Source organism: Peromyscus californicus, unplaced genomic scaffold (assembly GCF_007827085.1).
Source record: "Peromyscus californicus insignis strain IS unplaced genomic scaffold, ASM782708v3 Scaffold_7__1_contigs__length_154581171, whole genome shotgun sequence".
Lineage (NCBI taxonomy): Eukaryota > Metazoa > Chordata > Mammalia > Rodentia > Cricetidae > Peromyscus > Peromyscus californicus.
The window spans coordinates 55,307,048-55,379,136 of record NW_026294595.1 but is presented as its reverse complement, the minus strand read 5'-3'; the positions used below and the strand labels follow the sequence as shown (position 1 = coordinate 55,379,136).

The window sequence follows — 72,089 nt, the reverse complement described above, 5'->3', positions numbered from 1 at the left end:
CTGTTACACCTTTCCCAGATCCTGTTACCTATCCCTTCACTTGTAAGTTACCCCACAAAATAAACCTCCCTTTTAACTACGTGGAGTGGCCTTAATAATTTCACCAATATCATCTAGTCTTAAATTTCTCAAAGATTTCCTCCCCCAGTGATCTGTGTTCTTAGGTCGACCCCATATCAGGAAAAACCACAGCGGATCCAGACTTCACATTCATTCATACCACTGTCACTACAACAAAACAGCACTACAATCTAAAGACCTAAGATTCCCAGCAGTGATTGAATCAAGTATCCAAGGAGATAACAATACTTTCACAGGCCTAGACAAGGTGAAGTATGGTATTGATTCCCCCAGACTAAGGTGCATTTTCCAAATGAAAATTAAAAGCTATTGTGAAGAGGACAGGTTGACACATGCAATGAAATTGTATCTAATAAAGTACACTATGAATGTTCAGAAGGTTCGTCCATGGATTGTTTGATAGAACCCAGAAAGATAAAAATAAGAAAAGACTTGCAGTAGAATATAAATCGACTCTATCACTGAGTAGACTGCTTAGCTGAGACAAAATTGTCTCAATGAAATCAACAGCCTACACCCTCTCATTTGATACACTAAGGAGAAGCACATCCTTTTTGTGGTATTCCTCACAAAATGTGCATAACCTAAATCATGTAATCATGACAAATCCAAACTACAGGGCATTCTACAAAGCCACTGATGATCCTCTTCGGTATTGTCACATTATGAAAGTCAAAAGACCATGCCAACTTGAGACACTGTTTGGGATTAAAGGAGTCTGTCAGGATGGGGCACGTGAGAGCAACCTGAGGTCTAAATTTTCCTTTTCTGACAAACAGCATTATTGAGGAAAGTAGTGAAATTGTCAAAAGGTCTGTTGAGTGACAGTTTTGTTTTGTTTTTTGTCAGTGTCAATTTCATGGCTTTGTTCGTTTTAGTATGATTTTGTTAAGAGTCAATCTTTGTCTTAGAAAATCCATTTGCAAGTGCTTAAGTGCAATCTGGCTTCCTTTTTAGCTCCTCCTCTCAAATGGTTGGAGTGGGAGTAGAGACAAGAGGAAAATAGGAAAAAGGGAGACTGGTGGAGAATGATAAAGCCAGCGTGAAATCTGAGAATTCTTGCTTAGGGCTATGCAAGGGTTTGTCGTATCTTTCTTTTACCTTTTCCATAAACCTGAAAGTGCAATTATTTAAAATTAATGAATAATTTCAGAGTCTTTAGCCATGCAGTGGTGGCACACGCCTTTAATCCTAGCACTCAGGAGGCAGAGACAGGTGGATCTCTGTGAGTTCAAGGCCAGCCTGGACTACAGAGTGAGTTCCAAGATAGGTTCCAAAGCTATAGAGAGAAACCCTATTTCAGAGTCTTTAAAAAGCAGCCATAATAAAGATATCTTTTGTTTGTTTGTTTGTTTCATTTTTTTTAGAGACAGGATTTTTTTTTTTTTTCTGTGTAGCCCTGACTGGTTTGGAACTCTGTAGACCAGGCTGACCTTGAACTCAGAGATCTGCCTGCCTCCGCCTCCTGGGTGCTAAGATTAAAGATTTGTGCTACGACCCCTGGCTATTTCTAGTCAAATATTCATTCAATGTTCTTAAAATGTACATGTCATTTTTCAGTTACTGCCTGGGAGTCTGTTTGCCACTCGCCTGCCACACACACCTAAAGATATCACCAATAAATGTGGCTTCTATCCCACCAATTCACCTCAGTGCCTCTATCCATCCCCCTCTCTCTCTCTCTCTTCTTCATGTATGCCCTCGTTCCCCTTCTATTAGTCAGATTTCCATCATAACAAAATATTTGACACACACCCTTGAGGGAGGAAAGATGTATTTACTTCATTTCAGAGGTTTCAGTTGATCATAATGGGGATGCCTTGTCAGAGCAAAGAAGGTACCTCGTGACTGAAGGCAAGGAACGGGTGACTGGGAGGGAGAGGGAAAGGAAAGAGAAAGGCAGGGAGAAGGGAGCATGGATGAGAAAGAGCTTATCCCCTAATGCACAGGTTAGCATGTTTCTCCAAGCCCAACAGTTTTCTCTCCTGCCCAATCGGAAGTGGTTTCTACACTTGGATCTGGAACCTCTATCGATCTCTCAGACTATTGCCCTATTACAGATCTGCCACACAAATATGGAAACCATGAAGAATATAGTCATTACAGAAACCAGGTCACCTTGACCCACAACCAAAAAGATACAATCTGTCTTTCCACACCCTCCCCTCCTGATCATTTGTAGAGAGCACTGTTGTATAAAAGGTGCCAGTGTATGACCACTATCACTGTGCTTTTGGTAAGCAAGGAGTGAGACGCCAAAATTACTCTCATAACATTTGGCTTCTAATCGTAGGGAAGGCATCCGCTCTAAATATTTTTAAGTTAGTATGGTTAAATCTAATTTGAGGGTAAATCTCCTAGTTCCCACTGAAGTAGAGGTGCCAGATTCATTATAGGATACAAGTTAAATGAAAATGCCTAATTTTTAGTGCAAGCATGTTTCAAGTACTGCATGAGACACACTTATATAAAATGTTCTCCCTAATTATCTGAAATCAAAACATAACTAGATGTCATATAGTTTTGCTTGTCAAATCTGGCAACACTAATATGTGGAAGTCATTCTCTTTCAGGTACTTAAACTGCCTCTTGCTTCTTGTTCTTTGGCAATAAAAAGACTAGAGATAGTCATCTCTTCTTGCTCTAGAGGTCCAGATTGCACAGGGGCCAATGCTGATCCCTCTGGGTACAAGTTATAGAAGGAAGGCTGTCTCTTAGGCTCATATAGTAGCCTTCAAACCAGGAGCAAGGGAGTATAGTCCATCAAACTGAAGAAGTTAGTTCAAATGCCTTTCCACCTCATCGGGGCTACTTGTTTACAAAATCCATTGCACAGGTAGCTTAGCCACAGTGGTGTGTGGTCCGTGTTTTATTTCAATGATATTGTATGATTCTAGCACAGCTAGAGTCCTCGTCATTATTTAATCATCCTGAATGAAAGCTCCCCATTGTATACACACAGAATAGTTCTCTTTTTAGAATAAATGTGCCATTTCTCTCTCTCTCTCTCTCTCTCTCTCTCTCTCTCTCTCTCTCTCTCTCTCTCTCTCTCTCACACACACACACACACACACACACACACACACACACACACACACACACACACACAAATGGAGCATCTAAGAAAATGTCCAACTGGTCCTTTATTTCAGATCAAATAGTAAATTCTAACTCACCCAGGCCTCACTAGTTAGTAGACCTAAAGAGTGGCTTCCTTAGTCTCAATACATTACAGGAAGTTGAGTTTAATCAGGAATGGGGCCTCCTACAGGAAGATGTGATAACTAGTAAGCTTTGAATCAAAAGAGCCATGACTTATGAAAGAAATCTTGGACTTGATACAGGACGTAAGTTATTGGGGTGATTTTGATTCACTGTCTTCCCTACCTGTCTCTGCTCCGGGAACAATAATTGTGAATTATGATAGGGCTATAAATAGGACTTTTATTTATTTTTTGTGTATTTTATGTATATGGATGTTTTGTTTGTATGTATGTCTATGCACTATGTGTATGCCTAGTGCCCATGGAGGCCAGAAGGAGGTATTTTATCCCCTAGAACTGGAGTTATAGATGGATGGTTGAGAGCCACCCTGTGGGTACTGGGAATCAAAGCCTATTCCTCTGGAAGAGCATCCAGTGCTCTTAACTGCTAAGCCATCTCTCTCCAGCTTCTTTTTAAATGAAGTTTGGTATAGTCAAAATCAGATTGAAATCTGTGACAGTTTTAGAAGGTGGAGAAAATTAACATTTAGTGAAAGACAACGCATTTAGTGAAAGTGGGTTTTTATGAGCCACTGGGATATCTAAAATAAAGAAGAGATTGAGACTAGAGATGTCTGAGATGAGGAAAAAGAAATGTTCCCATGTTCCCAGGAAACAAAACGTTGGTTCTGAAGAGACTGAGCTACTGCCTGGAGTTTAGATGTTGGACCCCAAGAGGACAGAGCCAAGGAAGGAAATGAACCAGCTCCACATGTGGACAGCAAGGCAGAGCAAGAGGCACAGATGATCTGCTGGGGAGCCTCTCAGAAGGGCATGAACAGTTTGTGGCAGCTGATGCTTTGTTTCAGGTTGGTATCAGTCTCACATGTTCCTCTCCCATCTTCTATAAGAAGTTCTACAGTCGGGTTTCAGGAGTTGAGGTTCAGTTTCCTGTTGCTCTTTGGGGCATACATGAAGCAGGAAGAAGAAAAAAAAATCCAATGAAGGGTCTGCAAGATGGCAAAAGAAACTGGGCAGGAAAAATTGACCAGAGAGCAAAAGCCAGGTACGAACAATCTGCTTCTGTGTATCAGGCCAGTCATGTATACTAATTAGTTTTCAGAACTTTCACAAATTATCTCATTTGCTTCTCACAATAACTATATAACTGAAGTAATGTTATTATCCTTGCTCTACAGGTTAGGATGCTTGTTATTGTTTGAATGTAAGAAGTAACTAATTCATAGTGATACCAAGCAGGTTTGACTAATTAAAATCCAATTGTAGCCGGGCGGTGGTGGCGCACGCCTTTAATCCCAGCACTCGGGAGGCAGAGCCAGGCGGATCTCTGTAAGTTCGAGGCCAGCCTGGACTACAGAGTGAGTTCCAGGAAAGGCACAAAGCTACACAGAGAAACCCTGTCTCGAAAAACCAAAAAAAAAAATCCAATTGTAAGTGGCAGAGGCAAAGGGTGAGTTCTGACAGCTTTGCCTCGGGCCAGTAGCCTTAGCCACTCTCTAACCCTGCAGGGTTTTATGCCATTAAGGATTTTCAGAACCACGAGGAAAACTGATCAAAGATTAATTATGTCAGTCTTGGGTTGTTCCTACCACCAAAGCTCTCAACTATACAGAAAATGTGAAAGGAAAAAGTAATTCAATTCCCTAAGTTTCGTGTTCCATATAGTGCCTCTCTGCCCTGTGCCTGATAATTTCTATTTATACATCAAAGCCATAACATTTTTTTTTTAATTCTGAAATTTTCTGATATACAGAACAATAATTCTTAGAGGAAAGTTTTCCTAAAGCAGTCTGACAAAATTTTGTCATCTTCTAATACAGAATTAATGAGCTTGCTGACTATAGATGCAGGACTTAAAACACACTACCAAATGATATTAAATTTTGACTCAATCTAAGCCTAAACCAGGTAACAAAATCCCCATTATTGCTTTTGCTGGGCAAATTCATGAGACTTAATCCAAGGCTTACAGAGCACATACTGCAGGATCAAGGGAGATTGTAGATACCTTCTCTCTGTGATATAGTCTGATCATTTTCTTACATGGCCCTAATTCTAATTTCTACCAAATAGCTTATTAAAACACACACACACACACACACACACACACACACACACACACACACACACACACACGTCTCTTTTGTATGCTGTGGTAGTTTGAATGTAATTGACCCCCATAAGCACATAGGGAGTGGCACTTTTAGGAGGTATGACCTTGTTGAGGAAGTATGTCACTGCAGAGGCGGGCTTTGAGGTCTCATATATGCTCAAGCCATGCCCAGTGCCCTAAACCATTTCCTGTTGCCTGCAAGTCAAGATGTAGAACTCTCAGCTACCTCTCCAGCACCCTGTCTCACCATGATAGTAACAGACTAAACCTCTGAACTATAAGCCACCCAATTAAACATTTTCCTTTATAAGAGTTGCCATGGTCATGGTTCCTCTTCACAGCAATAGAAACTAAGACATATGCTGTACCTGTTATGATTCGAGCCGGGAGAAGTTCATGTTCACCCAGTTCTTTCTAGGGACTAATCCTATACAGTTTCCCCCAAATATTTGACTTCTCCCCCACCTTCCATTTCCATGTGGATCTGGGGAATGGGAGTCAAGTGGGAACAGGCACCTTCAGCTCTTCGTTCTTCTCTATTTCTCCCCCAAAGCAATGATCAAAAGAAACCAGTTGCATGAAGGAATGGGAAAGAAAATCTCTAGGAGGAAAAAATGGTAAGTATTTTAAAATAGCGTGTGCAAGGTCCATACTCATTATTTTGCATGCATTATCTTGGCTCTAATATTGCTTATTGTCCCATTTAATGTTGTAGAAGATATTATTTACTTTTTCTTGGAATAAAGGAAATGAAAGCTTGGTAAGTTTGTAGCCAGCTTTCTTGGACCACTAGCCCCAAAATCATAACCCAGAGACTTATTAATTATGAATGCTCGATCTTATCTTATGCTTGTCCAACTCACTCTTATAGTTTAATTTAACCTGTTTCTCTTTATCTACATTTTGCCTTGGGCCTTTTTACCTTTCATTCTGTATGTCCTACTTTCCTGCTTCTTCCATGTCTGACTGGCTGGCAACTGCCTGGCTGGCTGGCCCCTGGCGTCTCCCTCTTTTTCTCCCTTGTTCTTTCTTGAGCCTAGATTTCTCCTCCTACTTATTCTCTCTACCTGCCAGCCCTACCTATCCCTCTACTGCCTAGCTATTGGCCATTCAGCTTTTTATTAGACCAACCAGGTGCCTTAGGCAGGCAAGGTAAAATAAATGCAACATACCTTTACATAGTTAAACAAATGCAGCATAAATAAATGTAATACATCTTTACACAGTAATTATTCTGCAACACAAACAAATGTAACACGTCTTTACTTAGTTAAACAAATATTCTATTCCACAACATGTTTCATTGTATTTGTGGTAAAGGAGACTCCTGAGAGGCCCTTGAGTTTATCCTTCCCTCTCCTGTGCACAGGATGGCCCTAGCGACTTAAAGAGAAGGAGGAGGAGGAGGAGGAGGAGGAGGAGGAGGAGGAGGAGGAGGAGGAGGAAGACAAGGAGGACGAGGAGGACGAGGAGGAGGAGGAGGAGGAAGAAGAAGATGATGATGATGACGATGACATTAATTGGCTTTACATAAAATTCTAGAATCAGGGAACACATTATCTCATAAATTAGAATGAGTATAATGTTGAGCTGAGCCGTAGAGGGCCTCACCAGAGTCAGAAAGAGCTGAAGAAAACAGAATCAAGGGGAGAAATGGATCAGTTCTTTCAAAGTCACATTCCTGTAAGGCTCAAACAGGAAAACAGGACAGAAAAGTAACTGACTGGTAACATCAGGTTGTTTCAGGTTCCATGAAACTAGCCCATTTGGGAAATCTGAATGTTTCTTCTCTTTAAAGGTTGGTCAGTTGACAAACTGACTTTGGTTTGGTTTGGTGGCTCCTCAGCATGAGTGACTTCATTTATACAGTTTCATCAAGTCTGTCAATGCTTTCTGGGGGAGGCCAGACCAAAACAAGAGCAACTATCGCTGTCATTCATTTAATATCAGGACTCAGCACTGGCACATGGGCATGCCAAGACTCCTGGAGCTGCTGCCTCCAGCGAAGCTCCTTTTGGTCTTGTGTCTCTTTCACTCAAGTACTAGGTGAGATGCTCTTATATCTGACAGAGAAGGGGTAATTCTGAAGAAAAAGACAGCGGCAGCAGCAATAATAATAAACTTTAAAAATAAAAGGAAGGCAGTTTCCTTCCTCCCAAAACTCTCATCAAAACCCAGAAAAGAGTGAAACATTAGAGAAGAATTATACTAAAGAGCATAGCCTTTATTCCACCATGAATTCCTGCCCATATCTCTCTCATAGCTGGCAAGCAGCACTGTGTGAAGTACTGTAACCCACCTCTCCCAAGTGTCTGTAAATTTCTGTAGCTGGAAAAGATGTCTCCACCTCCACCTACCCTCGGATCTTATTTGAAGATCTTTCCCATGCTGTGGATTTTCCCTATTTGTATTTCCCTTCCTGCTGTTGACTCATTTCAATGACAGTGAGGGGATTCCTTTCAACCTCCACACCCCCTCACCACCACCACCACAATCCTAACGAAGAGCACTGTGAAAATGGATGGCAGGATATCTCTGCTGAGAATAAGTAATGTCCTCTTGTCCTTTTCTACCGGCTCATTCCAATGAAGCATCTCTGGAGCTATCTAGTAAGAGTTCCAAATTAGCAGCAAGGAGAGTCCTTGAATAACAGCCAGGGAGGACCTGAAAGCTGCCAGCCACCACAGGAGTAAACCCAGGGATGTGCCTTATTAGTCTGTTTGGTCTGCCAAAACAAAAATGCCATAAGCTGGGTGATTTATAAATAACAAACAAATGAAAAGCAAAACCAAAGGACAACAAACGCTTGTTTCTCCCAATTCTGGAGGCCTGTCAGTTTAACATCAAAGAACTAGCCAATTTTGTAGCCAGTGAGGGCTGTTCTCATAGATGGCACATTCTAGCTGTGTCCTCAGATGATGGAAGGGCAGACCAGACACCTTGGGCCTCTTATATAAGGTACTAACCCCATTCCTGCGGGCTCTACTCCATGACATAGTCATTTCCTAACATCTCCCATCCATCTTCTAATGTTGTCGCCTTCTGGAGTGCAGGGTTTCAGCAGATGAATTTTGTAGAGGCAAAGATTCAGACAACAGCCAGAAGCAACCTTGTGGTCTAGGAGATGAAGACTCAGAGGATCCAGCTAAGTATCCACAGAAACTACAATAAGTGATCTTTCCATGTATTATGTGATAATGAACAAGTAATAACTTTGAATTTAGACATTCTGGCTGTAGCCATCATGTATTTACCACCATGTTCCACCACCCCTTATAGCTGGAATTGTTCTCCTGCTCTTCCTGTACAGAGGCCAGCATTTGCAGACAGGCTTGGTTAGTATGTTTTCTCCTGTTTCCCAGTCACTGCTGAGAGATGGTGTACAACGTTTATCTGATCAACCCCTTTGTGCCCCAAGAAGATTCCTTTTGTCTTTGTACCATAAGGCTATGATAGTCAGTCACTCCAGCCTCTAACTCAGAGCTCCACAGCCACTGTTTCACTCATTTCTCTCCTCACACTTCTCAGTTCCTTTGAATTCACCTTTGCTCTCTGCTCTTGGATTCCATTTTCCTCTTCACCTCCATTTTGCCTCCTTCAAACTTTTCTCCTGCTTCTGCTTTCATTTAAAAAAACAAAAAACAAAAACACAGCACTATTTACTTTCTGGAAACATTCACATTTGTCTGCAAAGAACAGCTTTCTGGAAATAACATCAGAAAGAAAAACATTAAGTGGGGGTAGGTTTGAGGGAGAGATCAGAACCCTCTTCAGTGAAGCTTTTGTTTTGTTTCCACCCACTTCCCATATCAAAACATCCCCTGTGGCAGTTAAAAGCTGCTGGCTACCCCAATTAAAGTGTTTTTATGGAAGCTGTCAAAAATAGTTCCAGGAGCACGCTTAAGTTATTACATGTGGGTTACATAAGCACTGAGCACTTGTTAAAACATCCAACATGTGAGATGAATTGACTCACTCAACAGTGAGTCGAAGCTTTAGCTCTGCAGTGTGACTAATGTGATCATTTGAGATTTAGGCAGCCTGGAAAAGAAGTATTATTAAAATCAATAGAAGACTATTCACTTTCGGGAATCTGTACTCTTAGCTTTTAAAAACAGGGTTATATCTATTTTGTACTTAGATTAAATGTGTTCTTAGGTGTAATTGTAATGGCACCAGACATATTACAAAGTAGATTTGGGAAGCAAGCGTAATCCTTTATTTCCTTAAACTTATCTTTTTTAAGAGCGCCCCCACCCCCCCACCCACCCCCACCCACCCCGCCTGGCTTGGGTAAAGTGTTAGTGGGGCGGGGGGAGTAGAAATCCATCCCTCTAAACCAAAATGATAGTATAGTTTAAATTTCTCAGGGTACTCCAGGGGCATTTAGGTGGGAAAGCTCTTCCTTGAACCCTGCACACAGTTAGCACCCTCTGCCCACTCCCTATTGCCTATCTCCTCCAAAATGCCAAAAACAGTCTCTCGGCATAGCGAAGACCTTAACTACCCTTCCACATTTCCAGACCCCCATCTGTGTGTCAACTCTGCCCTCCCTCTGTAACAACCGCAAAATCGATGTCTAACTTCTATCGTCTGCCTTTTATATTCTCTACAAGCTGGAATCCAGCCTTCATTGGGAAAGAGAAGACCAAAGATCTTCATATCAGTTTAGCATTCCAAGGTCATGATCATTCCTCATCTGTCTGGCCTTCACAGTTAATGTCAGTCACTAAAGTCACCCACCACTGCGCTCCACATATAAGTCAACCCTTGTTGGTATATGTTTACATAATACCTATTTGCAAAGGCAACCCTTCACATATAATTTCATTGCATTATTGACTTGTCAAATTATATCCTGTCTAAAAAGGAGAAATTATTCATATGAATTTATGAGAAGATTATATCCCTGTGAAAGTAAGGAAACGATAAAAATAGCATTTTCTTGATTCTTATGTGTTAGAGAGAACTCAATTCCTAAGATATGCTGTACTAAATTAAGGATTTGAAATAACTTCAGAAGAGAGGAGAAATGAGCTATCATGTATCTTCATAGAAAAACAGAACACTAAAACTGAAAGTTCTCTGGGTAAAGAATCACATTGAAAACATCCTTGTTTGTTTAAGTCTAATACAATTATTTTTTTTTTCTTTCACGGGACCTTGGTTCATACAGTTGGATTTGATTAAATCTTTCATCCACTTCAGGGCAGAAAAGAGCCCCGGGAGTCCTGAATTGTTTCTTTGGTACAAACTGAAGTTTTTAAAGCAAGCCTATCACAGGAGACTGTGCCCACAGTACATTCTTAGTCCAGAGCACCAAGCAGAGTTCTTGCTGGGTTCTGAGACCAAGCCTTGGGAAGGGACACCAACACTACCCTGCTGCCTAAACAAGAGTTCTCCTTTAAACCTGAGAATAAAACTGAAATTTATTCAGAAATAAAACCAAATGGCTGTGATCAAGTTAATAAACTACTACTACTACTATCAGAATGAAGGAAAGTAAAATTCTCTTAGCTATTTCATAAGGGTTTTATCAATGCTGCCCATGAAGTAAGACCTTATTATGTATGGTTAGTTATCCTTCCCTATAAGACTCCCTCCACCCTACCCTCCCATCCCTGACCCCATTTAACCCTTCCTGCTCCATTATTCCCCTTTCTCCCTTCATACCATATGTTCTGTCCCCCTTCCTTAGAAGCACATCCTATGGTCCATTAATAGTTTCCTGACTCTATAGGTACCCCCAATTTAACACACATATCTAAAGTTTCAAATCTAGCATTGATATGTGAGAGGGAATATGCAATATTTGTCTTTCTGGGTCTGTGTTACCTTACTCTGAATGATGGTGTCCAGCTCTATCCATTTACCTGTAAATTTCATTTTTCTTTACAGATGAATAATAGTCCACTGTGTATTCTGCATTTTTATTACCCATCCGTCAGCTGATCGACATCAAGGTTGTTTCCATTTCTAGGTTTCTGTGCATACAGCAGCAATTACATATAGGAGCAAATATCTCTGTGGTAGGATGTAAAGCCTCTGGATATATGCCCAGAAGTGGTATAACTAGGTCCTATAGTAGATCTATTCCCAGCTTCCTGAGGAACCCCCACACTGATTTCCATACTGGCTGTACCAGTTTGCACTCCCACCAGCAATGAATAAGAGGTCTATTTCCCCACATCCACACCAGCATTTGTTGGCATTTGTTTTTTTGGATCTTAGCTGCTCTAACTGGGATAATGTCAAATTTTTGGAAACGCCATATGGAAACTTACTACGGCAGAACCATCTTAAAATATATGCATATACGTGTTGTGTTGCTTAGTTTATTGTTACTTGACACAAGCTAGAGTCATCTGAAAAGAGGGGGGAAGCTCAATTAAGAAAATGTCCCACCAGAGTAGCTTATAGACAAGCCTGTGGGGACGTTTCTGAAGTGATCATTGATGTGAGACCGGGGGCGGTGACACCCCAGCAGGTGATCCTGGAGTGTGTAAGAAAGCAAGGCATATATAGGTAGTGCAAAGTGTGGGTTTCAAAAAAAAGAGAGAGAGAGACAACACAGAAAGCTGGGAGGGAAAAGTGGTGTTGTTAGGTTTCAAAACCTGGGACAGACAGCTGAGATGACTATTTAACATATCAAAGCAAACACCATCCGGCAACCAGGGGCCTCCTGGCTTGATTTTTTTTTTTAAAGATTTATTTATTTATTATGTATACAGTGTTCTGTTTGTATGTATGTCTGCACACCAGAAGAGGGCACCAGATCTCATTATAGATGGTTGTGAGCCACCATGTGGTTGCTGGGAATTGAACTTGGGACCTCTGGAAGAGCAGTCAGTACTCTTAACCTCTGAGCCATCTCTCCAGCCCCCATGCCTCCTACCCTAAAGTCTCCAGCCCAGGGGCTGGGCTGCCTTCTCCCAGCTGCCTTTCTCTATATAACACAACCATTTTGGTTACCTGGGGTTTTTTTTTTTTTTTTTTTTTTTTGTTTGTTTGTTTTTCGAGACAGGGTTTCTCTGTGTAGCTTTGCGCCTTTCCTGGGACTCACTTGGTAGCCCAGGCTGGCCTCGAACTCACAGAGATCCGCCTGGCTCTGCCTCCCGAGTGCTGGGATTAAAGGCGTGCGCCACCACCGCCCGGTCTTGTTTTTGTTTTTGTTTTTTGTTTTTTTTGTGGGTGTTTTTTGTTGGTTTTGTTGTTGTTGTTGTTGTTGTTCTTGGGTTTTTTGGTTTGTTTGGGGTTTTTTTTTTGGTTGTTTTTTTTGGTTTTGGTTTTGGTTTTGGGTTTTTTGGTCTTGTCAACTCTCTTTTGGGCCTCCTGGCTGCTGCACCTCATTCCCCTCCTGAGCCTCTCCTCACATGGCTAAGGCTGTGTCCACCCTGAATCCTCTGAACCCTATGTCCCTGCCTCTGGCCATGCTCTCCCATGAATATATAATAAACTCCCCTCCCCCACCATACCTAGGAGTAGTCATGTCCTTTCCTTTTAATTTCTTTTTATTATTCGGGGTGAGTGGAAAAAAAATTGGAGGTGAAGAGATGGGAGTAGAATTGATATTCATGTGTGGAATTTACAATAAAATACTAAGGCATAGTGGAGGAGGGAGTATATGGAAGGATAACTAGCTATAATAAGGTCTTACTTCATGGGGAACATTGATAAAACCCTTATGAAATTGCTAAGATAATTCATATTCACATTATATTAAAATTTTTTAAGAACTAATATGGACATTGAGGACAGTGACAAATCTCCATGGCCATCCCATAGAATCTTTAGTTTCTGAATGTTTTATTTGACTTTGCCTAGGGAAGGTTGTAGCAGGATTTCTTGGACCACCAGCCCCAAAATCACGATGCAGAGACTTATTATTAATTATTAAAGCTTGGCTTTGGCTTAGGCTTGTTTCTAACTAGCTCCTATAACTTAAATTAACCCATTTCTATTCATCTAAGTGCTGCCGTGTGGCTTGTGGCTTTTACCTCTCCACCTACATGTCCTGCTTCATCTCTGTCTCTGGTGTTTCTCTCCCCCCTCACACCCCAGATTCATCTCTTTCCTCTCTGCCCGGAAGTCCTGCCTAACCTCTCCTGGCCTAGCTATTGGCCATTCAGCTCTTTACTAAACCAATCAGAAGGTGCCTTGGCAAAGACACATCTTCACAGTGTACAAAAAGATTATTCCACAACAGAAGGTTAAATATCTCTTCTGACATGACAGGTTTTTCCCTTGCTAGCCTTGAGACTGTGTTGCACTAAGAAATTTGGCTCATGCAAAACAAATCTGATTGCCTCCATCATCTCTCTACCACTTTGTAGAAGACATAGAAACAGTTTCTTCCAATGTTCAGTGTAGCAAGAATTGTTAGAAGGTCTTATTAATAGAAACAAACCTGGAGCTGGGTATTGGGGTGAATGCTGGAAGATCAGAGAAGCAGAACAAGCCACCGCTTCCTCACCTCAGACTGGATGCCTCTCAGCTGAAGCCTAAAAGCTTAACCAGCCAAATGCTTCTAGTTTCTGGTCTTTACGCCTTATATATCTTTCTGCTTTCTGCATTCACTCCCTGGGATTAAAGGCTCACTTCATGGGATTAAAGGCGTGTGTCACCATGCCTGGCTGTTTCCAATGTGGCCTTGAACTCACAGAGATCCAGAGGGATTTCTGCCTCTGGAATGCTAGGATTAAAGGCGTAAGTGTCACCATTTTCTAGCCTCTGTATCTAGTAGCTCTTCTGTTCTCTGATCCCAGATAAGTTTATTAGGGTGCACAATATTTTGGGGAACACAATACCACCACAGTTCAGACCCTTTAGTGTCTATATTTAACAGCTTCAAGCATGCCTCAGAATACAGACCCTGTTTCCCTGTGATAACCCAGCTATTGGCCAACCAAGATGTAGTACAAGAGCCACTCTTTCATTCAATCAAGGCTCTTCCAATGGATATTCCTTGCTCTGACTTCTCTGTTGCAGGTTCAGAGAATCTGTCAGTTCTGCATTGTATGTTGATGTTTCCTGATCAGTTCTGTGTAGCTAGAGTTTTCCTGCCTGGCCCACAGTCAGGACAAATCTCTCTCACCTGCCAGTCCCACAGCTGCTCAGACCCGACCAAGTAAACACAGAGACTTATATTGGTTACAAACTGGGTGGCTGTGGCAGGCTTCTTGCTAACTGTTCTTACAGCTTAAATTAATCCATTTCTATAAGTCTGTACCTTGCCACGTGGCCCATGGCTTACCAGCATCTTCACATGCTGTTTGTCATCGTGGCAGCTGGCAGTGTCTCTCTGACTCAGCCTTCCACTTCCCAGCTTTATTCTCCTCCTTGTCCCACCTATACTTCCTCCTGCCTGACTACTGGCCAATCAGTGATTTATTTACTAACCAATCAGAGCAACACATTTGCCATACAGAGCATCCCACAGCACTTCCCCTTTTCTTTTCTTTTCTTTTCTTTTTTTTTTTTTTTTCAGAAAGGAAGGTTTTAAACTTAACAAAGTAAAATTACATATAATTTGGGAATTTGGGCATAGCTTCTCTTACTACTTCCTGCTGGAGGGGGGTGCTGTATCTTATGGGGACACAAAGAAAATTTTAGAATTATGGAATAGTCCATGAGGCTGTATTGTCTGAGCCAGTTGCCTTCAAACCATTCTGGATGTTGGATCATCTGGGCCATGGTGTCATTGGAGACCTTCAGGGGGTCTTGGCTGGTCAAACCTGATGTATCTTAATCTGGAACAAATCCATAGCTTTTGGCTTTCTGTGGGAACAAAAGCAGGGTCTCCTATTCAAAGCAACACATCCTTACATCCAAATTTTGAGGTCAAGGTATCTTTAAAATATACATATTGGTTTAACTCAACATCTTTTACACTCAAATGTTTTTCTGCAGTTAAAAATCCCAAAGACAACACAATCCAGATTCTCTGTGTAATATTCATCTTCACGTGGCTTATTTTTTATATTAATTTTACTGTCTCTTTAAAGACTTTATTTTTTAAAACTATGTATTTGTTTATATAACTGTATATATCACCTTTTTTCTCTTTCAAGACTACGTATTTTTTACACACATTGTAAACTATTACATCTGAATCTGTCTTATTGTGAATCTATTGCTTTAAACTGCAGCAGCTGTAGCTGCTGGCTCCGCCCACCTCAGCTTCCCAACTTGGCAGTGTTACATTTACCGCCAGCTCTGGGAGCTATAGTGGGTCTATGCTTTTATCCAAGCAGCGTGTAGACCAGAAACCTCTTTTTTTGTTTTGTACTAGCAAAGTCTAAATCCACCATGCAGCTTAATGTGCCACTTGCAGAGGCCTCATTCTGCCATACTGCAGGTCGAGCGCACATGCCAGGAACCCACAAGTAGCTCAAACCGGCAGCTGCCGCTCATTTGAGAGAGAATTAGGAAGCTGTTTTTAGCTCCATTTTAGAATCTTTTTTTCTCAGTTTTTAGGTGGAAACTCTTGCCCCACATTGGGCGCCATTTGTAGCTAGAGTTTTCCTGCCTGGCTCACAGTCAGGACAAATCTCTCTCACCTGCCAGTCCCATAGCCACTCAGACCCAACCAAGTAAACACAGAGACTTATATTGGTTACAAACTGTATGGCCATGGCAGGCTTCTTGATAACGGTTCTTATAGCTTAAATTAATCCATTTCCATTAATCTATACCTTGCCACGTGGCTCGTGGCTTACCAGTATCTTCACATGCTGTTTGTCATCGTGGCGACTGGCAGTGTCTCTCTGACTCAGCCTTCCACTTCCCAGCTTTATTCTCCTCCTTGTCCTGCCTATACTTCCTGCCTAGCCAATGGCCAATCAGTGTTTTATTTATTGACCAATCAGCAACACACTTAACATACAGACCATCCCACAGCAGTTCTGCTTCCTGCTTTTTCCTACCACTGATGTCTTTGCCTCAAAAGTCTATTTAATTCCTGAGAGGCCCACATGATATTGTGATACTGAAAATTATCCCAAAGAGTAAGTGGTATATATATATATATATATATTCTCTCTCTCTCTGAGAAAGAGAGGGGATTTATTGGAATGATTTAGAGGCTGTAGTCCAGCTAATCCAACAATGGTTAGCTGTGAACAGAAAACCCAAGATCCAATAGTTCCTCAGTCCACAAGGCTGAATGTCTCAGCTGATCTTCAGTATATGCTAGAAACCCAAAGAAGTAGGCGTTAATGCCAGTGAAGGAATGGATGTGTTAGCAAGGTGAGGGCAAGCAGTCAAAGAGCAAAAGTTTCCTTCTTTTATGTCTTCATATAGGCTTCCAGCAGAAGGTACGGCCTAAATTAAAGGTGTGTCTTCCTGCCTCAAAATCCGGATCAAAGATGTGTGTCTTCCTACCTCTGATGTCTAGACTGGAAGAGGATTCACCCTCTCCAAACCAAGCAAAAGAATCTCTCACAGGTGTGCCCTCCATTTCTGGATTTCAGTTCATTCCAGATGTAGTCAAGTTGACATCCAATAATAGCTGTCCCAGGTGGTAACTTGGATTGATACTGGTTCCCTAGTACCTGAAGTGCATAGCAGAGCCCACTTTAGGTTGTACAAAGGCACAATTACTCCCTGATACAATATAGTAACTCAATGCTAAAACTTTTCACCAGAACATAGTACTTATTAAGGGAGTTTGCTGACACTGTCCATGCTCCTTAGGCACAGGACTAAGCATTTTGGAAAGGATTCTAAGGGATGGAAGGATTTGTTACTAAGGTGACAAGGCTCTGGGAGAAAGTGATGGTCTAGGGGGAAACTGAAATGCCCAAATTGTCCTAGCTGACCATGAAAGAAAGACTAGAAAAGCCTGGGAAAGTGGGCACGCTAGAGTAGGTATAAGGACAAAAAACATTATAATGTTTTTTTTTTTTAAGAAGGGCCAAAATACACTGTTTGCCAAGACCATCAGGAAGATACTGGCACACCAACATCTTTAAGGATCCAATGCTGGCTTTTCCCTGCAGGTTAGGGGAGGTTTATGGAACTTGATCTTTGGTAACAGTGATGATCATGGGGCCCTGAGGCAAGAGAGACCAAGTCAACATTTAATCGCCAAAGTCAGAGAATTACAATGACAATATGGCCAGCAATTCCAGAGTGCTAACCTAAAGAAAGTTATGAATATGGTTAATAAATATATTTATATATGAATAAATATGTTTACTATATATTATACATATAGTAAAATAAATATCCATCATTGTTTCTCTTTTGGTTCCTGCCTCCAGATTTGTGGCCCAACTTTGTTGATAATGCACTGTACATGGATGCACAAGCTAAACAAACCTGTTCCTCTCCAAGTTGCTTTTGGCCATGATGGTTATCAATACAATAGAAAGCAAACTAAGACAGATGGTTATGTCATTAAAAGTCATAATGTTATTCAGCTTAATCTACCAGTCCGTCTGTCTCTCCCTCTTTCCTCTCCCCTTCCTTCCCCTCTCTTCCTCTTCCCCTTTCTTCTTTCCCTTCAGTACAATGGCACCTGCATCATCTGGCTATCCTGCAGAATGTTGTATTGATCCATTTTATCAGGCTGACCAAACAGACTGAGCAAAAGCTGGGCAATGAACTGAAACCATTGTGCTCCGGAGTAAGAAATGAACCATGTGGAAAATCAGGAACTTGTCCCTTCATTAAATGGTTTATGGACCCAGTATTCACAGAAGGGCTAAGAGGTCCCCTTCAAAGTAAAAAGAAAATTGCTGCTTTTCTCATCCCAGCAAGAAAGGAGAGAGCACAGCACAGTGTTTGGAGTTCTATAAACACTGAATTCTACTAGGGATATATCTGGGACATAAGTTTCCAGCTCTGCCATGCAGTACAGGAAAGGGCCCTAAAGTAAGTCTGAGCTGTGTTACAAGATCCTAGACATCCAGACTATGTGATCTGGCAGAGCCTACGGTGTCAACAATGTCAGCAATAGAAAAAAAAATGCATTTATAGACTCTCGGAGGGAGAATCTCAGGTGCCTGAGACTCTGGATCAAGAGCTAAGGTCATTTGAACGGCTTCATCATGTTATTCTAAAGAAGGAATCTTAGCTGGGCATGGTGGCACACTTCTTTAACCCCAGATCTTGGGAGGCAGACAGGTGGATCTCTGTGAGTTCAAGGCCAAGCTGGTCTATAGACTGAGTTCCAGGATAGTTAGGGCTGTTATACAGAAAAAAAATTTGTCTCCAAAAAAGGGGGGGAATCCTCACCATGGGACACGAGGTGATATGAAATGTGCTTTGGAAAGTAGAACAAAATGGCATATAAGCATAACATAATGGAAGATAATGATCCTCTCTTGGACATCTCCCCATAGATACATCAGGTTGGACAGCTAGTCATGTATATTACTTAATGCTACTTAGTCATTAATGCTAAAATGACTTAGTCATTGAATCAAAAATCCCAAATTTGGTGGTTTGAATGCCCCCCATAGGCTCATATATTTGAATACTTGGTCCCCAGTTGGTGGAACTGTTTGGGAAGGATTAGGAGGTATGGCTATGGAGGTGTGTCACTGAACTTTGGGGTTACAAAAATCAACCCCATTCCTAGTTAGCTCGCTTAGCTTCCTACTTGCAGACAAGGATGTAAGCTCTCAGCTACTGCTACAGCACTATGCATGCCTGCCTGCTGCCATGATCCCTGCCATAAGGGTCATGGATTCTAACCCTCTGGAACTGAGCCCCAAATAAACTTTCTTCTATAAGTTGCCTTGGTCATGGTGTCTCTTCACAGCAATAGAAAGGTAACCAAGAGACAAGGTGAGATACCACAGTGACTGCTTTTAGTGTAACAGAAGGAAAGAAGAGCAAAGGAAGAAATCCACAGAAGGAAGCAGGAGGAAGGGCACTGCCAGTGTCACCTAGCCCTCAAAAGCACCTTACAGAGTTTTTTCACTTGCCAAGGGAAAGTTAGTTAAGTCCAGACCTTCGGCATGATACCCAAGACCCATCATATTAAAACCAAGAGTAGGACATACCTCACAACCCCTATCCCCAAGCCAAGTCTAGCACAGTATACCCTAGTATGGCACAGACCCCATGACCCAATCCAAGAACTACAGGTTCAGTTACTGGAACTGCATAAGCCACCTAATGAGACTGCTTCCAACATGGGGCAGTAGAGAGACTAGCAAGACCCCCACCAACTGAGGAGCAGTTTATGAGTAGTAGCACTACTTGGAGCCCAGTGCCAGGCTCCACCACAGAAAAACCAAAGATCTAGTACCATGCAAGGACTTTCAGACAGAGGCTCTAGAACTGCCCTAGCACAGACATAGACTTGTACCTAGTGGGACAGAATCAAGTTTTGGCCTACATCACTCTGCCTTTGGAGTGGGCCTAAGACACTCAGGTGGCCTAACTTGGTGCCAGCCTCAGTGACAAAAGGGTAATCTCCATCATTCATTCCCCAAGCTTATGCAGGAAAGCTGTCCCCAGGTTAGTTCTCACATTTGTGGTTTCTTACACCTGTTCCAGGACCTGCGTTCGGGTGGGACAGACTCAACTCACGATTTGGCACACATCACTGCCAGCAATGGCAGGGGTGTGGGTGCACTTTGAGACTGTGAAGGGTGAAGGTTGTTCAAATGATGAGATCCATGTGTGACCCAAGTTAGAGTCCCTCATAATGGCCACAGGACTTCTTCTAGCAGGATAGCAAAACAACAGGCAACAAGACACTATGCACTAGATGTAGAGGAAGGGAGTGATCACAGTATCTGCCCTGGAACTTAGTGCTGGGATGGTGAAACAGAACAAAAAGTTACAGTTCCCCCTCCCATTGCCTACCTATAGACAGAGCCTTTCGACAGCCCCAATCCTGGGCAAAGACAGGTAGCCTCAATCTATTGGATCTCTATTCCAGTCAGCCTCACCTATGGTTGATTGTAGGAGTCTTTGTCCCCGTGTCCAGTAGTAGGCAGCAGGTAGCAGTGCAGGCCTTGGACCTGCCTCAGCACAGCACTGGTCTGGGTGGTGTGTGGACTCAGATGTGTGATGCATTTGATTGCATTGGTTGGTAGAGACCTGGTTCAGAAGCCTGGGCTTAGTCCATACACAGAATGATTATAGCCTATATCAGTTATTTTCTCATTGATCTAACCAAATCCCTGACCAAGACCTTTAAGGGAAAAAGCATTCATTTCGGCTCACATTTCATCATGATAGAAAAAGTATGGCAATGGGAGAGGCTTGGTCTGTGGTACCAAACAGTAATCAAGGAAAGGGAAATCCCAGTGCTCATCTTGCTTTTTTTCTTTTTGTCTTTTTTTAATTCAGTCTGGGACCCCAGCCTGTGAGAGAATGACACATTCAGGGTAGGTCTCCCACCTCAGACCCACCTTGGAAACTCCCTCAAGACACACACAGAGGTGTGCCTCCTAGGTGAGTCTAATTCCAATCAAGTTGATAATAAAAATTAAACATTACACATGCAGAACTGGCAGAATCTCCCTATGCCTTACAAAGTTCAATGACTATGGATGATGCACTGAGCCTATTCTGACCCCTAGGGATAGGCTGGTGGAGATGGACTACCCTTTCTGGGAACCTGTCTGAAACACCATTGTTGTGGGATATTTGTACACTGTATGAAGGTGTATTGCTGTAAAAAGCTGAACAGCCAATAGCTAGGGGTATAGGCTGGACTTCCCGGGAGAGAAAAGAAGAGGAGATGAATCGAGGCATGCAGGAGATGCCATGGAGAAGCGGGAAGTCAGACATATAGAATAAAAGAAAGGTAAAAAGCCACATGGTAAAATGTAGATTAATAAAGGCAGGTTAATTTAAGTTATAAGAGCTAGTGGGGCAAGCCTAAGCTAAGGCTGAGATTTCAAAATTAACAGTAAGTCTCCATGTCATTATTTGTGAGCTGGCAGCCCAAAGAAAAATCTGACTACGCAACATCTACAAATATGAGACAAACCAGGCCTTGGATGGATCTCATGCTGAAACAGTGACAACACACAAGCAGTAGGCTTAGGATAAATCCCGTCTAGTGCTGAAAGAATGGAAGTCAGCAGAAGCTCACACATACACAAGATAAGCAAGCTGCTAAGATCTCTGGAAAGGTGGGCACCAAGAAAAGCCATATTACAAGAACTGGAACAAATACCTAATTTTCAAATCCCATATGAAGTCTCATGGTAACAAGCATCAATAGGTTTTGGGAAGTTTAACCTTGCCTCATGGTCACAGCATGTGCCAAAAACCAACCAAATTGCAACCAGTAGGAAATTTGAACTTCAAGAAGACTAAGAGAAATGATTCAACACGCTAACAGAGAAATTTAATCGACAGATGGAAGTAATTAAAAAGTCACACACTAATTGAAATTGAAAGTGCAATAGAAAGCATCAATAACAGGATCAATCAAGCATTGGAATTAGAGGTGGTTTGAGTTATGCAGTTAGAACTAGTCCACCTATTTTACATGCCTATATACCTGGGCTATGTACCATTTTCTTGGGCAAAGAGAGGTTGTGAATAGAAAAAAGTTTAAGAAGACACAGGGTACCGGGTGGTGGTGGCACATGCCTTTAATCCCAGCACTTGGGAGGCAGAGCCAGGCGGATCTTTGTGAGTTCGAGGTCAGCCTGGGCTACAGAGCGAGAACCAGGAAAGGTGCAAAGCTACACAGAGAAACCCTGTCTCGAAAAACAAAAAACAAACAACAACAACAAAAGACACAGGGCTATCTGTGCTCGTTGACTAATAGTCCTCTTGCTTAAGACGGCCAGGAAAACAAGGGAGAGTTTAACAGCTGCCAATCAAGGAGTCAAATCACTTCATCACCCAACACTTGCTTGCTTAAAGAGATACGAACATGAAAAGGACTGATTACGATAAGGCTGAAAGAATTATTAACAGTGACAGTGGTTTTTAACAGAATTGAGTGGTGCTTAAACAAAGTTTAATATCTGCCCAGTGCCCCATGGTGGTGGGTCCCCCTCATCTGTCTCACCTCCATTACAACTAAAATGTATTAGCTCAAATATTTTAACAATTTAATAAACCATTAACAATGGACAAACACCTTGAACATGAAATTAAGAGGTGACACACTTACTGGTCATCCAGAATGTGTCATGTCTGTCACCAACTAATTCAAGACTTAAAACTACAGTGAAAGTGATTGTTAGTATTGCTCTTTTAAATATTAGGAAGTATAGAGTGTGAAGCAACTTGGATGAGTGGATAGTTTGTGAATAAATAATAGGATCCATGATTCATATAGTAGTGCTTTTAGTTACTTTTGTATTGCTGTGATAAGTATAATGACCAAGGTAATCTTATAGAAGAAAGAGTTTGTTTGGGCTTATGGTTGCAGAAGGAAAAGAGTCCATGATGGAAGGTTGGAGGGATGACCACTGGAGTACAAAACTGAGGACTCACATCTCCAAACTGCAATCAGGAAGCATTGAGAATTAACTGGGAATGGCATGTGGGTTTTGAAATCTCAAAACCCTCCTCCCAGTGATTTTTTTCAGCAAAGCCATACCTCATAAACCTATCCAAACAGTGCCACCAACCGGAAACTGAGTATTCAAATCCAAGTCTTTGGGGGCATCTCATTCAAGACACTACATACACTTCTTGGCCCCCATAGGCTCATGATCATATCATAATGCAAAATGCATTTAGTTCCACTCCAAAAATCACCATAGTCTTTCAAGCTCAATACTGTTTAAAAGTCCTAAGTATAGCTAGAGTTTTCCTGCCTGACCCACAGTCAGGACAAATCTCTGTCACCCTCCAGTCCCACAGCCGTCAGACCTAACCAAGTAAACACAGAGACTTATATTGGTTACAAACTGTATGGCCATGGCAGGCTTCTTGCTAACTGTTATTACAGCTTAAATTAATTCATTTCCATTAATCTATACCTTGCCACATGGCTTGTGGCTTACCGGCATCTTCACATGCTGTTTGTCATCGTGGCGGCTGGCAGTGTCTCTGACTCAGCCTTCCACTTCCCAGCTTTATTCTCCTCCTTGTCCCGCCTATACTTCCTGCCTAGCCACTGGACAATCAGTGATTTATTTATTGACCAATCAGCAACACAGTTGACATATAGACCATCCCACAGCACCAAAGTCTCTTCTGAGACTCTAGGAAATCTATTAATTATAACTCCCTGTAAAATCAAAAAGCAAATTACGAATTTCCAACATATAACGGCCTAGAATTTAGGAAGAAGGGAGAAATGGGAACATAGTAAGAAAATCTGAACCAAAGCAAGAATGAACAAAGCAATGTTAAATTCTGCTTCATGTCCAGTGTCAAAGGGCTCAGATGTCTCCGTCCCTCCAGCTTTTCAACTTGCAGTTATACACCTCTCACTTGAGATGGTTCACCTCAACTGATGCTGTTCTTTTCTTTCCTTTTCCTTTTTTTCTGGGCTTTTCTGAGATAGGGTTTCTCTGGGTAGCCCTGCCTGTCCTCGATCTCACTCTGTAGACCAGGCTGGTCTTGAACTCACAGAGATCAGCCTGCCTCTGCCTCCAAAGTGCTGGGACTAAAGTAGCACACCATCACAAACTGGCTGATGCTGTTTTCTTCTTTATCATTAAATAAATCTTCTTAATTTCTCATCTCCAGCTAACCAGCATCAATTATCCCAGCAAGACAAAGGCTTCCCTGTAGTGGGGCCAGTCTCCTGTTAATCACAGTTGTTTCTTCAGCCCTGGATGACCAAAATTACAGGGAACACATGGATTTAAGATGGCTAATCTCAGTTGTCAATTTGTCATTTGGGATCAACTAAAACCAAAGCTCCTGGACACTGCGGTAGGATTATCTTAATCAGATTTGAAAAAGGAAAACTCACCCTTAATCCCCTCCACACCTCCTGGTGGCAGCTCATAGAAAAGGGCGGGGCAGCTGGGTGGTGGTGGCACACGCCTTTAATCCCAGCACTTGGGAGGCAGAGGCAGGCGGATCTCTGTGAGTTCGAGGCTAGGCTGGGCTACGAGTGAGTTCCAGGAAAGGTGCAAAGCTACACAGATAAACTCTGTCTCGAAAAACAAAAAAAAAAAAAACAAAAAAAAGAAAAAGAAAAAAAAGTACTACCCAACGCAGGATTTTTATTCTTATTCAGACTGAAAGCACATTCACCTTAAAACAACAATAGAGAAGCCAGGTGTAGTGGTACAGGCCTTTGATGCCAGCACTTGGAAGGCAGAGCCCAGGAGGATCTCAGAGTTCAAGGCCACCCTGGACAACACAGTGAGTTCCAGGCCAGCCAGGGATGTATAGTAAAACCCTGTCTCTGTTTTTTAAAAAGCAGAATTCTTAGAGAAGCTCTAACAAATAAAGCTTGTCTGAAGATCAGAGGGCAAAGCCAGCCAAAGTTAGTCATAGAGGCCAGGCAGTGGTGGCTTACACCTTTGATCCCATGCCTTTGATCCCAGTACTTGGGAGGGAGGCACACAGGCCTTTAATCCCAGCACTAAGGAGGTTGAGATAGGAAGTGATGTGGCTGGGTGGAGACAGGAATATAAGGCGGGAAGAGACAGGATCTCGGAGCCATTCAGTCTGAAGATTTGTAGAGACAGGATCACTCCTTTCCTGCTTGAGAATATGGCAGTGGTAAATTTCTCTGGTGGCTTGTTCCTTTGTTTCTCTGATCTCTCTGCATGTACTCTGACATTAGGTTCCAGGTTTTTATTGTAAGACCAATTAGGTCATGCTACAAAACCAAGCCTAGTTTATAAAACGTTTGGAGATATAAAGATGTTGTTGTCTTAGGAAGAGATTTCCAATCACATTAGCAAGTACTATAAAGCTTAGATTTTGGTAACACTGAAAATCAAAGATTAAGGAAGCAGTATAATTGATGCCAGTGATGTGAACCCTTACAGATTTCACTTTCCAATCCTGTAAATTAGTCTTCTCCTTACCCGAATCTTGGCAGTTGGTACCTTCACCTAAGACAATCTATGTTACAATTTGCTTTTTTTTTTTTTTTTTTTTTGAGACAGGGGTTCACTATGTAGCTCTGGCTGTTTTGGAACTCACAGAGGTCTGCCAGCCTTGGCCTCTCAAGGGCTAGGAGAAAGCCCCACCATGTTGGGCCTTTAATATTCTTGTCATTACATCATGCCATTTATGATCAGATTATCTTCCATTCACTTGATTTTAAAATCTTGGAACTTAATGGATGCTAACATTTTGTCACTTTCTTTTTTCGCCAAACATACTTTTGGTAAAGTTTTTGTCGAAAGTCTGAAAGGGATCTCTACTCTTTTAAAGATCTTTATAATAAGGTTCTGTGGTAGAGTTCTTGCCTAGTAAGTATCTTTTTTTTTTTTTTTTTTTTTCCCTTTGAGACAGAGTCTCTCTGCATAGTTTTGGAGCCTGTCCTGGAACTCGCTCTACAGAGCAGGCTGGTCTCGAACTCACAGAGATCCACCTGCCTCCTGAGTGCACCACAGCTGCCTGGTCCTACTATGTATCTTTTTTTTTTTTTTTTTTTTTTTTTTTTTGACTTTTCGAGACAGGGTTTCTCTGTGTCACTTTGAGCCTTTCCTGGAACTCACTCGGTGGCCCAGGCTGGCCTCAAACTCACAGAGATCCACCTGCCTCTCCCCCACAAGTGCTAGGATTATAGGCGTGCGTATGTATCTTAACGTTAAACTGAAGAAAAAAAAAGCTAAGGGAAAGTAACTACCTAGAGCTACTTTTTACGGTAATAGATTATTAGTGTTGGACAAGATGCATGCCTTGAAACCTAGTTCACAAAATCAAGTTTCTCTATTGTGAACGCCTACCCCCGTCCGAACTATAATTCCCATGATGCACCGCGGTTATCTTTGCCAGAGTGTTACGTCTCATTTCCGTCCGAGCTACCAGAGGATTCTGGACTTTGTAGTTCACAGGGACTTCTATTTTCGCACGGTCTTGGTAAGGAGGGAGAGTGTGGCTAGCTGGATTGCTTCGACTCTGGTGTTGCTATACGGTATTATCATTAATGTATAGCATACTAGAGTCAACTCACTGTCCGGTTTTCACGAATTTCTCGCTCTGCCTTCACCCGGGAAGGGGAAGTGACGCTCTTCCGGTGTGATGGCGGCACGGTGGAGCTTTAGGTAATTACCGAACTCTGGAGACTCCGGATAGACAAGGAGCCAGAGTGGGGGCGGCGGGCTGCCAGATCGCGTGTAGAGGGCAGGGGCGTGCGAGTGGGTGCTGGCCGGGTGGCCCTCGCTTTCCTCCCGTGGCTGCGGTGTCTCCACCGGCGGCCCGCGCGGTGCGGTGTGAGCAGGCTGGGCCTGGCGCTGGTGGCGGGGAGTGCGCGATTGTTGGGCTTTGGTCTAGGTTCTCCCGGATATTCGGGAGCTCCCTGGACCGTGTCTCCCCAATCCCGGTTGCTGGAGTCCCCTGCTCCTCCCGGTGCGGTGCTTCAGGCACGCATCTCTATGGGCTCTCAAAACCGTGACACTTTCTCAGTCCGGCTACCCAGGACCCAGGGCTGGCATGAATAAACTGTAGTAAGGCTCTTGCCTCGTTCCCGCTGGCCAGCTCTTGTTACGTTTTCATTTATGGTTCTTAATTGACTTGACTGAACGAACCTTTGTCTTGTGCCTTAGCCCGAGTGCTCCCATAGTGTGTGTTTATCTCTCATCGTTAATCCTAACTCTAAACACCTGTACTATTTATTCCTAAGTCCCAAACATGGGTCTGCAGCCACTGCCCCTGGCAAGCCGCAGGTCCTGTGGTACACTTTAACAGCCATGTGCCAGCTATTTTCGCTTGCTGTAAGACAATTTTATCCATTATACCTGCTAACGTTTATCTGAGGTAAGCGGAGAATGATTTGGGGAAGCATGAATTGAGTTACTTAAAACATGGTAAGCCGCTGGAGAGATGGACAGGAGGTTAAGAGCGCTTGCTGCTCTTGCAGAGTACTTGGGTTCGGTTCCAAGCATCCACATGGTGGCTCACAACCATTTGTAATGCCAGTTTCAGAGGACTAGATAGCCTCTTGCTGACCTCTCCTGGCACCAACCACTCAGATTGTGCACTTAAAGTACATGAAGGCAAAACATCCTTACGTGTAAAAATGAGCTACATTTTTTGTGAATTGTGCACTGTATTTAATAGATTGCTTGCTTGTTTGTTTGTTTGTTTTTCGAGACAGGGTTCCTCTGTGTAGCTTTGCGCCTTTCCTGGATCTCGCTCTATAGACCAGGCGGCCTCTGCCTCCCCAGTGCTGCGATTAAAGGCGTGCGCCACCACCGCCCGACTTTTTTTTTTTTTTAAACCATCCCTAACATCTCTAACTTGTTCATGGCTGGCCTAGTCAGACTCAGTCGGCATAGACTACTTCCAAGAAGAAGTGGTTATTAGCAATACAGCTGATCAGAACTAGTGTCTTTGAGGGCTGTTCTGTCAAATTTCCCTTGTTTTTTAAGTCTGCGATTACTAACATGGGAGGTTGATGGAACACAAAGGCCTCTGATGGATTTCAACAACCCCCCAGGCTCATTACACTTTTTCTTACATCTCCCAGATGAACATGAGAAAAGACATTTGAAGGCTTACCACAGCACAAACTTTGAAAGGATTTTCTTAAAACTTAGCACATGGGTAGAGGAGTGGATTCAAAAGGACTTTGCCTCTTGTGACATATCAGTAAATCCTAGTGAACAGAAAGCAAGTATGGGCCTTCCTTTTTTAGGAAAAGCTTCAGTGATTAAAGAATTAATTAGGTAGTGTGAGAGACGCAGAATTAACTGATGTTTAATCTGTCTTTGAACCTAACTCATAAATGGCTTAAGCTAGAAAAAAATTCAGAAATCCCGTGAATTCTCTAAATCAGTTTATTAGAGTAGTTTCCTTCTAGATCAGAGCTGCTGTGGTGGGTGGTAGTGCTGTGTGTCTAGAGGCTACATTGTAAATTTCTCTATGGAGGGATTTCCTTTAAGCAGACTATGCTCAGGGGAAAAAAAAGCAAACCTCTAATGATCAGAAAGGTCATTTCAGTTCATTCTATGAGAGGTAGTAGAATATATTCAGCCCTACACTTAATTAGCAAAGTTGAGGACCAGATTGGATTTGGGGGAAGGGGAGGACACAAAGTAGTATGAAAGTAAGTGAAGACCTGTGCTACACTCCTGTGTTGGTACCATTAGGGTCTGGTTTCCTCTTGTAAGGACTGAATGGGCACAGCACCCAGTAGTGCTGCCATGATGCAGATTATGATGGACACCTCGGTTCCAAGAAAAATAAGGGTTATATGTTGTCAAAATTACTTGAGTCCTTTGTGGATCTGAGGTAATGAATAAAACCACCCTCCTCTTTTCAAACTTAATTTTGAATTGGAACCTGTTAAGTGTCTGGTACTGTCCATGATTGAGAATTTCAAAGATCTGCTGTATCCACAAAAAGCCTTCCATGGTTTAGCCTCATGGGTCTCTCATAGTCCATCTCATTTATGTTCAGTTTCTATATGATCCACTTATGCAAATGACTTGACATCATTTTTTTTAAATGTCTCTGAGCCTGTATGCATGTGGTCCCCTATCCAGAATGACTTTTTATGAATAATTTCTACTTGTTCTCAGGACTTGACCTTAGTACCTCCTGCTATCTCTATACCCCAGACTTCCTTTTCCAGTAATAATGTGTTTGTGGCATAGCTACAACATCTAGACATTTCTTCTCTGCCTTAAGGATAAGAACATTCACTTTTTGATGTCTTGTGTGTTGTATAATGTATTACCTTCCTATGCCTGGCCACTGTTTTACCAGAAAGACTATAACTATGCTGTAGCATCATCATTTTGGGGGTCCTGTATTGTGTATTTTTCAGTTGTTATAATATAACCTCAAAGAGACTCTGCACAAATACAAGCTTGAAAAAAATGAAGAAAACATTTGGTACATGATTAGAAGCACTAAAGTGTCTTATTACAAGGCATGTATTATTGAGTATGGTGAGGATGATGATTTTTTAAAATTTAAGGTCTTTGGTTTTGTTATGAAAATGGGTAGAAACCCGAGTTTAATGAGTAGATCAAGAGAAACTGTAATGATACCCTTTGTTCATGAATGAGATGCCAGGCTACTGAATAAAATTAAGCCCTATTCCCAGGCACCTAAGGCATGAGCTATTGGAGAATATCACTTTAAGGTGTGTTACTTTTGTTTATGCTCTGGAACATTGGTTTAACAATAGAAAGATGTGTTTGATTAAATAAAATTCACCTGCTGTCAGGAGGCTGCCTCAGCAGTTAGCTGACAGGAAGTGGTAGGGAGGAGCCAGGCGAGAAAGGATTGATAGGGAAGGAGGAGAAGCAGAGAGCTTTTTGGAGGACACCAGCAAGGAGAGGCGGTGAGCTACTTGCTGTTCAGCCTCTGTAGAGCAGAGCTCCACTTTAACCTTTGAGTCTTGAGTTCTTTAGACAGACAGAGGTTTAGTTAAGTTCTCTTCGGAGCTTTGCAAGAGTTGGAGCCAGCGGGAACAGAATTCCCTGCAGCTCCGTACGGCCATTGCGGCCTAATCGATGCCAGCAACTGAGGTGCAGTTGCTGATTCGGACCGTTGTGGCTTAAAAGGCAGCAACAGTTCATAAAAGGACAACAGTGAGCCAAGGATATAGTAAGCCAAGAAGAGGCAGGGTTAGGAGAATGAATCTTAAGTTCCAGTGATTCAGGGGATGGCAGCAAAGAGGATGCCCCTTAGGCTTTGTTCTGTTGGATAGCAGAAGGACTGCTACTGAGAAATTAATTTGTTTAAAAAAAAAATAATGTAAAGTGAAATGCTGTGGAAACAGACAAAGGTTTCTGTTTTCAAAATGTGTAAGGACTTTTGGAAAGTATGTGATAATCCAGAACGTGTCCTAATGGAATGTGCATTTAATTTGAAAGCCCGCCTTTCCCACGGGCAGCTTTACAGAGGCTTTAAAGGATAATCTTGCCCTCCGTAAATGGAAGGCAAAGTTTAGTATGCATGCGGAACTTAAACTTCAAAAATGTTTTCAGCCAGTCAAACTCAGCTTGCCTCTGAAGTGAAAGTGGAGTGGTCTCATGAGGGATCTTCTCAAAAAAAAAAAAAAAAAAAACCTGTCCACAGAGGCAGAGGGTGGGGAGCAGCATATTGGTTTCTCCTGCTAAGGGTGAATAAAGCCTGGGCTTGACTGACTGGGAGTGAACTGCCAGGTTTGAGATGGAGAGAAAGAAACGAGTTCCAGTTTGCACTGCCTGCTTTGGGAAGAGTGTGTTGGGACATCCATATAGAGGTTTCCTCTTGCTGACTGGAGCGCCATACAGAAGGCTGGGCTAGATTGAAATGTCAGCTGATCCTGGGGGTGGAGGTGCTCTTCAGAGAGATTATAGGGAGATGGAAGGATGAGGAGAGTCATTTGTTCTTACAGCATACTCGTCAGAAGTGTCCAGGTTAAGATTATAGTCTCAAAGAATCCACGAGCACAAGTAAAAGTACAACTTAGAGGCCGAGCAGGAGGCAGAGGAAGAGATGGGGTGATGTGTAAGCTGAGACTGGGGAGGGAAGGGGAAATGGCTCAGCAGTACCACATATGTAGCAGTGTCTGGTCCAAGTAGGGAGTTCTTTCTGGATTTCACAACAGGTCATTGTATAACCTGCTCAATACTGAGAAAGTAGGGACAGAAAGCCGAGGAAGAAAGTGGGGAGTGGAATTTGGTGGGGTTAAGAATAAAGGGCGTCAAGTCCAGACCTTTTAAAACCATCTTGGTTGTCTAGGGGGAGAGTAGGACCAGAGGATAGGATCAAAGGAATGGGTCATAATTTATTTTTAAATGGACCTGTAAATAAGTTCAACATGTAGATTTTTTATTATTTAAAACTAAAATGGAAGTCTAGAGGTAGATGGCTAGTGTATTGAAACAAAATGGTCAGATTACACTTCTTGTAATAATATGCTTTGGAACATATTCAGAGATCTTGTAGATCAGTTAAAAAAATCTTTTTGACAAGTAGACAGTGATTGTATCATTCACTCCTTAACTTTTATTAAGTGTGGACTAGCTTCATGCTGCAAGAAATGAAGGCAGATAATACTTCCTCCCAGTTGATAATATATAGTGCTCACTGGGCTCATTAAAATTATCTTTAGTTTTTTTTTTAATCATCTACATATTACTGTTTGGCATAAGGTGTCTCAGAATTTTAAACTCGAAGCTCTTTTTTGCACATAGAGTCAGAGACCAGAAAACTGATCAAATGTTTGTTAATATCTCTAAGAAACCAGCGGTATCCTCAACTGTCTATCTGTACAGCTTCCCCCTTGTATGGGAACACAGAGAGCACCTGATTCGTGAGTGACTTGGGAGCAGAACATCGAGCATAGGTCTGCATGTCTTTATTACAAATGCTTGCATCAGACCTGTTTTGACATTTGTGATCCTTCGTATTTTAGGAAGGATAGAGAGTCCATGGACTGTTATTAAGAATTTTCCCTCTGGGGTCCAGGTCAGCGTTTTCTAATGAGGCCCGTTAGTATTTCAAGAAGCACACTGACTCAAGATGGTGCACACCAGGTTTTGGTGTTAGGTCGTTTGTCACATGTAACAGAAATCTTGGTGTCTTCCGAGAGTTTGAAATGACCTGTGCCTACACCTGGTGGAGTCTTCTTCAAAAAGCACCAGAAGTATATGGTGAGCCCCCAAAATTGTGATTCTGTGATGAAGTCATTTCAAATCCATTTCCTTTTGGGCTTGCCATGGGATAAGTCCCTTACTAATGTTCACACGTTCATGAGAGAGAGAGAGAGAGAGAGAGAGAGAGAGAGAGAGAGAGAGAGAGAGAGAGAGAGAGAGAGAGAGAGGAGGGGGGAGGGAGAGGGAGAGGGAGAGAGAGAGAGGTGGGGGGAGAGGGAGAGGGAGAGGGAGAGAGAGACAGACAGAGATTGTGGCCAGTCTTCCTCTCATTACTTGGAAATGGAAGACATATCTCTAAGAATCCTGTCATACCCCCTTCCCTTTAGACATTTAGAACCAACTTAAGATTGTTCTTAAATTTTGAGTATTGTTTAATGTTACCATTTCCCCATCAGGCAACCTGGATTTTTTTTTTTTTTTTTTTTTTTTTTTTTTTTAGCATTATTCATTGGTAGAATGCAGAAGCACAGACTATTAGCAAGTTTTATGCCAGCTGTTTCAGTGAGTCCTCTAACATGGGTTGAACATACCCAAGTAACGGTGGTAGAAGTGGTGTGCTAATGGAGAGTTTAGAGACCTGTGCAGTCCTGCCCTCAGTATTTCCTTGAGTTTTGAAGGTTTGATGTCATTGCTAAATATGTCATTTCATAAGTTCTGGTTCACAGTTTGAAGTGTGTCTTACAAATGCTACTACATAGTTGCTTTCTGGTGCTTGCTGGAACAGAGGAAAATTGCCATCGTTCCGAAAGTACTGTTCCCCAGGAGTGCTGCATCTTCTATTGTAAAATACCCTCTCTGCTAGCGAAGCAGGTGTGCTTTTGCTGACTTGCTTACTCGTGACAGGGTGAGGAATTTAATAATTCATCTCAAAGTCCGTGTAGTGGTACTGGGAAGACCAGCGAGAGCTTTAAATTCTAGGTAAATTGCTCTTATTGAAGGAATTTCCAGTTAAAGTGTGAAGCTCCCACATTCTGAGCTCTCAGAACCTTCCTTCCGGTGTGTTCTGTATACATCTGGGCAGTGAGAGGCGTTTCTGTGCCTTTCTTAACTGCAGCAGCCATATACAGTGTTACTAGCTTTGATCTTTTCATTTTGAGACATGGAATGTAAAAGATTGTATGTGAGTGTCTGGAATTGGCTCTGGAGTGTTGGAAGGTACAAACAAAGGATAACACTAATCAGAAAGCTCACTAAAATAAGGCATTTTGAAGGGAAGTACATAGAAAATGGCTGTTACTGTAGATAGACAAGGAGAAAAGCCCTGTTTAAGAAGTCAGTGGAATGCAGAGGAAGGAGCTAGCTCTGGCACAGTGGGGGCACGTGATTCGTGTGCTTATACTGTGTCTGCACAGTGCATTCTAGGTGTGCTGAGTAAGTAAGAATTCCTTATTGAGGTTCAGAAAGAAGTATTATTATTGACATAGTTTTTAAATCTGCCACTTCAAAGGAGTGGACCAGCTTTGGGATAAGAACATTTTCTGAATTTTCCATGTTACATTTTGTCAGTTTGACATCAGTTTACCAATGCTGGCATGCATTTTCATTGAGGTGCACTTAGATGATTTGGGGATCAAGTAAATCTAGTTTTAAAGTTAAGGAATATTTTTTTCAACATTGTAGCTTAATTTAGTTCTGTTAAACTAAGTTGAAAAAATAAGTTTACCATTGCTCATGTTTGCCCACCAGAATTAGCTGAGACCCTGTTGCTAAAGATACCATATATCTTCATTGCAAAATACAGAAAAAACAAGATGGAAGTAAGCTGAAAACTTCCTCCCTGATGGCTAGGTTTCAGAGGGCTGGAACATGCACAGTTTGCTAAGGGAGGAAAGGAAAAAGTACTCAGATGTGAATCCTACAAACTTCAATACCAACCTGCTAGGCAGGATGTGGCCACTTACGTAATAATGACAGTCCTGGTATGGATGTAACCAGCCACTTTCAGATTGGTTTTGAGGCCCACTTAGAAACTCATGCAAGAAAGTGTAAGCCCAGTCAAATATCTGGCTGGAGAAGTCATGGTCCTTAGTGGGGGAACTTACTGTTTAAGCTAAGCAGATGTCATACTGCCTTCCATATGTTATACCCATAGACAAATCCGACTGTCTTAGTTAGGGTTGCTATTGCTATGATGAAATACCATGACCAAATGCAACTCGCTAAGGAAAGAAGTTTATTTTGCTTACATATCCTGAATCATAGCCCATTGAGTGAAGCCAAGACAGGAGTTCAAACGGGGCAGGAACCTGGACACAGGAGCTGATGCAGAGGCCATAGAGGAGTACTGCTTACTGGCTTGCTTCTCATGGCTGGCACACCTGTTGGTTTTAACAAAATCTCAATCTTTTGACTTTATCAATAAAAACTCAGTAGCCAGATGCTGGGGTGAAAACCTGCTAGCTCAGAGGGGCAGAGAAAGCACCCAGCTGATCTTCCTCCTTCCTCCACCAACATCATCCCAGAAATCTCCCTTCTACACCATCTCAAAAAACTCTCCTCAAACTGAATGTCCCTGCCTTCTACTTATTGTGTGTCTCTTTATCCATCTTCCTGACTCCCTCTTACTTACTCTCTATGGTTTTTCTTAATAATCCTATGTTCACTTCCTGTCAACTGGTTGCTTGTCCTGCATCTTGATCTATAGTTGACTTTATTTAATCCTGCTTACAATATTCAAACAGAAAGCCCTTGGCTTATAGGTGTGTGCTAGGGCTGAGCCACACCACAGCTAGAAACAGATTGTTCCAGTAAATAATGCAATCTTGTTTCATAGTGTGATCAAATATCCTGTAACACTTGACCTGATTTCTTACAAAACCAAGGACTCCCAGCCCAGGGATGACCCCATCCACAGTGAGCTGCACCCTCCCCCATCAATCACTGATTAAGAGATGCTTTACATTCCTTGCCTATACCCCGATCTTATGGAGGAATTTCCTCATTTGAGGTTCCCTTCTCAGATGACACTAGCTTGTGTTAAGCTGACATAAAACTAGCCAGGCACCTACTTTTGGTTTAATGAAAAGACTGTACAGTGAATAGGAGGCAAAAGCAGAGCTTTATGGCTTCTAAATGTGCTTTGAGTGAGTGATTCTTGAGTGCTGAGCCCTAAATAAAGCATTTGTACATTCTCTTAAAGGCTGTGGTGGGGGAGGGGGTCAAGAGAGGATGTAGAAAGAATGGAAGAGCTGGAACATGGGTGGACAGACCGTGAAATGTCATTTCCTGGCTGTGACCGTTTAGGCCAGGTTTCTACTTGGAATACTGATGGCTGATGTTGTAGTGAAGGGACTGGAATGAGCTCCCTTTCAGTGCTCTCATGTAAAAGAGACCAGATAATCTCTAATATTTCTAGCACTCACAGCTTTTTCCAGTTGTATGCAGTTATTTTAATACTGACTACAGTTCTTTGTACTCCCTGCATCTTATAATTCTTTCATTTTCCTATATTTTGTTTTATTTTTGTGATTTTGTTACCTCACATCACAAACTGTATGTAATTACAATAAAATTTTTGATTGGTAGGTCTACATGAATATAACTACCAATTCTTCACTTTATAGAAATTACTAAAATATATTCTGCATAAGGATATTAGAAGACTGATTAACAGCTGGGGAGATAACTCATTAGTAAAGCCCTTGCCCTGCAAGTATAAGGACCTGTGTTTGATTCCCCCCTCAGCACGCTTTGTAGAAAAGCCAGGCATGGTGTTCCTGCTTGTAATCCCAGCACGGAGGAGGCAGAGACAGTCAGATCTCCTGCATGGACAGGCAAGCCGGCCTTACCTCTTTGGCAATTCTTAGGCAGTGAAAGAAAGATCCTGTCTCAAAAGAAGAATGGATGATGCCTGAGGAAAGATACCTGATGTTTTTTTGTGGCCTCTACAGGCATGTATGCACACAGAAGACACTTAGTGCAGATATAGGTTTATTTAGAACCAAAATCTTTGTCTTTAAATGTGCATTTGTATCTGAAGCCTTGGACCTTTAGTAAAGCAGGTTAAGACATCTCAGTCTATCAAGTTACATTTCCACGTGGAGTACATTTCAAAGATTGTTTCTGCACAAACATTGACTCTTTCATTTATAATTGATATGTAAACATTGGGTATTTCCTTGATTTTTGTATATACAATACTTGATTTTGTAAGCATAAGTTTTCCTTGCTGAAGCATTTCAGTGTTACAAACACCTCTGTTTTTAAATTGACTTTACTCTCTATTTGCTCTTGGTTTTGGACGCTTTTACTGATACATGTTAGGTACACATCCTTTTGTGCAACTATTTAAAGATTAACTTTAAAAATTCAATTATTGTATGTGTTTTTACTACTAAAGGAAAATGAAGAGGTCAGGGGCCTGATACATGGACCTCGAGAACATGCCATTGCACACAGTTATTCATCGTTAACAAGCTGTGTTCTTGTTTGTCAGGTGACGTGTGGAGACAGAAGAAGAAAACTGCCAAGGAACTCAGACCTTTGAGTACTTGTTTTTTGAACCAACTTGAGGTTTTATCTGGTCAACATGAAAGTAAGTGTTTGAAACTTAAGCTAAAGATGTAAGCTGATAGTCAGTTCATGTCTGTCCCTTAACCAAAAACGCTTTTATAGAATTAAAACAGTCACATAGTAGGATGGTATTGTGTATACTCTGACACCACACAGTTTATGTGGACCAGGTAGGTATTGAGCAGAGGGGCCGCTGAGAAAGCATGGTGGATATTTTCTCTCTCTCTCTGTGTGTGTGTGTGTGCTCGCACAAATATACATAATACATGTACAGACATGTAATTACATACATCAGATTCTACGTAAATCATTTGAATGTGTACATGTGTCAAAAGGAATAACAAATGCTAGCAATGATAACATCATTCTCAAGGAGCATGCTTTCTGAGTGCAAGGCAAGTAGTTCCTTCCTTCGGTGAATCTAAATTCCTTCGTGACTGTCCAGTTTTTCCATATGTGGAAATGGACTTCTGTGTTGTACTTTATTTTAGACATTTGTTTATTCAACAAATGAGTGAATTGTATGTTACAGTGATTGTTCTCTACTGAAGATCTTACGTTAACATTACTATAATGTGCCAGTCATTTGTTAACTTGATCGTAGTTACATAATCCTTCTGATTCACGACTTCTGTGTGTTTGGCTTCTCTCTCTTGTTCACAGCAGCTGTTGCGGAGATGTGTTAAAAATCATTAGCACAGAATTGAGGCTGTCTTCCTAATGTAGTCAAAATAATTGCCTCACTTGTAAAAGAAAATGGGGATAGGACAATTGCATTATCTGTCTCCTCTTATGTCTCCTTTATCAGTCTGTCTTTTTCTCTCTCACATACATGATCTAACACATTTAATAGATAAATCTGTATAGACTCCTGGAATAGACAGTACTAACTCCTGAGTGTGAAGATCTTCAGTTCCTTGAGGCTTTCCTGTATTTTGTGTCCTTCTGAATGACACAGGAAATGTTACGGGCTCAGAGGAAATATGTGACTCATAATAAATAATTAGTAAACACCGTATTTTATGTTACTGTTGAATTTGGTGGATCTTGTGTGTATTTAGCTTAGGATCTTTTGGTATATGGGGAGTTTCTGGGGTGCAGGGCTCTCAGGCAAGCTGAGCAGATGCTCAGCAGTAGACTACAATTTCAGCCCTGGGCTTAAGGTTTTGGTATAAAGTTTTATAAAAACCTGTGTTGTACATATTGAACAATTTTGCTTCCTTGTGTTTCTTATTTTTTAAGATTTATTGGTTATGTTTGAGAGAGGGGGGAAGCGAGACGCCTCATGTTTTGAGGAGGCAGGGTACCTTGTTGATTCTGCCACTGTGCTGCCTCTGGCCACCTCTGAAGTCTTCCCCTCCCACACACCAGAGGAGTGCTGGAATTACAGATGTGTGCCACCCACTGCATCCAGTGGTTGTTTAATGTGGCTCCTAACAATTGAACTCAGGCTGTAAGGCTTACACAGTTATTATTTCTATGCCCTGCCCATCTCCTCAGCCCCTATTGTCTTTCTTGGCAAAACTAAATAATCTGTTAAGGCAGGGCCTGATGTAACTCAAGTGGGCCTGTAACTGGCTGGGTCACAAAGCCCAGATTTTAGGTAACATGAGTTAGTCTGGATGATTAAACAATGTTTTGAGGGCCAGCAAGCCTTGCTCTACCATGTCGGTTGACAGCCTGGGTTCAGTCCCTGGAACCTGGAAAGGAATCCTCCCAACTTTGTCTTTTGACCTCCACATGTGTGCCATGGAACATGTGTGTCCACAGTCTCTCACACACACACATCATAGACATACGTTAACATAATATTTAAGAGAGATGAAAGTTTTAAATCATTTCTAAAGTACTGCTGATTTGCGGGGCCACTTATCATTGTGTATATATTTCTAACATAACCAGTTTTGAAGCATTTCTTCCTTCTTTTCTCTTTGGAAGCACTCCTCTGGTCACGACAGAAGGGAGAGCCACAGTGCATACCACCGGAACTCCTCCCCAGAAGACAGGTAATTGCTCTGTGTGTGCCAAGTGTGAATTTCATGTCTTCATTGATTTAGTTCTTTGATTAAGGTGGACATTGAAGTGCTGTTTTGCTGTTATGATATGCTTATATAGTCACACAGCTTTTTATAGTTAAATTGTTATGTACATCAGCATAATTATAAGATAAGCAATCTAGAAATAGTACCAGTAATGTGTATCATTTATGTTTATTAGTACTACAGCAGTGTCACTTACTAAGTGAGGACCATTAACATAATTCCTAACGGAGAAGCACCCAATTTCTTATGCACTATATTCCTACTCCATTCTGCCAAATATCTCCCAGGACCTTTGCTTTAGGATCTTAGATTGTGACCACTTACTGCCCTTACCAGTCCCCTGTCTCTGTCAACCCTCAGACATACAGTGTAAGGTAATTGTAGATATGTATATAAAACACAAATTATATTGCCATATAGGTTATATATTTATATATAAAATTTATATATAAAAAGTGTTCTCTGGCTTTACTGAGTTTTAAGAGCAAACAGTGAATTTACTGGGATCCACCTTGTTCGTTTGTTCAGTGTTCCCAGCACTGCAGGTTCCAGAATACCATCCAGTGGTTATAGTGCTTGGAGTAGAGTTCACTAGAACACGCAGTGATTGACGCTGGTCTCGTTCGTCGTTCAGGGTTGCTGTGAGGAGGTCTTTGTAAAATAGCCTCTTGCTGCCCATTATGTGTAATTTCCAGATTGATTCCTTCACTAAGGGCAGTGTGAATATGGATGAGGAAATTTGGCTAAGTTAATTCCAGGAGTTGTTTTGCTGTGTCCATGATGGAAGCTTTTGCAATTCAGAATGCTTATGTTTGGTCCAGTGTAGGAGTATCAAGTCTCATGTGGCCCTCCGCCGTAAGTGAGGCATGCAGACTAAGTTTCCGCTTTAAAAATAGAAGTTAATAGTTCAAAAACATTTCATTAAAGTTTCTGTGTGGGTAGCATCTGCACAGTGAGAACCAGCTAGGTCACTGTAGGGAAGTGACTGCATCAGCTGATGCACACAGCTTCTCTCAGTGGTGCTGAGCACTTCCTGCTACAGCTGTTGTCTGGGAGCATGCCACATGCAGATCACAGGGAGAGTTTCCAACATCCTCTTTGCGGCTAGTTGGGGGTTATATCCGAAATACTTTGAAGACAGTATAGTTTTTCAAAGTGAAGTGAACAGACCGAAACACTTGCATTGAAGGAAAGCAACTGAAGATGGCCTTTCTACATCATCTTAATAACCAGGGGCTCTGAGACTTCTAATAAAAACAGCAGTTCTTCAAGTGACAGTTTCAACTCTTAGATTTTTATAATACATTTGTACTTCAATTTAACATTATGAAAATAAGCTCTTGTTTCTTCTTTGCACAATTTACCAAATACATCACAGTTTGTCTTAATTTTCATGCCACGTTTTCTGACTTAGAAGCATATGTTCATCTCCAGTATAAACATTTGAAAGTATGTTGGTTGGCTTTTTCAAGAGTCCAGTCAGATTTAAACTCTTGGTTCAACTATTGCAATGCTGGATTCTTCACTATTTCATGACAGTATCATCTTGGTTTTGCTCAGTTTTGCAGTATTTTTTAGTTGAAGAATGTCATCCTCTTCTGGGTTTTTTTTTTTTTTGTGATGGTTTCTCTGTGTAACCCTGGCTGTCTTAGAACTCACAGAGATCCACTTGCCTCTGCCCCCCAAGTGCTGGAACTAGAGGCGTGTGCCTGGCTGTCATCCTCCCTCTAATTTGCTTGCTTCCAGGCTAAAGCTTATTTTGAGCCTTGAGCCGTGGAGTAAGATATCTTTCTCTGTGAGGGATTACTTTACCATCCTTGTAGAGCCCCTCAGAGGTTTCCTAGTTAGAACTTACTCAGGGTCTGAGAATCTGAGCTTGCTTTACCCAGCAGGACTGTATAAGGGGATGATTTGGCTACAGGCCTGGTTACCAGGTGTTTGGGAGGGTCTACACTTGGCTGTGTGGTGTGCTTTGATCTAGTAAGGGGGAAATCTTTTGCCCCGCCCCTTTGAAGAGACAGAAGGGACCGGTGGATTTTGATCCAGGTGCTCCCGAAGCTGTCCTGTGTTTCTGTCTCTCTGCCCTCCGCTCTCTTTCTATCTAAAAGTTTCTTATCCCTCTCTCCTCCTCATAGGAACCCTTTAAAAGGTGGGAGCTGGCCTCCCACACATCCTGAACCACTTTCATTTCCTGTGGTCTCACTCATTCTATGTGTAGGTCATTGTAAGAATGCTTTTATGTTTTATCCATCCTCCCACCCCATTTTTCAGAAGTAGGGACCAAGAAAAACACAGAGAAAGGAAAAGGTCCCGGAAATCCCCATCTCCTGGAAGAAGAAGCCCAGAACAAGCAGTCACCCAGAGTTCGACTCAGGAAGAACCTGCCATGAAGAAGAGGAAGGATGAGCAGGATCCACTGCTTACCCGAACTGGGGGAGCGTATATTCCTCCTGCAAAGCTCAGAATGATGCAGGAACAAATTACAGATAAGAACAGGTATGTTGATATGCTGCCTCTCCAAAGCAGAAATAGCCTCATTGAACAAGGAGTAGTCTCATTAGCGTTCACTGTTAAGAATATACTTAGTTTGCCCTGCTAGAGACCAAAAAGTACAGCCTCTTGTCTTTTTGACTTCAGAAATTCCTTTGGAGCTTGCTCTGATATTAATTCATAACTTTTATGTTTCTGTGTGTGTGTGTGTGTGTGTGTGTGTGTGTGTGTGTGTGTGTGTGTGTGTGTGTGTGTATGGCTTTTTGAGTGTTGAGTGTTAGTCCTCAGGCACTGTCTTTTATTTGTTTATTTTTTGGAGTCTGGTTTTCTCAGTGGCTTGAAACTTGCCAAGTAGGTTAGGCTGGTGGACCAACAAGCCCCAGGGATGCACCTGTCTCTGTAATACTGTACCTATTACAAGGATTGTGTACCGAGCCAGGCATTTTTTACATGGACTTGAAGATTGAACTTAGGTCCTTGTGTTTCTGTTTGTGTGTCATAGGGCTTGACAGTGATCTTTGAAATGTAATACTGGGGAGGGTTTTAGCGATGACTTCCTTAATGCATACTTCCTTATCATCTAGGCATTTGGTTTTTACAAAGGTAGCATTGGGGAATTAGTGGAAAGTATTCACTTTTCCCAATCCAGTCCAAAGCAGATTATTTAGTCGTGAAAGAAAAATGTTATTGATTGAATTCTTGCACCATGGCAGGTACAATAGGCAGGGAAGAGTTAGCAGCATACCCAGCTTTAAGCAGTTCTGGGAGATAATTCACATTACTAGAGGTCTGTCCATGGTCAGAAGGTACAAGTAGGAAGGAAGGAGGAGTCTGTAGATTTTACTTTGAATTGATCCCTGATGAGGTGAAGTGACAGTGCCCGAGTTAGTGAAAGTAACTGTGCTTGATGTTTTCCAGTTTCCTTGGAGGCTGTGCTTACATGCTGGTCTCACATCTTACTGAGTCACAGACATGTTTCTCTAGAGATAGTGACGTATCCAAGGTGTGCAGAGTGGGACAGTGCATCTCCTCTGCCATAGCTGAGTGCAGTAAGCAGTTAAGAGTTTGACTGATAGAGAATTTTGAAGCAACAACAAAATATTAATTGCAAGTGCGCGTCTGTAAATCTGCCTCTTCTCCTCATGCGTACTGACAGTTTTAAACAATGTCAGGGACCTAATAACCCACCAAACACTGTTCTCACTGCTCTACTTCGAAGGGACTGTAGCTTCCTGGATAGAATTTAGGCAGTCTGGCCACGAATCTGGATTGGGGAAAATGCATTTTATTTTTTATTAATCTCCAACTAAAGTTTAGCATTTCTTTCTATTGGGATTGTAACTCTATATAATGTATAGTCTTAATCCATTAGTTACAGTTACTGTGAAATACTGTATATGGCCATACTACTTGAAATTAAAATCAATACTTAGCCTCCTACCACTTCTTGCTACTTCATGTCTGAAGACACTCAGAGCATACTGTATCAAGCATGTTCTTTTCATGTTTTGAGGATTCTTTCAGTATCTGTTGTAACTTTTGTAATATATGCATGTCAGGAAGCCTACTGGTTTCATTAGACTCTAAGAGAAGTATATGGGGAATCATGACTTATTTCATACAACATTAAATTCCAAGAGAAGTAATTCTAAAAACTGTAAGATTCTTAGAGCTTTAAAAGACCTTGGGCATTATCAAGCTTAATGTAAAAAAAAAAGAAAAAACAAGTGACGCTTAAATGCCCAAATGTAAGTTAAAAACAGTGTAGCCATCTAGCCTTCACTGGAATGCAGCTCCCAAATAGCTGCTACATAAAAGGAGGTCTTTAAATGCTATGGCAATGTCTCAGCTCCAAGGTCCCTTGTTTGTGACTTTCCCTTTTTTTGGTCATTTTTTAGCTTAGCATACCAGAGGATGAGCTGGGAGGCCCTGAAGAAGTCAATTAATGGTCTTATCAACAAAGTCAACATTTCCAATATTAGTATTATTATCCAGGAGCTACTCCAGGAAAATATAGTCAGAGGGAGGTAAGTACTGGTCATTTACCTGGTATATCTCATAGTAAGTTTCCAAAGAAACATAATTTCTCTGTGAACAATAAGCATTTGTTTGTTATGCTATTGTATTTCAAAGGTACTTGTGAACGTTTATTGAAAATGCAGTTCTTTTACATTGTAGGCTATTAAATAACTTACACCATATTGTTCAAGGTTTATAGAGTCAGTGATTTTTGAGATTTGATATCACAGCATAATTTTGCACAAACATTTACTAAATGTCTAATAATTTAAATCTATAAGGCATAATTTTTAAAATATGCGATTTCAAGCCACTTCAATTTTTTTTAGTTGTCATAAAATCTTATGACATCTAAATCATTAACAGTGTGATGCTTTGGTATATACATCTTGTGTTGTCATAGGGGCCAGGATTTCTTCCTTAGAGCTGAACAGTATTCCATTGTCTGGATATGAATTGTCTTTCCTACTCTGTCAGTGGCATGGAGCTCCATCTGGCTCTTGTGGATAATGCTATAGGGGATATGGTGTGTAGCTCCCTGGCCTCGCGTTTTCCCTACCATCTGCATAACTGTGCATTCCTTCCTATTCACAGTCCACGAGTGTTCCCTATCCTTTGCATCTTTGGAAACACCTTTGTCATTTTGATGACATCCATGGTACCAGGGATGAGATGATAATACATCATTTGATTTTATTCTGTTCATCTGATGATAGGCGATGCTGCACGGTATCACCTATGGATTGTCTTGAGAAATGACTGGTTAGGTGTTTTGTTGATTTTCAAACTGGGTTGTATGGTTTATTACTGTTGGCTTATCTGATTTCCTTGTATATTTTGGTTTTAGCTCCTTATCAGACTTGACTCGCAGATACTTCTCTTCCTGTATTTTGTCTCATGGTTTCTTTTACTGTCCAGAAGCCTTTTAGATTGAGGTCTCATTTGTTAAGTTTTCTTGGGTTACTTGTGATTTTGGAGTTATGTTTTAAAATGTGTCAATCTAGACAAATATCATGGAGTATCCCCCAGTAGTTCTGCAGATTCTGTTTTTTGTTTATTAATCAATTTTAAGTTAATTTGTTGTGTTGCATGAGATTAAGGTATGCTTTTATTCTTCTGCATGCTAATGTCTAGTTTTCCTACCACTACTCTAGACTACCTTTATATTGTATGTTTTGATGCTTTTGTTAAAAAACAATTAGATATAAATGTGTTCTGTTCTCTGTTGGTGTCTATAAAGTTTAGTGCCAGTACCATGCTGTTTTGATTTCTGTAGCTTCATGTAGCAATAGTAGGCTTTAAATTGGGTAATATGGCGCCTCTTGCTTGGCTCTTTTTGCTGAAGATTTCTTGGCTACTTGGATTCTTTTATATTCAATATTAATTTTAGGAGCTTCTTTTTCCCTGAAAAATGCTACTCAAATTTTGATGGATATTACATTTGAATTTGGATAGTATGACAAGTAGCATAGCTTGTTCATGATCCTAAAGGAGGCGTTTCTGGCCTCTCACTGTTGAGATAGTGTTCACTTTAGGTGTGTTATTATGTCTTTTTACATTCTAAATAGAGCAAAGTGAGAATGAGGTAAGACTGGGAAAGATGAACAATACATTTGAAGAAAAATGAAAGGAATCACCATTTTCTATTAGGATTCAAGCAGTTAGTGATTTTTTTTTAAGAATAAAGAAATGGAAATAAGTATCACATATCTATTATTTTTAAATGTGAGTGCTGTCTTCTTATGATTTCACATTACACTGATTATAATAATTAAGACAGGACTAAGCTAAGTGGAGCGAGCGTGTTCTCAGGGAGCAGAAGGTTGGCCAAGAGCCTGTCTCATAGATAACCTGGGTTCACTTCTTTCCTCCTCAGTGGTTCACGGTTGTATCGAAGCTGCTAAGTATGAAGTCATTTCCTTCCCTTAGTTTCTTGCAGTCCAGTGATTGTCACTGTATTGCTCAGAATAATGAGAATTAGGTTGCTGTATATCTCTCCTTTCCTTACCAAAAACCCATGACTGTTTGACTGTGTCTTCACTCCGTCGTCACTGTACCCTTCCTTTTGTTCCTCTAAAAGTACACCAACAGAAGGAAACAGCTCAAGTCTGTGTCCCAATACAGAATTATTTTATACAAATGATGGACCTATGGCATCATATTATTTAAATTTTGCTTTATATTGTCTAAATTTTACACTCATCAAGCAAGTTTGTTTTTACTCCACTATTTTTGGGGTTTGGGTTATTGAAAAAATTTTCCTATAATATATTTTGATCATGTTTTTCCCCTTCCCCAATCCTTACAGTCATGATTAGATGAAATGTGAATAGGAAAAGGATCTCACAGAGATCTGCCAGCCTCTGTCTCCCAAGTGCTGGGATTAAAGGCATGTGCCACCGCAGCAGCCATAAAAGCATTTTGTTGTTGTTTATTTATGTTTTTGTTTTTACATCCCAACCAACATTTCCTTCCTTTACTTTCCTCCCAGTCCCTTCTCCCCATCCACCTCTCTTCCTCTGTTGCTCTTCAGATATGAACAGGCCTCCCATGGATATCAGCTGGCCATGGTATCAAGTTGCAGTGAGATGCAGTAAGACTAGGCACCTCTTCTATTAAAAAGCACTTTTTTTACTGATTACCAAGATGAACTCTTTTTCCAGGAAAAATAAGATTTAGTTGTGAATGCTCTTTTATTGTTCATGACCAGGGAATTAGTTTTCTTTGATTTTTGCCTATTTTTCCTAAACTCTATCTTTATTATGTTTTGGACAGAGGACTGCTGGCCAGGTCTGTGTTGCAGGCACAGAGTGCTTCTCCGATCTTTACCCATGTATATGCAGCGTTGGTTGCCATCATCAATTCAAAATTCCCTCAAATTGGAGAATTAATTCTAAAGAGACTAATTCTCAATTTCCGAAAAGGATATCGAAGAAACGACAAGGTATGAATGGCTTGTAAGTAGATTGTCTCATGAGGTTAGTCCAGTAAACCAGCATCAATAAAAGTAAGCATGCTGTTTGTATACAGGAGTGCATTTAACATATGCTTCATGACAACTGTTCATTCTCCTTCATGTCCTCTGGCCACTAAGATGATGACTGACTGTATACTTAACAGCTTTTATAGCTACTTCATGTATATTATTGCTGGATAAAAATTACTCAGTATGTTCCTTAAAGAGCATGGTAATCCACTGTAGATTTTATCGATACAGGAAAATTGACTATAGTTGGTGAGTTAACTGTCTTTACTTTCATTTTTCAGCCACTTTGCCTGACAGCTTCAAAATTTGTGGCACATCTTATAAATCAAAATGTGGTAAGTAATTGTCTCTAAAACCTGGTCGAATTCAGTGGCATAAGACCATGGTCTAGGTGCCATTTCCCTGAATCATAGTCTTTGATCATCTTGGTTGACATTTCAGTTGTAAAAGTGCTTGAAATGCACCTAATATTCTTGAGTATAGAGAAAATCTGAATGTTGTAAAGTATTTAGTCAGGCTGATGTGATTAAACACTGTGGTTACTGAGCTACAAGTTATTCTGTGTAGAGTTTAACTCCATTTTTCTGCATCTCTTCCCTCACTCCTCCTCCTGCCTAATGCTCATGACCACCTAATAAATAGGTGATGCTTGGTGTGAGCAGCTTGTAACAAAACAGTTTATCAGTGGTCATGCCTTTCACTTGTTGATTGTTTTTGTCACTTTTATAAAATGTATTTGCTTCTCCGTGGATATTGCTGCATGACACCAACTGCTATGCTCAGCCTAGCACATAAACCAGCATGTGACACATTATTCAGGGGCCACTGCTCTTCATCCCTTACCCATTGTCCCATCAGCAAGATGGATTTGTTTAGGCCTTCTTCCTTATCTCCAGGGTGTCTCTAAATTCACTAGATGTTAAAGAGATTATAAAGTTTTAATATAACATGATAAAAATTTATAGAAAAGCTATCATGTGCATTATAATCATTATAGAGTGCTAATTTATGTTTAAAAGCTTGTCAGTAGGGCTAGAGAGATGGCTCAGCAGTTAAGAGCACTGGCTGCTCTTGCAGAGGTCCTGAGTTCAATTCCCAGCAACCACATGGTGGCTCATAATCATCTACAATGGTATCTGATGCCCTCTTCTGGCATGTAAGCATACATGCAGACAGAGCATTCCACCCTAGAAAAATACTTTAAAAAAAAAAAGCTTGTCAGTAACAGTTTAATGATGTCAAACTATTTTATCTCCTTCATGTGTCTGGATTCTGTTAAGGCACATGAGGTTCTATGCCTGGAGATGCTCACTTTGCTGCTGGAGAGACCAACAGATGACAGCGTCGAAGTAGCCATCGGCTTCCTCAAGGAGTGTGGACTCAAATTAACCCAGGTGTCACCAAGGGGAATCAATGGTAATTGCACATCCTTGGTTTGTATATTCTTATCTGTTCTTACTCTAGTGTTAAGAGTGTTGTTTTTTATTGTCTTTTCTTTGCTTTTAACTTCAGCTATCTTTGAACGCCTGAGAAACATTCTGCACGAGTCTGAGATCGACAAAAGAGTGCAGTACATGATCGAAGTGATGTTCGCTGTACGGAAGGATGGATTCAAGGACCACCCTGTTATTCTAGACGGACTTGATTTAGTAGAAGAAGATGATCAGTTTACCCATATGCTCCCCTTGGAGGATGACTACAACCCAGAAGATGTTCTCAGTAAGCCTAGGTTGTGCTCGCAGGAGGTGGGACACCAACAGGTCAATGCAGGAAATTAACGCTTCTTGTCTATTTTTTTAAGATGTTTTCAAGATGGATCCTAGTTTCATGGAGAATGAAGAAAAATATAAAGCTATTAAAAAAGGTATGTAAAATTTGACAAAAATAGCTTGGATCAGTAGAAGCAATGTAGACAGTTCATGATACTGACAGGAACATTTATGAATAGCCCACTGATTCTTCCAGACTGAAGCTCAGCTCCAGTGAGCCTGCTCTTCGCTTCCTCATGAATTAACTTTCTTGGTAGTGTTTGCTCCTCGTGTAAATTCATTCTGAATTCTGCAGTTCTTTGCCCCTCTTCTTTCAAGTTTCACCTGTCTTAAGAAACACCCATAGATTACCAGTGGCCTTTATTAGGTTTTTTTCTACACCTACAGTCAGTGAGTGCTATTCGCTATTGGAAGTGTCATGATATGCTGATTCTTATCTGTATGTATATTGTCAGATATCTGTATATCTGTGCTTTAGTTTTATTTAGAGGGTTCAGAAAGTCTTCTGTTCCTGTGCAGTCTGCTAAAACTCTTCTACCCCAAACAGGTTTCTCTTCTTTGATGTAGATTCTCACAAGCTTTCCTCGCCACTGGACTGCTTCCTTTGCCGCTGAGGTTTCATTCCTTAAGCCCATTCCCGTCCTTGTTTTTGGACTTCTTTCTCTATAGTTTCCCTAAAAGGTGCCAAGTTTTTCTGGATCTCTGATATGATTTTCTATTTTAAGCTTGAGATTCCTTTAGTGTCTAGGAAGTTAGCCAGTACATGGATTATACTTTTTTATTACAGTGGTTCTCAAGTTCTATGGTTTTGAGATCCCTTGACACTCTTTTAAAATTAGCCTTCAGAGCACTTCGGTTTATGTGTTGTATCTGTTGGTGTTTGAATATTTAAAAATAACACAAGCAACATTTTTAAGAAATGATTAAATTAGCCGGGCGGTGGTGGCGCACGCCTTTAATCCCAGCACTCGGGAGGCAGAGCCAGGCGGATCTCTGTGAGTTCGAGGCCAGCCTGGGCTACCAAGTGAGTTCCAGGAAAAGGCGCAAAGCTACACAGAGAAACCCTGTCTCGAAAAACCAAAAAAAAAAAAAAAAAAAAAAAAAAGAAATGATTAAATTATTTTAATAAATAATGGGGCTTATTGAGAAGATGACATTTTATGGACTGAGTAGTGCCTGACCTAATAGGAAATGGGTACTCTGTCCTGCATTCTGCCTACTGCAGCTCACTCTAGTTTCTTTTACAATATAGTTAGAAGAGGGAAGAATATTGTGATAGCTTTTGCAGAGAAGTGTGCTATTCTTCCTTGATACTATGACAGTAGTTAACTGTTAGTAGTTTGGTTTTTTTTTTGTGTGTGTGTGTGTGTGTTTTTAGTTTTTCGAGACAGGGTTTCTCTATGTAGCTGTGGCTGTTTTGGAACTCCCTCTGTAGACTAGACTGGCCTCGAACTCACAGAGATCTGCCTGCCTCTGCCTCCTGAGTGCTGGGATTAAAGGCGTGTGCCACCACCGCCCAGCTTGTTAGTAGTTTCTTAAAAGTTGATTTCCACTTGAAATCCTAAATGGTATTAGTGATTTTTCACACTCAGTTAAATGTTAAAACCCTTTGGTATATGTGTCTCTTCTAATAGCTCCTTATGCCATACCTCATTTTGCAACATGTCAGTCTTTTGGAACATCTTGCTTCACTGTGCTATATATGTATCTTCTAAATGTTAGCACATGAACATCATCAAAATTGAGTTAACATGTTAGGACAGTATCAAAGCTCACATTTCTTAATGTTGCCACTCGTCTCAGAAGTTTGTTCCATTATTGGGAAGCTATTGAGTTCAGAGGGATAAATACAAAATTTTGCGAAAATTAGATTTGCTCTTACAAACTTAAATTGTATCATGGTGGCAGATACTGTTTTTAAAATGACAGTGTTACTTTGTTGCAGGAAATTTGTTTGCCAAATATCTAACAACATCTCTTGACAACATTGGCCATTTTTTTCCCAAGTAAAAATGAAAAATGTTGCTACTTTATCCTCGGCCCAGGCAGTTACCCCAGCCTTGTTCTTGAGGTTACCACTGCACTGTCCATCGGTCTATAATACAAGTTGTATGGTGCTGTTCAAGTATGGAGCTGTAATACAATTAGTGTTGTACGTCTTCATCAAGGACAGCGACAATCAAAATAGGCTTCCCCTGCTGCAAGTGTGGCCGAAAGCAGCATTGACTCCTGGTTCATTGCTTAGATTGCAGCACTCTTAACCCCCATTGCTCTTGTCTGTTACTGTAGCTAGCAATGCAGTGAGAGGGCAGATAATACCGTAGAATTATTAGGAGAGTAGTGTGGACCTCATAGATCATCTGACAGTTCTCAAGTTCCCCAGGGAGTCATAGACAGTTTGTTAAACCTTGTCTTATTCACCTAATGAAATCCAATTGCCAGTGCTTACGGAATTTTGGGAAGCTAATTCTAAAGGAGAGAGAAAAGAGGAGGCTATAAACTATCAGACAGTTTATTTGACCTTCATCTTTAGTAAAATATTCCTCTGGAACTTGCATAAAAAATGACCACAGCAGGAAGTGAGCACAGCTCTAGTAATTAGCACCTTCGCGTGACCCAGGTGTACTTGTGTATTGGGTTTCACAGCATTTGGGAAAACAGCAGGAGTGCCTGTCTTCCTGCTTTTGAATACTAAATAGTTTCTTCTTTTCAAAGTCTGTTCTATTGTATAATCAACTAGACACTGGATTGTTTCTTAGAGTTGCATTTGCTAAAAATGTTCTAAGATTTGTAGGTCAGGTAGGGGCTAAATGACAGCTCTACAGTCTTATAAAATGATTAGTTCTTCACTGACATTAAATATATGGCTCCTGACTTTACACTGCTGGGCAAAATAGAAAGAAATGAGTATTTTCTAAAAGTGAATTAAAACTTTGTGTTAAAACCTCAGTGATTATCATAATAAATAAAAATGCAGTGCTGGGCAGCTCTAACAGTACCGCTGTGTGAGCTACAGTTATGATCTGTGCCATTTGCACTGTTGATGTGCTAGATGGTTCTATGTGACCTTTCATGTACATTCATTCAGATATGAATGTAAGTTGTATTTTAAGAATAGTGACAGTTTTACCAATTTTGCTCTGTTTTAGTTTTACTCATGAAAAACCTTTAGATGGTAATATTCAATTTAACAATTGTATGTTTTAATTGAAATTTTTCAGTCTATTATTTAAAGTGAATATGTAAGTTTTGGAATGATTCCCCCTCCCATATCATTCTGTATATTCTTTTTTTTTTTTTCCCCTCCAAGACAGTTTCTCTGTAGCTTTGCATCTTTCCTGGAACTCACTCTGTAGCCCAGGCTGGCCTCGAACTCACAGAGATCCACCTGTCTCTGCCTCCCGAGTGCTGGGATTAAAGGCGTGCGCCACCACCACCCGGCCATCATTCCATATATTCTTAACTCTACGTTCTTGTGTTCCGTATACAGCCTTAGCTTTCCTCATAGACTGCCCTCTTTATTAAGATAGGTTTTGAACTTTGAAATGCTAGCTTTGGACTCCAGTTTTTTCCCAGTGCTCTTGCCCACTCAGAAAACCATCATGTGCCTTTCTTTTCTTCTTTTCATTCCCTAGTTTCATGAGCACGTTTTATCTGACAAAGAACGATACATATAATTTCCTAACATCAGATCATTCTAATTGCTTTCTTGCTATAACTGTTGGCAGGTGAACAGTTGAAATTAGATTCGGTGAAATGAGAATGAACTTCTCAGGATGAGGTACATGTATCTAGCTCATTCATTTTTTTTTTTCTTCTTAAACTTACTTTGTAGAAATTCTTGATGAAGGAGACAGTGATTCCAACACAGACCAAGAAGCTGGAAGTAGTGAAGACGAGGAGGAGGAAGAGGAGGAAGAAGGAGAAGAAGAGGAAGGAGGTAAAGTGTGGCTTTTCAAGTATTCTGTCAACACTTTAGGATTAAGTGAATTCTGCAGTACCTCTCCAAAGTCCCTTCTCCATTCACTGAGAAGGATTGTGAAGAATGCCACTGGTGGTTAGTGGATGAAGACAGTTCAATATCCTGTAGGACAGAAAACTGCCCCCTTTCTGTCCCCAGAAGGATTTCCTAACAACATAATTTTAATTTGGTATTTTAGACCTTCAGTTCTAAAGGTACATTCATGTTGAGAGTGTGTGATTTACGTAACCTTGGCAAGAGTGCGACAGATGTGAATGAGTAGATATTTGCTGTTCATTTTGACAAAATAGGGTAGGGAGGCCAGCAACTATATTTGTACAGAACAGGCTTGGTGTTCTTCCTCTTTAGCTCTGATTACATCATTTGCAGAAAAACAGCTCAGATCTTTCCTTTGGTTGAATATTAGTAGTACAGCAGCATATATTAGCTGGGTGTTATTTACATGAATTACACATCTGGAAATATTGAAAGTATGTTTTTCTTTTTTAGGGTAATACGTTTTACGGTGAAATTGTTCCATAACATTTTTTTTAAAAAATAGGTTGGATTTTTTTCACTGTTGTCTTTAAGTCATCTAAATAGCTATATTATATTTTCCTTTAGAATTTTTTTTTAAATGGACATACTGTTTAAATACAAATTATTATGTACAAGAAATGTTTTCGTACATAAGTGAAGAGATTTTGACAAATACACATTTGGACAGAGCCAACCTGCCACAACCCAGTGTTCTCTTAACCTGACTTTCAGCCCATTCAGTCCATCTACCTGATCAAAATTGTGTGTGACTCCAGAAATAACACTTAGTGCAGCATCGGTGTAGAATAAAGCCGCCTGTGGTGTCTCAATGAATTTGTAACACAGAGACAAAAATTGGTTTTGGCATGGTTGTGGACTCTGATCTAAGAAAATGGTACATCAGAATACTTATAGTTGCTCCATTAATTATACAGATACTAATTTACAAAAGGAAGACAATGTTTTAGTTACTGAATTTGATCATAGAACAAACATTTTTATAATTGTTATGTTTAATTTATTTCAGGACAAAAAGTAACTATTCATGACAAAACAGAAATCAATCTAGTCTCATTTCGGCGTACAATATATCTAGCTATTCAGTCAAGGTAAGACTCTATAGCTTAATTATTCTTTTATTTTTATTTTGGGTAAGAGATGGGTAACAGGATCAGCAATACAGTTTAGGGTCTGATGACAGACAATCCAACATCATTTCAGCATTTTCCTGACACCTGCCTCAACCCGTCCTGTACCCAGCTCAGAAGTTCCTGCACATCCGTTCTGTCCTTAGAGGTAGATTGTCTCAGAGTCCTAGTTGTGTTATCTGAATAGATAGATACTGCTTTCATTTCAGTGTGTCATTTCTTGTAGTTAAATATCAGGAATGAAACCTCAAATAGCCAACTCTGTTTAAAGACTATCACCGTATTGTTAATGAGAATTTAATGTTTCATTTTCTGATGTGGTTTTTAATCCTCACTCTTAGTTGAGAACATAATTGCTGTGCAGATGCAGGTGGATAGAAATGGAATTGCGAATTACACTTTGAAGACCCTTTGAAGTACCAGGCTCTTTCCTTTGAAAGACATACCCAGGGCATTTGAGGGGACATACCCAGGAATGATGAGTGCTTAGTCCCTCTGTTACTTTGATGAGAATCAGCTTATTCATTGCATCTCACACAGGAGGAAGGATGCTTTCCCGGTTGGGTTGTTGCTAGGTTCTGTGTGTTTCCATTGCATATGGTGATTCATAAGTAGGAGTCGTCATGTTTTCATTGTCTGAAAACTTCAGATAGAGGAACATTCAACAGCAGAACACCGATAAGAATTTTGTTGTTGTTTATCCTGATCTGTGTTTTATTCTTTCACATGGAAAAACTGCTTCCATGCAACTAGAAGAGGAGAGTTTTTTTTAGAGTTTGAGTCCTTGCTGTCATTTTTAGAAATTAGCATTAATCAGGACAGAAATGGGTCACTCTAATGCTGCTGTCAACACTGTGACTGGGAAGGAAGAGTTGTAGTACAGCTGAGTAATGGTGTAGAAGGACCCCTTGTCTAAGTTGCCTTGACTTTGCTAATTTCTAAATCAGAGAAATTACCAAAAAAACCAAAGCACTGAGACAGAAGGCAGCCACTTAATTCTTTTTCTGTTTTGGTTTTTCGAGATAGGGTTTCTCTGTGTAACCTTAGCTGTCCTGGAACTCGTTTTATAGTCCAGGCTGGTTTTGAACTCACAGAGGTCCACCTGCCTCTGCCTCCTAAGTGCTGGCATTAAAGGTGTGCACCACCACCACCACCACCACCTGGCATAGGCAGCCACTTACTCTTAAACAGTGACCCCTCCTCGTTGTACCCATAGACCGTACATAATAGTGTTAAAAGAATACCAGCCTATCCATGCCAAGTTAATTTCTCCCAATTATATATGAAAATGGTTACTAGACTTATAGAAACTCATACAGATGTTAGAAGAAAAGCACGAGTGTTCAGTAGACACATTGGAGTACTTAAGAATGAGACTTATTGGTGATAAAATCTCATAAAAACGTTAGTCATCAAATATCTAGACAAAGAAATGCTGTCTTTGCTCATCAAAAGCAGAAGTAGCTTAATTATTTTTTTTTGAAACAATGGTACTAAGTCTTGAATTTTAGTAGATTCACAAAAAACATTATTGTAGGTAAACTCTACAGCCTCTGGAAGCTTAAGTCAAGGGCTTTCCATCCATACATCTGGCCCCTCTTTTTCATTATTGTAATTACACAGAATTGTTTATTGCGAAACAACAAAGGAAACAAATGGGCAATCACTACCTGAAATACATGGTCAAATGTCTGGTTCTGTCTCCCTTGGAAGTTGAGTTGATTGTGACTTGTTAAGAATGTAGGAAATGCTCACATAACATGTCACCTTGGATAAGATAAGTAGATCATGCAGAGCTATGCTTATGGAGTCTTTGTTGAAAATAGCAAACCAGCTCAAGAAATGATACCTTAAGATCTGTGTGTGTGTGTGTCTCCAGTGTTTTCTGTTTTCTAAGGTCTGTAGCATCCAGGCTCGATGGAATGAAGTGACTGAGTCAGGTGGTGTGAGAGCATTTATCTTACAGAAGTGAGAGTTGAACCTAGTGTGCCCAGTGCTCTATCACTGAGCTGTGTCTCAGGACTTTCCTCCAGGTAGTCTTAGACAAACAAAAGTCAGTTTGGCCACTGAACTGTGTAGGAATTGGCATTTTTATATTCTTTTACTAGTTTCCTGGTATTCCCATTTTCCTGCTGCTGTGGCTCTGAGAATGCTCTTTCATTATACAAAACATCACAGTAAGCAGTTGGCTTTGCTGTCAAGGCTGAAGCTCCCTCCTTGTTCTTGGTTCTCAGTGATGGTCAGATTTTGCATTTCAAAGTTGTAGTATCAGATGGAGATGGACTGCAGTGTCCCTGACAATATAGTTTCTTAAATTGGACACATTGATGTAATCATTTTTAAATACTACTTAAAAACTGGCTTCATGTCAAGAAGACAGTAATTTAGTAATGCATTTTTATAACCCTACTTCAATTATTATTGTTTTAAAACTGGAAATAATTGTATTTAGCTACCTAAGATATCTAAAATATTGAGCAATGTTAGTTCATGTAATATTTATAACTAACACAACTTCAAAATCACCATGTGCTTTAAAAGAATGCAGAAAAAAGAATAAACTCAGACAACTTTTCCCTGATACTCAAATAAAAATAGTAAAATTTCCTTATTACTTATTTGACATACATTTAATTATCAAGTTCTCCCCACCTCTGCCAAGTATTTCCTTATTAATTTAATAACACATCATATGTTTATTAATACTCATTGGTATTGCTGTAGTACTGAAATGTGTCCATTCTAGGCACCATGTAGTATTGCCTGTTACCTGCTATCTAGAAGATTTCTTTTTTTCTTTCTTTTTTTTTTTTTTTTGGTTTTTCGAGACAGGGTTTCTCTGTGTAGCTTTGAGCCTTACCTGGAACTTCCTCTGTAGTCCAGGCTGGCCTCGAACTCACAGAGATCCGACTGCTTCTGCCTCCCGAGTGCTGGGATTAAAGGCATGCGCCACCACCGCCCGGCTGAAGATTTCTTTTTTTATTTTTGCTTTTTTTCTATCTTTCTTGCCTTGCACTAGGCTGGATGGTTGCCCAGTTGTGCTTATGAGACCCTAATAAGTAATAGAAGCTAGAAATACAGATGAATTGCAGCACTCATTCAGAATTATTACATTGCATTGGGGGGTTATTAGGGAGGGTTTGGACCATCTACAAAGGTTCAAATATATCAGCATTATTCCCGAATCAACCTCTTGTTGAATTTGCTAGTTCTAGTTCCCTTATATTAAGGACATTATAAATTCATCTGTGTAAACACTGTAAAATGTGCTTTTGCTTCTTATAAGTTGCTTTGCATCATTTACTGCTTTTATACTTATTTTTTATAAACGGGGAGCCCTGTGTTTGGGTATAAAGTGAGATAACTTGTAAAGTGTATTGAGTTGGCTTTTTCAGCAGCTTTTGCCTTATCCTAGCTCAGTCCTGGTGAGTGGGGGATAATGTTGTAGAGATGTGTTAAAGTTTGTAGTGTCTGGAAAAGTAGGTGGAGTTCCAGTAGGAGAGTGTCCTTTGCTCTTCTATACTGAGGTTTGTAATACTGGAAGCAGAAGAAACTTGACCTGTTTTAATTAGGATTTTTTTCCCTGGCTTCTCTAAATACAGAATACACATTTCAAGAAGCTTTTTAAATGCAATATTTATTGTAGCTTTCCCATTGAGCTCGAAAGCTTAAGTGTTTCTGTGTTTAATTCCTAATTACTGGGATATTATCTAGGAGTATGTCTCAGACACCTATGAGTCTTGTTTTTCTCCTCTGCAAAACAAGAGAATTGCATCAGATGTTGCTAAATCTTAAAATGTAGGAACCCAAGACACAATAACAATACCCTACCAAAAACAGAGGTTACTTACTTAGTGTGGATTGATGACTGGCAACTGAAAATACATCTCTTAAAAAGATAAGTTGGATGCTGGGCGGTGGTGGCGCACGCCTTTAATCCCAGCACTCGGGAGGCAGAGGCAGGAGGATCTCTGTGAGTTCGAGGCCAGCCTGGGCTACCAAGTGAGTTCCAGGAGAGGCGCAAAGCTACACAGAGAAACCCTGTCTCGAAAAAAAAAAAAAAAAAAAGATAAGTTGGGTGGGCAGTGGTGGTGCACACCTTTAATCTCAGCACTCGGGAGGCAGAGGCAGGCGGATCTCTGTGAGTTCGAGGCCAGCCTGGTCTACAGAGCGAGATCCAGGACAGGGACCAAAACTACACAGAGAAACCCTGTCTTGAAAAACAAAAACAAAACAAAACAAAAAATTAATTATTATAAATACTGTGTGGAGACACCTGCACTCCCAGTATTTGAAAGGTGAAGATAGGTGAGTCAGGAGTTCAGGTCTTCCTCTATAGCCTGGGCTCCATGCTATAGAGCCTTTTCTGAAGCAAACAAGAAAACAGTCAAATACCTGGTAACATTTTCAACTTTAATATGTTCTTCATTGTTAAGCATTCTGCCTATTATTCTAGCTAAACTTTTGAATAAAATTATTAATACTTTTCGTTTTTGGACTTCAGACGAAATGGCTGGCATTCATGATCTTGAGCATGGGCAGTTAACTCTTTGCTCCCTGGGACCAGGTTCCCTCTCTTTAGAGTTCATCTGTCCTTTACTGCTGGAGCCTCAGTTCAGAACAGTTCATGAGTTCCTCACACGGTACTGCTCCTCCAGCACTGTTCTTGTTTGTTTGCTTTGAGAAGGGATCTCATTCCAGCCTAGGTTGGCCCCAAACTCAATAGAAGTCCTTCTTGCCTCCCCTTAGGAGTGCTGGAATTATAGGAGTTAGCCACCGTGCCCAACTCTCCTCCCGAATTTAAAGGAAATGTTGATGCTAACACTGGAGAATTTACAACTGTTATGCTTCAGTGAGAAACTTTTAGAAGCACAATCCAATTTTGTGAGTGGGAGACCTGTATTATTACTGTATGTAATAATATCTGACTGTAACTTGAGGTTGATTGTTGGAGAGAATGATAAAGATCAAGGCACAGTAATTCCTTTTATTTCTTAGTATATAGCTTCTTTAAAGTTGAGGAGTGTGTGTGTGTGTGTGTGTGTGTGTGTGTGTGTGTGTGTGTGTGTGTGTGTGTTGAGTGTGTGAGATTACTGTAAAATTCATCCCTTCTTATCTGTAATTAGTTGTTTTATAGTATTTTCAAAGTTGTCCAAACATTGCCAAACTATTTTTGACCTTCCAGAATGAATTCCCTTTCCACTAGCCATCCTTCTGGTCCCTTACGCTTCCTTGTCTGGACGGATTTGCCTGTTCAGAAGCTAGGATTCTGTTGTGTGTGGCCTGTGTCTGGTTTCTCATGCTGCCGTCTGCTCTGCTTTGTCATTCATTGTAGGGTCAGAGCTGTTCTGTGTGCTGGGCTGTTCGGTATGTTTACATTCAGACAGTAACAGTAGTGTTTGAACCGTAAAGAGCAGTGTCATTATTGCTGCAGGCTTTTAACATATTGTCACCATCTTGTCTCCTCAGTTTAGATTTTGAAGAATGTGCACACAAACTACTAAAGATGGAGTTTGCTGAGAGCCAAACAGTATGTCAATGCCCTTTTTTTTTCTATTAGGAAGTACATAGAGCATCCATCTCTCTGTAGGTCGGTCTACATAGAGTCCATCCAAGTTGAAATTGAAGTGTCCGTTTATGCTTCCGCAGACACTCATGGTCAGCTTTTTCCATACTATCTAAATATCTCCTTTAACAATTTAGTTTATAGCTAAATTGTTAGGCATTTGTGTTGGTGAATCTAAATTTAAAAGAATTCCACACAGAAGTCTTTAAAGACGGAATATCCAGTCAAGCCTTATGACCTTCTTTATGCACTAGATTGTTTAGAAATGATTCGTACTCATGAATTTAGAATTGTATATGTAGTGAAATTATCATAAATAGCTTAGATGATATCAGCCAGACTAAAGGCTTTTTAAAAAAGATAAGCTTGACACTGACTGAGTTTTAAAAATAATTTTGAAGTTTTCAAGAGTTTTAAAATTCTAGTTTGAAAATATAGTCACTGTTGTGGTCATAAGTTGTTATAAAACATAGCTCCATGTGTTCTGAGTCGTTAATACGTTTTTCTTTCCAAACAGAAAGAACTCTGCAACATGATTCTTGATTGTTGTGCTCAGCAAAGGACATACGAAAAATTTTTTGGATTGCTAGCTGGGGTGAGTTACAGCCTTGCTTTTCATGTCAGGATTTAATAAAAGCCCCCCCAAAATTCCCAGCAATAATATAGTGAATTAATGAGTGTGCTTTGTGGCCTGGTCTACCCTTAACTGAAACAATACACTTTTTTTTCCCCTGAGAGCACAGTGTTCTTCCTTCAGATTACTCAAGCCTGTCAGCTTGCTTTCCCACTTCATTTCCTAGACATTACATTTGCTATCTCATTTCTACAACTTCTTGAAATTACAAATACTTTGTAACAATTTCCCAATAAAAAACAACTAAATGTCTTCAAAAACTCAAAGCTATTACTAAAGTCAGGAACCTGTTTAGTCAGCACAGAATAATCATGTTGTAAAAAATTTTTAAAGGTTTACTTTCATCATTTTTAATTATGTGTCATTGTATGTGTACATGTTGGGGTGTGTGCACATGAGAGCAGGTACCTGCAGAGGCCAGAGGTGATGGATCTCTGAAACTGTTCGGAGCTGCCTGACATGGCTGCTGGGAACTTAACTTGGGTCCTCTGCAAGAACACACTGATCTGTCTTTCCAGTTCCTAAAATATTTCTAAACTATTCACAAGGCAGATTTATATAATACAGAGTGTATGTGTTTAGGATCAACTAAATGTATAATTTTATTTTAGAATATAAATCCAAATAGAAACTATAGCTGTAACTTTTTGAACATCATTTAGCACAGAAAGATTGGGTGATAGATGATTTTGGAAGGTGTTTACAAATGAGTAGTAAATTTAGGAATAGTAAGTTCACTTGTATGGGCATTCAGTTTCTGCTGGTATTGACTTTCAGTTTTCTCATCTATAGCGGTTTTGTATCCTGAAAAAAGAATATATGGAGTCGTTTGAAAGTATATTTAAAGAACAGTATGATACAATCCATCGCCTGGAGACAAATAAATTGAGAAATGTAGCTAAGATGTTTGCCCATCTTTTATATACCGATTCACTTCCATGGAGTGTAAGTAATTGGATCAATATTTGCTCTTCATTCCTAATCCCCTGTTATTTTCAAATATGCAGTAATTATGACATGGCTATACTTATCCTATCAGTAAATATGAATTAAAATGAAATATGTAGTGCACATTTATTGCAGCAGTTATCTTTGAAACACGTTCATGTAGCATGGTATTAAAAGACTAAGTCAAATAATGTACACGTGTAAGAAATACTATTGTGGATCATACATGCCCAAACCATGCTGCTTTTTAGTAGTGATGACTAGCAATATTTTCATGTTTGACATCTTTGTGCATATTTGCCCATACTCACATAATCAAGGAGAGACATGTATCCCCTTTTCTGGTAGCACTTGTGCCTCAGGATTACTGTCCATACACCATAAAAAGTCTCATACTCTAAGTGAAGCAAGGTTGCTAGAGTTATTGTAATACAAAATCACATCCAAGACAGAAGAGGATGACATTGTAAAATACCACAAACTCATATTAGAATAAGCTCCTCCCCTTAGGAGTATTGGATAAGTTTGTAGTACTTAAGTCCTGAGTCTATCCGACTACACTCAGTGGGCACGTTTAAGCCAACCAAACAGCGAAACATAACCCTTTGCTTCATTTCCCCGTTCTGAAAAAGAAGCCAAGTTTTAAACAATTGGCAAAATAGGCTTGCAGAACATAACCCATGAAAGCTAGAGGGTGGTTTTTTCTGTTTATCTCTTAAATCTGTGTTCACAAGTTAGTTTGTGAAAGCTGTCATAGTTTTCAGAATATGTCATCCATAATTTTTTCATCTTTTTTCTAGTGTATTGTGCTAAACAAAACTATAGCTTAATGTTCTTAGTGGATTTGCCTATTTTCTTGTATACACCATGTTCTGCTGAGGGAAGTTTGTTTGTGAGCAGTTTTACTTTGGTGCTATATGCTAAGACAGGATATCTTCTCTGCTATAAAAAGCACCTTCCTCAAGAAAAAGCACACAACTATTTCTGTACCATCTTAACATTGGAAAGTTAATGTAGAAGAGCAGTCTTACACTTGGCCAAGAAACAATACATGTCAGATAGGGAAGGTACTCAGAGACGCTGCTGGAAGATGAAAAGTCCTAGTCATTTTGAGAGAGCTTGAACTGGTCAGCTACTTGTCCTTGTCTTTTCAAACAAAAATAATTTTTATTCTGTCTTTTAATTTCTAGGTTCTTGAATGTATAAAGCTTAGTGAAGAGACCACTACATCATCTAGTAGAATTTTTGTTAAAATATTTTTCCAGGAACTGTGTGAATACATGGGTCTTCCTAAACTGAATGCAAGGTTAAAAGACGAGTAAGTTGACTATTAACAGTTTAACTTTAGTCTTCCTGTCTGTGGGAGTACCCCCATGTTAATAGATACAGTTATCCTCAGTGAAAAACCCTCTGGGACTTTGGGTAGCACCAGCATGCTGCATGTTACAAGAAATGGGACAACATGCACCTGTCAGGTTTTGGTTCCAGGACTGTTACATAACCCCTACTTCACCTTTCTTGGTACCTGTTTATTCAGATTCTGGTTCTCGGTAAGATTGGCTTCTATTCCATTCTGCTAATGGCACGTTATTGCAGTATTTCATTTCTCTGCCTCTCTTAAACGCTGACCTGAATTGGGGTCTCCAGGCATTCTGTGACCTAGTCCTTCCCTCTGTTTCATATGCTGTGTACTTTAGCAGGCTCACCCCTCCCTAGAAGCTGCACTAGTCTCCTCAGTATCACCAAATTTGGAATGATGTCTCGTTTTTCATACTTCCCTAACCACTGTGACTACAGAAGCAATGACCCTCTTGATCCAACAAATGCTTAGTGAGTCTTCTAGTAATTTACCCTTTTCTAGGAAACACTCGCTGCCTACTTCCTACTCTTTCTCAGCTTTTATACAATTTAGATGTGCATACTTATGCTAAGGCCTTTAATTTTTTTGGTGCATGTGCACAAAATGTACTTGTGCATATATCCATGTACACAAAATTGTGTGTATGTCATCTGTATCCTCTGTGTGTATGCTAGTGTCTATATAAAAAGTTTCTAATTCTGTATTGTGTAATTACAGAAATCAGGCCTTAGGGCCAATGAAATGACTCAGTGGGTAAAGGACACCAAGTCTGGAATGAGTTGGATCCCTGACACCCACATGGTGGAAGGAGAGAACCAAGTCCCACATGCTGTGTTCTCTTACCTGTGCGTGTGCACACACACACACAAAACTGTAAAGAAATATTTTTTTATAAAGAAATGAACTTCAGTGAATTGTTCATTGTTGGTGATTACATTAGGTAGCCTAACCTGTAAATGCGTAAACCACTTTCTTATAACCTTCCTAATTTAATATATAGAAGATATGGTAAGTGGGTATGGGAGTTCTCATTTTTCTTGCCCCCCCCCCCATTCCATTCTTCTTTTCAGAACTCTACAGCCATTCTTTGAAGGACTCTTACCTCGAGACAACCCACGGAACACCCGGTTTGCCATCAACTTCTTCACCTCCATAGGCCTCGGAGGTTTAACGTAAGTATCCTTTGCAGAATTTTAGCTTCAGCTGACAAAAGTATCTGACAAGTACTTTGGAGGCACAATGTAACAATTTGTATTTCTGTTAGGGATGAACTTCGAGAACATTTGAAAAATATACCCAAGGTCATCATAGCCCAGAAACCAGAAGCTGAGCAAAAGAAACCCTCCCTGACCTCTTCGTCTTCAGCGTCCTCCTCGGAATCTGATTCCTCTAACTCAGACTCTGAGAGCAGCGAGAGCAGCTCAGACTCTTCCAGTGAAGGAAGCGACTCCTCATCGTCCAGCAGTCAGAGTTCTGCCTCAGGTATCAGGGCTCATTCAGAATTTATCCTGCCCATTTCTAACAAGTGCAGCTCGTAGTGTTCATTAATAAGGACTGGTCTCAATTGCTACTTATTTATTTTGACCATCTATTAAAAACACATTAATAGAGATGATCAAATGTAAGTGATGCAGTCTGCAGTTTGTTAAATCTGTTTTAGAAGTCTTTTCATAGACACAGCTGTGATTCAAGTGATGCCTGAAGTACCATTCGTGTCTACATTCTAGCTTAGAGCTGCCATCCTGAGGCTTCATTTTCAAGGTATTTAGGTTTCTAGTTGTAGTCAAGCTTTATGTGACTACTTGTCATCATCTTGCTGTATCGCTCATTTGGGGCTTTGCTCTACAGAGCTCTTCCCCAGATCAAGAAGTACTGGCACTTTAGAACTCCTTTGTTCCTCTGGTGCTTGCCAGCTTCCTCCCCCCATGGCAGCTGCTGTTCTGACTTGTAATTGCATTCATTAGTCTTGATCTTTTGTTTTGTTGAAACAAGGGTTCACAACATAGCTAAACTTGGTCTCCTCACTCTATAGCCCAGGCTGGCCTTGAACTGCAGTTCCCTTCCCCTTGCCTCTCATGCCCTATTTTTTTCAGCCATACATCATCATGGCCAACCTTTGCCTGCCATGTTTGCTGTTGGATGTTTTGTTTTGTTTGCTTTTTGGATGCAGTTTATTCTGTTAATTCACTGTCTGGCAGGGGCTAGCCTTGAACCTGGTCCTCTGCCTCTACTTCCCAAGTGCTCAGTTTAGAGACCTGTGCCACAGTACCTGCTTTAACTTTATGGGTATTAATTATGGACTCCTTATACTTTCATTGTTATGTTCACAAAATTAATCCATATTGCATTTATAGTTCATCCATCCACATTGGTTGCTGTACATGCTCATACATGTCTTTGATGTCCTAGGTACATATTTTAGTAACTGTGTGTGTGTGTGTGTGTGTGCGCATGCGCGTGTGCACACACACACACACACACACATACATACATATATGCAGATAGTCCCTGGCTGATCATCACTGTGTTCTTGGTTTTTCAACTTTTGCCGTGATACAAAAGCTGTATAGAGTCAATAGAAGTAGTACTTAGAAGTTTGAATTTTTCTCTCTTCTGAGCTCCTGTGTGTAATTCTGTGATGTCCACCTGCAGACTAATGTAAGGATTCTGAGCATGCTTAAGGAAGGCTGTGCTGACCTGTGGTTTTTGTGATGGGGGGCGGGGTATTAAAAGCATTTTGTCACATGTCATCTCTGGGACATAACGTCATCTTGAGAGCACCTGTGTGTACATTTCTTTCCAGTTATGTAGCTACAGATGGCGTCACTGCTGTAGGGTGTGTATATATTTGGTTTTAGTAAATACCACCAGTTTTGGAAGTCATAATTCCAAGTTACACTCCTACCAGGTGCATATTGCCCATAGTTTAAATTTTAGCCATCCTGGTTAATGTGTGATAATATTGCCTTATAGCTTTCATTTTCATTTGCATTTCCTTGATCCCTAATGACGCTGAGCATAACATTATTATTGGCCATTTGGATATTTTCCCTCTTGCTCAATTTTTGCTCTTCCCCCTTTTAAGTTGACATTCCTATTTTTAGGGTTTTTTTTTTTTTTTTTTTTTTTGGTTTTTCGAGACAGGGTTTCTCTGTGTAGCTTTGCTCCTTTCCTGGGACTCACTTGGTAGCCCAGGCTGGCCTCGAACTCACAGAGATCCGCCTGGCTCTGCCTCCCGAGTGCTGGGATTAAAGGCGTGAGCCACCACCGCCCGGCTATTTTTAGGGTTTTTTTTTCCCCTGTATTTATCCTCTCTCTGCTCTCTTGCTCCCTACATATTTTATGTATAATATGTTGCAATATGTGTATATATGTATGCATATATATATATATATACACATATTGCAACATATTATGTATATATATATTGCAAACAAGTATTCACGCTTGTGTCTCTAGCCCTGTAAGGCTGCCAGAGCTCTGCTGTCTTGTTTTTTCCTTCAACGGCAACCCTGGATCAGCAGACCCTCCCAGGAAGGATGTGGCAGTACAACATAGCTTACTTCTCTGCACGTCTACCTTCCCCTGAATTCTGGGCCCTTTGGATTCTTGGTTCTTTAACAAGTTCTTCTTGTTTTATCTTGAACTAATTTCATACTTAGAGGAAAATTACAAACTCTGGAGCTAGAATCCATATACACCTTCCCCCACCTTCCCCCAGTGTTAGCTTCTCATATAAATAATATAATTATCAGTGAAACTGTGGAAATTAGCAGATCTCATTTGAATTTCACAGAGTAAAGCAATCATGAGTGAGTCAGGATCCAAGACACTGGGTTCCTTTTCCTCCAGGACCTTTTCCTTCCATCCTGTCCTTGAGTACTTCTTTCATTCCGACATCACAGATGTTGCAGATCTTCAGTGCCTTCAAACAGGCATCTCCAGCCCCTCTGAGTATGTGCCTTATTTTACTAGGAAAAGAAGATGTTTTACTGAAATCCTTTTTCAGTTTCCTCCTGGTCCTTGTTTTCTGAAAAGGTCTGTGCGGTTTAACCCAAGATCTGCTCTGCTTTCCTGCACTAGAGCATCCTGGTCTCCCTGGGCAGCAGATTGTCTGCATATCTAAATGTATTCCACTGTAATGCCTGTTTCAGTGGTAGCAGACCCTCTCTTCAGTCTTATGGTGGACAGCAGATATTTATGCTGTTTCCCTGTCTTGTTACATTTAAAGTATTTCACGTACTGTATGACAACCGGAATTGTGGGGCTCTTCGTGTTCTGTATTCTTAGAGCAGGAGTGCATTTCCTCCCAGGAACTTTATTCCTAGGTTGAAATGGTGCAAGCACTATTCATTTAACAGCTCTCGGAATGTTACAGAGTACATTTCATTGTGTCCATTTTGAGGACAGAGGATAGCCAGCATGAAGTTTGCAGTAAGAAAGTTTGCTGATTCAAAATTAATTTGCTTTATCATACAATTTCAGCAGAGAAGTGTTTCGTTATTAAAGTATTAGATAGCATACAAGCAGTATGACCTGCCTCCAAATTAGAAAACCGAGCAGCAGATGTGGCCGAAGGGGCTTTGCATGTTGTTGCGTGGCTGAGGTGTTGTGTTGGCAGATGTGGCCAAAGGGGCTTTGCATGTTGTTGCGTGGCTGAGGTGTTGTATTGGCAGATGTGGTCGAAGGGGCTTTGCATGTTGTTGCGCGGCTGAGGTGTTGTGTTGGCAGATGTGGCCGAAGGGGCTTTGCATGTTGTTGCGTGGCTGAGGTGTTGTGTTGGCAGATGTGGCCGAAAGGGCTTTGCATGTCGTTGCGTGGCTGAGGTGTTATGTTGGCATGTTGGCAGAGCCCTGACAGTGTACTGAGTGAGCCGGAGACTTGGGCTTAGCTCTGAGCCAGATGCCTTGTGCTTGGGCAGCTGCAGCCTGAGAAGGAGGTTCTCACTGGCAGCTGGCAGACCGGTTTGTCCACTGTGTGCCAGTGATAGTCACTTAGCAGAAAGAGGGGTTGGTACATGGACACTTGGGTAGAGTCAGGGCAAGAAATGATTTCCTGTTGTGTTTTCTTTCTGTAGTTACAATAATTTGTGAAACTTTCGTCATCTCAGTATTGTTGATTCATGAACTCAAATTAACAAGCGACTAGGCTTAACTTAGAATGGTTATTTACATATATATAATTTTTGTTTTGTTTTCTGAGACAGGGTTTCTCTGTGTAGCTTTGGTGCCTGTCCTGGAGCTCACTCTGTAGACCAGGCTGGCCTCGAACTCAGAGATCCGCCTGCCTCTGCCTCCTGAGTGCTGAGATTAAAGGCATGCGCCAAGGCTGCCTTCAGCTAAGTTTCATCTGCCAAGCTCTTTTTGGGGTTAGAATATGTAAGTGGCAACGTACTATTTCTAGTCACTAGATAGCCTTTTTTACATTTGCTATAGTTTATTTGAAAGCTCTTATGAGAACTTGAAACTTTAGTTACTTAATAACTAATAGTGACCTATTTTAAAAATGATTCATCTTTTAAAATAGTCTTTCCTCAGGCTTTTCACTTTGGCTTAGCATCCAGTTTACACAAATAAGTGTTCTCCAATAATTTGGTAAATGTTATTGTTAAATTATGAGCTTAGATTAACATAAAAGCTAACTGTAATTTTTTGCATGCAGCTAAAGATGCAAGAAAGAAGAGACGAGGGAAAACAAGAAGTGAAGAAGCAGAGAAAGCCGCCAGGGGCCAGCAGACACGTGACAGGAGGCGCGAAGGAGGAAGGGAGGAACAAAGGCACCAGGAAAGGAGGACTGAGAGAGCAAGGTCTGAGAGAGACAGAACTCAAAACTCACGAAATGCTGACTGGAGAGATCCCCTAGCAAAGTCCATGGCTGACAGAAGCCTTCCTTCCCAAGAAAATAGTTACAGTCGAGTTGGGAATGGCCGAGACCAAGACCTGCACAGAGAGCTGGAAGACAAGCATGGTGAGCCAAGGAAGAAGCGACGGGAGAGAAGAGAGTCTTTTTCTGAAACTGAGAAGCAAAGAACCCGAAATCAGGACAGTGAGAGAGTCAGAAGAAAAGATCGCTCTAAGTCAAGGGAAAGGAGTAGAAGACATTCAGGGCATAAAAGTGATGACGACAGGTATCAGAATGGTACTGAGAGACGATGGGGGAAGTCTACCAGATACTCTGACCATTCAAGAGAGTCAAGAAATCAGGACCGGAGGAGAGAAAAGTCCCCAACAAGACAAAAATAATTCTAATGACATCTGAACGGGCCTTACACTCACTTCTGATGTCTTTTCTACATTGATGGTTTTATAGAGAACTCTTGTATAAAGTACCTGTTTGTATCTGTAAATTTTAAAGATGTTTTCTTTTTGACATGTTTTATAATTGATACATCTCAAGGTCCTCTGTAAATCATAAAGAAAAGGATCTCAACAGAGGGGTAAGTCTTATGTTTTGTGAATAAAAGGAACAAAAATGCTCATTGAATCATTGATTATTTTTAAAAAAAAACATTTTTCTATGTGTCTAATAACTAAATTACCATAATTATTGTGGCTTTATATATAACCAAAGGCCAAAATAAATAAAGCATTTCCATTTTTTACTGTAGGGGTCTGACAAGTGTCACCTGTAGGTTTCTCGCAGGTGGTTTTTGGGCGCTGAGTGTGTCTTCCTCTTGAGAGATGCACTTGCTAGTGACCACAACATTCCTAGTTCTGCTCTCCTCCAGCCTGCTGGAGACGTGACGAGTGCCTTGCGATTAGTGCTTACCACCTTTAACATTATGTCAAGGTGAGCTGATGTGTGTTTAATTTGGATTAGGAAATCATTTAAAAAGCATAGCTATGAGGTACATGAGCTGCCTGTGAAGCAATTCCAATTTTTCACTTGAATTGGAAGGATTTTTTTCATTGTAACTTTCTCAGAATATAAAATCTTAATAATTACTGTGGAGATGATAAAGCATTCCCTTAGGTGGGCACCCTACTTGCTCAATGGACTTCTTACACTTGTTCACCTTAAAGTGCATTGGGCCCATTTTAGTCAAAGTGTGGGTATTAAGAATACCACCACCAGCCGGGCGGTGGTGGCGCATGCCTTTATCCCAGCACTTGGGAGGCAGAGGCAGGTAGAACTCTGTGAGTTCAAGGCCAGCCTGGTCTACAGAGCAAGTTCCAGGACAGGCTCCAAAGCCACACACAGAAACCCTGTCTCAAAAAAAAAAAAAAAGTGGGACCAACTGTTGTAATGTTGAATGCACTGATTCAGAATGGCTTGTTTGTTATCCAGAAACCTGAGCATAAGCAACATTAGAGTCCGTGAAAATGCATTTCTCCCTCAGAAAAATATGAATGACCCCTGCAGTAGTCCGTACAAGGGATGAATATGGGTAGCAGGACATCATGAGAGTGCCTGTCTCACGAAACTATAGCTGAGCAAACTGAAGTCAAGGAGTGTTCAGGTGTCACCAAAGGAAATAGATAGTAGTCCGCTTCCTTTACCTGGACACTACTCTTGGGTAGAAATAAACACTAAAAAACTGGGATGGGGGGAGTTGTAAATTTTGCTTCACTTACTTTAACCTTAATTCGTAACTCTTAAATGTAAGAATGAAGAACATTCTTTTCTTCGAGTACTTTTAAAAGTTACTAAAGCTGGGCATGGTAGCGCAAGCCATTAGCCAGCACCCGGAAGACATGTAGATACTTGGCACACACTCCGTGTAGTTTCTCAGCTTCCTTGCCGGGAAGTACTATCACTCGATCCTTGCGACCTTTGACATCCTCTGTTGTTGCAGCTGTGGCTGAGATCTCTTCTTGAAGCACTCTTGGAGCACCGCCCACCCAGCTCACCTGCCTTCGTTCGCACTGTTCTCTAAGCTCATCTCCCCAGAGCTGCTCATCTGCTCACCTCTTGGTACCATGTCATCTCCTTTGTTCTGTAGCCCGGTCCTTGGAGTGGATGAAGAAATGATGGGCTGGTTCGACTCTTCAAAGCAACCTTTTAAGAATTGCTTTTGTCTCCCAGAAGAGGAGACTGAAGTCCAAGAGGCCAGTGGACAAGAGGCTTGTGGTTAAGTGTTGGGAGCAGGTTTTATTCTAGGCCAGCTTCCTTCCAAAGCAGACTGAAGGTGGCTGAACCCTTGAAGGGAGTGTTGACTAGCAGCTCCTTCACCTCCCTGGGTGAGCCTAGGCAAACTTCCTTTCTCTCCCTATTCTTCTGGATGGTTCTTATAGCACTTGCTTTACAAAGTTCTAGCCATGAAATAAGGACACAAAGTAAGCACTCAAACCTCTCCTTTCCCCATCACAAAGGAGGGACTTCAAAGAAAAATTGAGCGCTTTGACTGGCTTTTTATGATTGCTTTCTTTTATCTCACCTAAAATAGCACTTAACCTTTTCTTTTTAAATGTTAAAGTAGCCATGTAGAAAGGGTGACTTGGGGAGTCTGGGTATGATGGAGGTGGGACATGTCATTTCCCATCATTTTTCTTGTATTTCTTATCTTTAAATCCATTAAGATCTTAAGATGTATACATCTTTCAAGCTCAAACAACCAGATTCTTGTGCCGCTTTACAGTGTTGCCAGAAAAAAAAAACCATAATTACCAGTGAATTTTTTTAGAATTTCTTTTAATTTTGAAATTATAATTCCTTTGTTCCCTTTCCTCCCTACAAACCGTCTCATGTGTTCCTTTGCTCTCTTTCAAAACCATGACCTCTTTTTTTCATTGTTATTGTGCATGTCTATACATGTTTCTAAATACACCCTGCTCAGTCTGTATGATGTTACCTGTATATGTCTTCAGGACTGACCGTCTGGTATTGGCTCACCAATTGGCGTGCTCTTTCCTGGAAGACTGTTTCTCCCACTATTAGCATTCCGTATTTGCTGGTAGTTCTTCGTGTAGGGTGGAAGTTTGGTAGGCTTTTCCCATCCACTTTGGCGCGTCCGTCTGTGTCCTTGTTCCGCGCTCATTTAGGCAGTTATGTTGCTGGGACTTCATGTCTGTGGCTTCTGACATTCCTAGTAGGCACTGTCTCACAGCAAACTTCCCCTGGTGAGTTTTTTATTTGATTTTAAAAATCTTACATTGTTCTCATTTTGGCTTGACTGTCAGTGTATCCCCTCTAACTTTATACCCCAAGAGTGTTTAGAATCCTGGGACTCTCTTTGCAGGCCAGTGACTGTAAAGGGCAAAAAAGCACTTATACACACAAATAAGCACTGGAAAAGCTAGGAAAATTAAACTCATAGCGCTCACGCCTTTAATCCCAGCACTAGGGAGGCAGAGGCAGGTGGATCTCTGTGAGTTCGAGGCCACCCTGGTCTACAGAGTGAGTTCCAGGACAGGCTCCTAAGCTACACAGAGAAACCCTGTCTCCAAAAACCAAAAACCAAAAAAAACAAAAAAAAAACCCAAGATGTTTTTACCTGTGCTCATGGAATGCTGGCAATGGATGTAGTTTATAACCTGGTAACCCTTGCTGTCTGATGAACCAGGTCTGCCTGTGTCTCCCAGGGTTTGTTTTACTTATCCCAGACCCTTTTCTTCCTAAAACCTTGAATATTACTTCTAGATCATAAAATTCATCCTTGTGAGAGATGTCATTTGTACTTTACAGCAGCCTAAGTGGCTTCTATGTTATCTTAGGGCCAAGCATTATGTTTACCACGGTCATTCTCCCTAGACCCTTATCTTGAGCAATTGTTTCTAAGTCAACAAGAACCCATCTTATGGTCGAAGCCATGCATACTTTGTAAAAAGCTTCAAGAGAAACATGCCTTAAGCTTTGTTGTGCTCACAGGGCAGAGTTAACTGTTATCAGATAAACTTTCTTTCCCAAAATTGTGCTATGCTTAAATATGGCAAAAATGAATGAGCTGATGTCAGACTCCAAGAAGTCTTATCCCAGTACTGGTTACCTAAATCAAGCTGAACCACATTTCATTCTTTCCTCACCTGGATCATTTCCCCCATGGGCTGTAAAGCCTCCGGGGACTACCCCAAGTTACCATGTTTTCTAACTTAGGGAAGCATCCTCCCAGACATTTTACATTCTTTCCCTCTGTTCCACATACACTTTGCAGACTGCTTCTTCAACATATGCAAACTTCAACATCTGCTGATGATGCTGGAGGGAAGGGACCTGAGGACTCAGTGTGACCTTTAGGGACATTGTCAGTACTGTGCACATGCCACTTACACACTCCAGATTCTAAGCAAGCATTACCACGCTGGCCTGTCTCCTTACTCTAACCTCTTGTCTCCTCAGCCATGAATGGGATACAGCTTTATTCCATTCATAGCTCCACGTGTCCTTCCAAATGTCCTTGAAATTCTTTGAGCTTGTTGCATGTCCCATGGAATGCATGTTTTGTTGAAGCTAGGCATATCTGCCTTTTGTGTTTACTGAAAATAGAAGCAAGACAATCTTTCACTCTCCACCACCGCCTGCCCCCAAGTCTGTGCTTTGTGATGAGCTCTTAAACTCCAGTCCACCTCAGATCAGATATACAGAG

At 40.8% G+C, this 72,089-nt stretch overlaps 1 protein-coding gene across 3 annotated transcripts; it reads left to right on the top strand.

Moving 5' to 3' along the window:
• Positions 1 to 26,367: 26,367 nt before the first annotated feature.
• Positions 26,368 to 68,045, top strand: Cwc22 (CWC22 spliceosome associated protein homolog). 3 transcript variants are annotated; one of them, XM_052724334.1, is made up of 19 exons: positions 26,368 to 26,540; positions 36,529 to 36,627; positions 38,544 to 38,611; positions 40,922 to 41,143; positions 43,036 to 43,164; positions 45,932 to 46,100; positions 46,424 to 46,477; positions 47,423 to 47,558; positions 47,655 to 47,861; positions 47,944 to 48,006; positions 51,747 to 51,851; positions 52,939 to 53,020; positions 58,529 to 58,589; positions 59,143 to 59,220; positions 60,052 to 60,204; positions 61,398 to 61,525; positions 62,638 to 62,739; positions 62,832 to 63,049; positions 67,229 to 68,045. In XM_052724334.1, the coding sequence occupies exons 2-19, from the start codon at positions 36,622 to 36,624 to the stop codon at positions 67,807 to 67,809; spliced, it is 2,562 nt and encodes an 853-aa protein (XP_052580294.1). In that variant the 5' UTR covers positions 26,368 to 26,540; positions 36,529 to 36,621; the 3' UTR covers positions 67,810 to 68,045. The 3 variants fall into 3 exon arrangements, with proteins under 3 accessions (XP_052580294.1, XP_052580291.1, XP_052580292.1); XM_052724331.1 differs by having other exon boundaries at positions 26,369 to 26,540; positions 40,919 to 41,143; XM_052724332.1 differs by lacking the exon at positions 26,368 to 26,540 and adding an exon at positions 26,605 to 27,252 and having other exon boundaries at positions 40,919 to 41,143.
• The last annotated feature ends 4,044 nt before the right edge of the window (positions 68,046 to 72,089 follow it).

Bases quoted from the DNA above. Each gene is read 5' to 3' on its own strand.
- Cwc22 (XM_052724331.1), top strand. The intron at 47,862-47,943 runs GTAAGCCTAGGT...TATTTTTTTAAG, and splicing joins CAACCCAGAAGATGTTCTCA to ATGTTTTCAAGATGGATCCT. The intron at 60,205-61,397 runs GTAAGTAATTGG...TTTAATTTCTAG, and splicing joins CCGATTCACTTCCATGGAGT to GTTCTTGAATGTATAAAGCT.